Source organism: Rattus norvegicus, chromosome 10 (assembly GCF_021556685.1).
Source record: "Rattus norvegicus strain SHRSP/BbbUtx chromosome 10, alternate assembly SHRSP_T2T, whole genome shotgun sequence".
Classification (NCBI taxonomy): Eukaryota; Metazoa; Chordata; class Mammalia; order Rodentia; family Muridae; genus Rattus; species Rattus norvegicus.
In genome coordinates this window covers 87,146,562-87,216,180 of record NC_141543.1, presented here as the reverse complement: position 1 = coordinate 87,216,180, position 69,619 = coordinate 87,146,562, and the positions used below count along the sequence as shown (strand labels likewise).

At 47.6% G+C, this 69,619-nt stretch overlaps 2 protein-coding genes across 5 annotated transcripts; one reads left to right on the top strand and one right to left on the bottom strand.

Moving 5' to 3' along the window:
* Positions 1-337: 337 nt before the first annotated feature.
* Positions 338-8,504, bottom strand: Gip (gastric inhibitory polypeptide). Of its 2 annotated transcripts, NM_019630.4 has the most exons (6): positions 8,431-8,504; positions 7,620-7,727; positions 4,528-4,674; positions 2,434-2,523; positions 1,709-1,810; positions 338-462 (listed from the first exon to the last, which is right to left on the bottom strand). In NM_019630.4, exons 2-6 carry the CDS (start codon positions 7,703-7,705, stop codon positions 453-455), a joined length of 435 nt encoding a protein of 144 aa, NP_062604.1. In that variant the 5' UTR covers positions 7,706-7,727; positions 8,431-8,504; the 3' UTR covers positions 338-452. The 2 variants fall into 2 exon arrangements, with proteins under 2 accessions (NP_062604.1, XP_087426025.1); XM_087569899.1 differs by lacking the exon at positions 8,431-8,504 and having other exon boundaries at positions 7,620-7,926.
* Positions 8,505-25,618: 17,114 nt separating this feature from the next.
* On the top strand, positions 25,619-69,384 carry Igf2bp1 (insulin-like growth factor 2 mRNA binding protein 1). Of its 3 annotated transcripts, none has more exons than XM_087572160.1 (15): positions 25,619-26,126; positions 27,242-27,302; positions 50,703-50,751; positions 51,310-51,361; positions 55,140-55,203; positions 56,200-56,481; positions 57,263-57,397; positions 59,270-59,392; positions 60,079-60,214; positions 62,301-62,423; positions 62,892-63,008; positions 63,726-63,800; positions 64,667-64,798; positions 65,055-65,168; positions 67,596-69,384. In XM_087572160.1, the coding sequence occupies exons 1-15, from the start codon at positions 25,952-25,954 to the stop codon at positions 67,686-67,688; spliced, it is 1,731 nt and encodes a 576-aa protein (XP_087428286.1). In that variant the 5' UTR covers positions 25,619-25,951; the 3' UTR covers positions 67,689-69,384.
* The last annotated feature ends 235 nt before the right edge of the window (positions 69,385-69,619 follow it).

Sequence of the window (69,619 nt, the reverse complement as noted above, 5' to 3'; positions counted from 1 at the left end):
AACTCCTGATCCTCCTGCCTTTCCCCTCCTCAACACTGGTATCATAGGCTTGTGACGTCACACTTCATTAGCGTGCAGGCCTGCCTGCCATTGTGTTCGTGTGCTTCATTGTTATATAGAGTGAGTCAGTCAGAATTCCTCTGGTCTGTGTTGGTTCCCGTATGGTTGTAAGATTCATAGAGGAATAGCTGGATGTGTCCCTTTTCCTTGGGTGGCATGGACACCCAAGATACACACACACACACACACACACACACACACACACACACACACACAGAGCCATGCCCTGTGAGTGCTCAGCTGACATTTGAATGAGTTTTCACAATGGACACCAAGGTTTACTTCAGCTCAAGGCTTTATTGGTTTGGTTCTCTCAGAGACTTTGGACCAGGGCAGAAGCAGGATCTGAGCAAGCTAAGGTCAGAGTCCAGTCCTGCTCCGGGGTAGGTCGGTCACTGGGACCTGAAGAGGGGGAGACACGAGAAGAGAGGATTGAAGGGAGTTACCAACTTGGAGTCAGCTCAGCAAGGTTGTCCTGCTGTCCAGGTATAGATAAACCACTCCTACCTGCAAATGACCTTTGTCAATGATTGATTAGTAGTCAAAATCCTTCACAAAAGTACCAAGACAACACCCCACCTCCCAACACAGATGTGTCCTCTCAACTGGCTTGATCATGTTCTGTGTGTGTGTGTGTGTGTGTGTGTGTGTGTGTGTGTGTGTGTGTGTGTCTGCCTGCCTGCCTGCCTGTCTGTGTATATGTCTGTGTGTGTGTATGTATATGTCTGTGTGTCTGTGTCTGTGTGAATGTCTGTGTGTACATACATATACATATATATGCATGTATCTGTGCATGTGTGTGCACATGCATATGTGTACAGACCACAGGTTGATATCCACTCTAATTTTTTTAAAGATTTATTTCCTTTTATTTTTTTATTTTTTTTTTGGAGCTGGGGACCGAACCCAGGGCCTTGCGCTTCCTAGGTAAGCGCTCTACCACTGAGCTAAATCCCCAGCCCCTATTTCCTTTTATTTTATGTGTTTGTATGTTTTGCCCACATGTATGTACAATATGCATACAATGCCTGTGGAAGCCCAAAGAGAATCCTCTGGGACCAGAGCTATGTGTGGCTGTTAACCATCGAATAGCTGCTGGGAACAGAACCCAGGTCCTCTGGAAGAACAGCATGTGCTTAATCACTGAACCATCTCTCCAGCCTTTGCCCACTTTTTTTAAGACAGGGTTTTATTATTTTCTCTTGATGTCTTGGAACTCACTCTATAGACCTGGCCAGCTTAAATCACAGGGATCAGATCTGCCTCCTAAGTGCTGGGATTAAAGGTGTGTGCCACCATGTCAGGCCCAGCAAGCACTTTACTCACTGAGCTCTCTCTCTCCAAATCTCCTCTCCCTCTTTACCTTCTGGAAAGCACCCAGATGCTTCCTCTACCCCTCCCCAGATGTCTGGGTGTGTTTGAGTTTCTGTGTTTTCCTGGGTCACTCCTCAGTATCTAGACGCTCTCTCTGGAGCAGAACCTAGCTGATGGCTGTTGGGACGAACAGTGGTTATAGAGCAGAACCATGGGAAGTTGCCCTGGCCCAAGTGTCATGAGGGAAAGCTGAGAACAGAGGGGGCAGCTAGGTGAGAAGACAGAGAGCCTGAACTAACAAGCGAACAACAGCCCACGACCCCGAGCTCCCCACCTCAGTCGACAGAGCTCTGCTTGGTCCGCCATCCAGGCCAGTAGCTCTTGAATCAGAAGGTCCCTCAGCACATCTTCATCACTGAGGCTCTTGGGCAAAGAGCTGCAAAGGAGACAGATTGCAGGAGCCAGAATGCTTTGTTTGCAGACAGAGCCGCACTCTGTAACCCTGGCTAGCTCAGAACTTGCTATGTAAGTTCTGCCTTGCTATGTAAGGGCTGCCTCTGTCTGACTCTGGAGTGCTGGGATTAAAGCATATGCTGGGAGCTAGGGAGCTGACATAACTTGCTGCCTCTGGGTTAGTTCCACTCTCAGATCCTGAGACTCCTCTGTGCAGGGCCTACCCAGAGAATACAGGGTCCACAATCCAGGCAAAACCAAACACAACGTTGCAGTGAGGTAGCTCACCAACTCACTTTAGAGAAGTCTGTGAGACTACATCCCACTGACCCCAGAGAGAACTTGCCCGAGCCTCACACTCATTACTTCATAGAGTAGGTGATCTCAGGGGTCTGGCTTTGGGAGGATGCCAAGGTCTCCCAGTGGTCTCCCAGACCTCAGGGGGTCCTCCAGGACTACTCACTGGCACCCTTCTTAAGCTCGTAGAGAAAGGGGTGCCTACTGTGGGGTCCCTGCCTCTACAGGCTGAAAGAAAGAGAGAGCAGTGAAAGCACTGTCAGGAGGCTGTTCCCCCTCCCCCCACCCCACCCCCCACAGTGGACTCACCTCCCCTGTGCCTCTTTCTCCTCGTTTCTCTGAGATTGTCCTGCCAGCTCCAAAGCCCGGGCCTCTCTCTGGGTGAGGTTGTGTTTCCAGCTGGAGAAATGAAGACCGTTCAAGAATGAGTTGGGCTGGAGGGAACAACTGAATTTTCCTTGTGCAGGGGCACTGGAATCTTCAATACCCCTTCCTGTACTCACACCCCGACACCCCCAGCACTGCCTGTATTCAGTCTCCTCCTTCACTGATAGCTCTTCAGAATCCACCAGACTAACCAAACAGCAGTGAACAAGACTTAGCACAGGTTGGGAGAGGCACAGTGGTGGTTTATTTCCAGTCTGAAGTAGCCACCACCAAGTAGGCAACCCGCTCCTCCTGCCTTCATCTGCGGACCTCGGTAGCTGGTCTTTCCCTACTTTGTGGGTTCTTCCACCCTCCTCCACCTCTTTTATTCCATCCTTTCAACCCCCTAAAGACATGAGAGAAGAAAAGGATAGAGAAGAGAAGATTGATGTTATCTTTAGACTACTTCCTGCTGATTAGGGCCATTGAGTTCTTGGGGCAAGTTTGATCTTCGCCATCAGGTTATCTAATTTCTTCTTTCTTCTTTACACAGGACTACATACACAGGACTATCGAAACCAACAGCAACCAACAACAGACAATCAATAAGTCCTCCCCCCTCCCCCCCCAAAAAAAACCCTCTGGAGCCTTAGCATTATATACCCTCTGAAAAGTCCCCAGAATTCCAAACATCACATAGTAACAGAAAACATCTGTTGCTAGCAAAATCACATCCCTCCTACAGCACAAGGCAAATCATAGTCAGCTGCTGTGAACAGTCGGAAGTTGGCCCATATTCCACACCATGTTCTTATAAAATTTCTACGTTTTTCAAGCAAATCAAAATAGCAAAATTATCACTACAACTCTCCTTAGAAGTAAAGGATGGAGGCCTGGAGAGATGGCTCAGTGGTTAAGAGCACTTCCTACGGGGCTGGGGATTTAGCTCAGTGGTAGAGCGCTTACCTAGGAAGCGCAAGGCCCTGGGTTCGGTCCCCAGCTCCGAAAAAAAGAACCAAAAAAAAAAAAAAAAAGAGCACTTCCTACTCTTCTAGAGGTCTCAGGTTCAGTTTACAGCACCCACATGGCAGCTTGTTGCAGTGGTAAAAAAAAATCGGCATGAAAGGTTCCTACTAGTATCACTCTGCGCTACTCTCGCAGGCTCTCTGACCCGGGCTGCCCCCAAGTACTCTCTGACCCAGGCAGTTTGCGGGCTGTTCTAGTATGGCACCTTGCCACTCTGGTCTCTAGTATTAGTTCCAGCACCCATGGGGCCAAATGGAACTAAACATAATTTATCTCTAATTAGTATCTCTCCTGGTGGCTCTCTGCTAGCCTCGAACTCTCCCAGCTACCCAGTAAAGTCAGGGCTCTAGAAGTCCAGCATGGGCTGGCCTATCACATCTCCCTGCCAGTGTCTCTGCTTACACTCCCAACAACCCAGTAAAATCATGACTCAATAAACTGTAATTTATCAATCAGATTTGTATGTTAAATTCTCAATCCACAATACATCCTCACAATGAACTCACAACCAATTGATAAGGATAAAAACCGCCCACCTAGATAAGATAAATTTGCCTACAGAAATCCATCCCAACTACCTTGACAATTCAAGAGCACCAGGATCTGGGTCATCCTTCTTCTTGATTCTCCTGCTTCTCTTTCTCTCCTGCTTCTCCCTCTCCTTCTAAAACCTCTGTTCCTGCCCCTTCACCTGCATAATGACATCAACCTACAGCAGCTCACAACTGTCTATAACTCCTGTACACTCTCTCACAGACATGATGCCAAGTCACCAACGCACATAAAATAAAACAAGAGTAAGGATGGGGGGGAGGGGGAAAAAAAAGAGTAAGGATGGGACAACTCATCCTGTGTCCAGTCTGCCTCAGAGCCCTGGTCATGACCATTTACGTTCCTCATGCTCACTTATTGAAAGGTATCTGTGGAGTTGTGCACCTCACAGACCATGTGGTCACCTGGGAGAGGATGTGAGCATAGAGTTTGGCATGGGGACAGGAGGGAGCTACATACTCATTCTTCTTCCCCTTCTGGGCCAGAAGCCAGTTCACAAAGTCTTGTTGGCGGATCTTGTCCATGGCGATGCTGTAATCACTGATGAAAGTCCCCTCTGCATACCTTGGGCCTCGTGGTCGGGGGCCAGCAAATTTAGCATGGGATCTGAGAGGTGAGAGACAGATACCAGGGTACCAGTGAAGGGAAGGTCGGAGAAATCACATTGGTTGATTCAGTCCTTGGGTTCGTAGTCAATCACAATAGAGTGAATTCAGCTGGGCCTGAGAGTGCATGGCTGTAATCCCAGCACTTGGAATGAAGAGGCAGGAGGATCACTGGAAGTTCAGGGCTAGATGCCAGCTCAAAAATAATAATGATGAAATAGTAACAATGTCACTCAGGAGGCACAGGCAGGTGGATCTCTGTGAGTTCAAGGCCAACCTTGACAGACAGACATAGAAAGGACAGCCAGAGCTACATAGAAAGACAATGTCTCAAAAACATAATAACAACAATAACAGGGTTGGAGAGATGGCTCAGTGGTTAAGAGCACTGATTGCGTCCCCAGCTCCAGGAAAAAAAAAAAAAAAAAGGCACTGGTTGCTCTTTCAGAGGTCCTGAGTTCAATTCCCAGCAACTACATGATGGCTCACAACCATCTGTAATGGGATCTGATGCCCTTTCCGATACAGTTACAGTGTATTCATATACATAAAATAAATCTTAAAAAATAAATAAAAAATTATTACTAATAATTAGTAACAATTGCTAATAATGTTACCAATAGTATATTAGTACTACTACTAGTAGTAGTAGTAGTAAGAGTGAGCTCAAGGACTGCTGAGACGGGCAAAGGGGTTTGCTGCCAAGCCTGACAACCTGAGCTCCATCCCCAGGACTCACATGATGGAAGGCGAGACATCTGCTTCCTACAAGCTCCATCCCAAAGAAAGAAAAAACAAAGGAACTGAGTGCCAGATGTGGCAGCACCTGATGTGATCTCAGTGCCTAGGAGATGGAGGCAGGAGGATGTCAAGTTCTGCTGCTTACATTTTATTGCTACTATGGAGGGCTTCCCATGCTGCAGTGCATGTGGAGGCCCATCCGCCTTGTCATGAGTTCTGTGGGTTGAACTTGGGCTGTCAGACTTGCGTGTGACTTAACCATCTCACTGGCCCCAGATGCCAAAGATTTAAACTACCCCTGCGGGGTTGGGGATTTGGCTCAGTGGTAGAGTGCTTGCCTAGCAACCGCAAGGCCCTGGGTTCAGTCCTCAGCTCTGAAAAAAAGAAAAATAAAATAAAATAAACTACCTCTGCTGCATAAACAGACTTTGTCTCTGTAACAACACCAACAATGACAGTACTTGGTGAGGTCACAGAGAGGTCTTACTTTGTGTGACTCAAGGACTGTATAAGCCTCTTCGGTTTGTACTGGGGAATGAACCCTGTGCCTTGTGCACATTGGCCATGTGTCTTACCACTGAGAGAAATCCCCAATCTATATGAGCCTTTTTTTTTTTTTAAATTATTTTTATTTATGTGAGTACACTGTTGCTGACTTCAGACACACCAGAAGAGGGCATCGGATCCCATTACAGATGGTTGTGAGCCACCATGTGGTTGCTGGGATTTGAACTCAGGACCTTTGGAAGAGCAGTCAGTGCTCTTAACCCCTGAGCCATCTCTCCAGCCCGAGCCTTTTTTTAGTACATAAAATTATCCTGCCATGGCCAGGAGACTGGTCCCTATTTGTGTTCTCTCTCTCTCTCTCTCTCTCTCTCTCTCTCTCTCTCTCTCTCTCTCTCTCTCGTGTGTGTGTGTGTGTGTGTGTGTGTGTGTGTGTGTGTGTGTGTGTGTTGCTGGGATCAAATTTTACAGCTCCCTGTCCCCATGAAGAGAACAAGGTCCCACCCAATATACAGGACAGATGCAGGATTCACTTGGTCAGTTTGGGTCCAGGTTTCTGGGAAGGGGGCATTGTTTGTCTGTTGTTTTAGTTCTAGGGATGGAACCTATGGGTCTCATGCACGGGAGGCAAGGGCTGTACCGCAGAGAAGTGTTCCCCAGTCCCAACTCTCTGGGATTTGTTGTTTTGTTGTTTTTGATTGGTTTTTGGTAAGGTTCTGGGAGGCAAGGTCTCCCTGACTGGCCGCTGTGTAGCTGAAGTTCACCATGAACTCCTGATCTTCCTGCTGTCTTGCCCCAGTGCTGGGATAAAGGCAGTAGCACAACGGCTCCCTGAGTGTCCATTCTTTATTGAGAGAGGGTCTCACTATGTGGCCCCGGCTGACCTGGAACTCAGCATCTCTGCCTCTGTCTCCAGAGTGCAGGAAAAAATGGAACACAGTGTGCTATGGTTCATGGGATTTGAGGTTTTTGTCCTTGGCATCCAACAGGACCTGTCTCTCCTTGTAAGTGCTTGTGCTTCTGATGGCTTTCCTGTTTCACATGTGCCAACTTTGCATGGTACGTGGCTTGTCCTCGAATCTTAGAAAGATCAGTTCTATATTGACAAGTTTCTGCCTTGGTTCCCGGACACAGTATCAGTGCCTTCAGTCTTGTAATGTAGCCTAGGTTAGCCTCAAACTTTCAAAACTCCTGCCTCCACCTTCCAAGTGCTGGGGTCACCGAGTGAGCTTCATGCTCAGCATTGCCCGGTCCTGTAGTTGTCTGATTCTGGTCCACAGAACTCTGTAATAATCTATGTGGTTCTTTTCTATGCCTGCCTTAGTCCATGCTCTCACTGAAGGCCAGAGGCCCCCTGTGGATCTTGGTTCACGTGTAATCTGACCTGTGCCTGGTGCTCAGGAAGTTCCTATGAGATCTGAGGGAATGCACCCGTGTAACAGTGATGCCTCTCAGCTACCAAAACGTCCTTCCACAGACCTAGCTAACCACAGTTTCTTTCTCTTCTACAGTGGTTCTTAATAAATAATTCTCTAATTCTGTCCTCATGGCACGCTCAGGCTGCAGACAGGCTGTCCTTCTTACCATCCCTCCTCTCAGTCCGGAGTGCCTCCCTTTGTTACCACCGCTATTCCAAGACAGCTTGTATTCCAGCACCTGTCCCAGCCCCGCCCTCCCCCCCACCTCCCCCGCAACTCCTACCGGAACTCAACCTCTTCTTTTTCTCCCAGCCCGACAGCCAGGAACAGGAGCACCAGCAGCAGAGAGCAGGTCTTCAAAGCCACCATCTTCCTAGATTGTGTCCCCGAGCTGAGAAGGAAAAGGGGCAGTATTATACCAAGGGGGGATCCAGGAGCCCCCCTGGTGCTGGGGCCTGAGCGGGTGCTGAGAGCTGGGGTGGGGCAGGAACAGTCAAGAGTTTTGGGCATTCCATGAAATGAAGAGAAGGAACATGGAGCCTTGACCCAGAGCTGATCCTGCTCTGTAGATTTGGAGTGGGGTGGGATGGAAGGTCTGGGAAGAAGAAAGCCGCAAAGGCCTGGGTGGTGGGAACGCCCTTCCTGGCTCCTTACCAGACATCACAGGGATAGGATTTAGCAAGATTATCCCGTCAAGCCCTAAGTTCATAGCAGCCCACCTTCCTGCTTACAACTAAGTGTTACTCAGCCATCATATCCTTCCCCTAAAAGAAAATCACACCCGAAAACCATCCTGTTACACACGTCCCTTCTCACAATGAACTATCTCGACTCTTCCTAAAATCTTCCTAAAGTTTGCTCTGAACTTCTTCAGGGGTGTGGACCCATTACAGTATTTAGGAGAGATAGCGAGTAGTGAGAAACCTTGCTCCAGATTCCTGACGACCAGAGCTAGCCCAAGGCAGTGAAACCTGGTCTCCTAAGAATTTCTTTGTACTGTCTTCTGGATTCCCCTGGAGACAAGGAGAGAGTGAGGAGCCAGGAGACCCACTTCCTCCTGGGCTAGCCCGGGCCTATCCCATCTTCTTTCTTACCCAACAGCTCTTCTTAGCTCTTCCAGGAGGGCAGGATGAGGTCCCTTCCTCCTACCTGTTGGTTCTCAGGATCTTGCTTCAAGACCCTGTGTTAGCTTCCTTATATCCACACACCACAGGGTGCTGATTAACCTGAAAACCTCTTATCTTTGAAGCTCAAGCCCACTGCTCCTGCCCAGTGAACCCCATTATACACCTAATCACTTTCCCCTTTGCTCTGGGCCTGTGCTAATGGGTGATTAACATTTGGGTATCTGCAGTGTTATCTGGGACCTGCCCGGTGGTAGGCTGAGCACCCCCTTCTCCCTCCCCTCTTTTTTTCTGGGCACAGGGCCGGCTGTTCTTCCCCCTACTTCCTGTTGGATTCTGTGGGTACAAAGGGTTGCCTTGGTGAGGGTCAACTCGGGTGGCACTCTCTGAGGGAAGGGGCACCCCCACAAAGCTGTAGGTGACTTCTGAGGGAACAGAAGGGATCTGGGATCTGAATCCCAGATGTGGATGTTAACTGATAATGGTGGCACTCCGGAAGTGATGCTGCCTGAGGTAGGTGTCTTGAGAGTTCCTAGTGACTAGGAACTTAGAGTTTATAGTCACATGGTTTCCCACTTGGGGCAATATGAATGGGATGACAGGGCACATTTATGTGTTGGAGGCTCAAGAAAGAAAGGTATAGCTTCCTCCACAAAGATATATATATATATCATATATATATTATATGTATATATATTATATATATATATCTTTATTTAGGTGTTTTCCAGACAGGGTTTTTTTGTTTGTTTGTTTGTTTTTGTTTTGTTTTGTTTTGTTTCCGGAGCTGGGGACCGAACCCAGGGCCTTGAGCTTCCTAGGCAAACGCTCTACCACTGAGCTAAATCCCCAACCCCACAATAAGTGCTCTTAAACACTGAACCAACTCTCCAGCCATAAGATATTTATTTACTTATTTATTTATTTATCTATCTATTTATTTATTTCTCTCTTTCTTTCTTTGGTAAGTAGCCCAGGCTGGTCTCAAATTGATGTTGTCCTTGAACCTCTGATCTTCCCTCTACTTCATAAGGACTGAGATTGTGCAGTGCTAGGGACTGAACTCCGGGTTTCGGACATGCTAGGTAAGCATGCTCCCAGTTGTTACATCCTTAGTAGGTCCATATAACGATTTATAAGCCAATCATGGTGGAGTTTGCCTGTTCTCAGAAGGTTGAGGAAGGGACTGGAGAGATGGCTCAGTGGTTAAGAGCACTGACTGCTCTTCCAGAGGTCCTGAGTTTAACTCCCAGCAACCACATGGTGGCTCACAACCATCTGTAGCAGAATCCAGCAATGCCCTCTTCTATGTGTCTGAAGAGAGCAACAGTGTACTCACATAAAATAAATAAATCTTTAAATAAAGAAAACCCTCTGTTTATCAATTTTAATGCACCAACGAAAAGAAATATCAAGGGGTTGGAGAGGTGGCTCAACGATTAAGAGTGCTTGTTGCTTTTGTGCAGGACCCAGGTTTGGTTCCAAGCGCTCACTCACATGGCAGCCCACAGCCATCTGTAACTCCAGTTTCAGGGAATCTCATGTCCTCTTCTGTGGCCCACTGCATGTCCATGCACACAGTACACACATCAACGCATACACACAAAACACTCATATACATAAAACAATCTGTAGAAAGAAATTTTAAAATATTTTTAAAAGCTGGGCTTTGGGGCGCTGGAGAGATGGCTCAGCGGTTAAGAGCACCGACTGCTCTTCCAGAGGTTATGAGTTCAATCCCCAGCAACCACATGGTGGCTCTCTGTAAAGAGACCCGATGCCCTCTTCTGGTGTATCTGAAGACAGCTACAGTGTACTTATATATAATAAATGAATAAATCTTAAAAAAATAATAAAATAAAAGGCTAAATAGTAAACTATGTTATATATATTGGGGTTGGGGATTTAGCTCAGTGGTAGAGCGCTTGCCTAGCAAGCGCAAGGCCCTGGGTTCGGGCCCCAGCTCCGAAAAAAAAAAAAAAAAAGAAGAAGAAAAGCTGGGCTTTGGTGGTGGCACACGCCTTTAATAATCTCGGCACTTGGGAGGCAGAGGCAGGAGGATTTCTGGGTTTATGGCTAGCCTGGTCTACAGAGCAAGGTTTGGGACAGCCAGGGTTGCACAGAGAAACCCTATCTCAAAAAAAAAAGGGGGGGGGTTGGGGATTTAGCTCAGTGGTAGAACCAAGCGCAAGGCCCTGGGTTCGGTCCCCAGCTCCGAAAAAAGAAAAAAGAAAAAAAAAAAACCCAAAAAACAACAACAACAAAAATTTGTAAAGAGAAAAATCAAGAGCCTGACTCAGAAGACTCGACTTAAATAGCAAATGCCCTCACAACATCGTAAGTCTAACCCAAACACAACTCTGCTCGAAAACAGAAACAAAAAATAGATATGAAAACCAAGCCCCTCTTCAACACCAAAGCTGTGATCCTGTCACCACGCCGTCCCAGGCCCTTTGGAGGTTACTTCATCCTTCTGAGCTCTGAGTCAGGGACTCTATCCCTTATCAATCTGAAGGCTCTCTAGGAGGAGCCATGACACTGGGATCACATCCTCTCAGCTTAGTGAGGTTTCTTGGGGTTTGAGGCTGTCTCCCTCTCAGTCCAGAGATCCTTGAAAAGCTTTATTTGCCTTTCCTTTTAAGATATGGCTCGGACCACAGGGCTCAGACTCCATCTTTGGCAGTCCTGGGAGGCCTTTTTCTTGGTTCCTTCCTTCCCTCCTTTCATCCTGGCCTTTGGAACCCTTAACCCAGTAAGCTCACATCCTGCCTATAGCCCCAGGGCCTAATGGAGGTCACTTTGCTACTCTGGCAACCTCAGTGGAAGATCTCCTATGGAGTTGAGTGTCCTTGTGGGATGAGAGGTCGCTGGACTGGAAAGACTGCTCACTTCTGCCTCCTGGAAACCTAGTCCACCTACTCAGCCATCACTTAACATCTAGACAGCCTTCTTCCCTGGGAGACAGCTGTGCCTTGCATCTCCCAGCTACCAGAACGTGGAAGATTAGATGTCCGGACAGATTTACCTTCCAGAGGGGAGGCAGGGGCTGCTTGAGATCTTGCACGCTACTCAGTAAGTAGGTTTGTGAAGTTTGTATCAAAGCTGGGCACTCCTGTCTGATGTGGTACCACAAACCAGGAGAGACCATTCTCTGGGCTGTAGAATCTGGTGCCAAGGCAATGTCAAGGAAGGCTCTGTGGTAAGTCCCTAAGACCATAAGAGCCTCTCTGGGTCCTCTGTGTTCCGAGATGGTGTCTTCCCTCCCTTTCTACCAGCCTCTGGAGCCATCTCCCGGTTGCCCCTTGATTTCTTTGTTGTTGCTATTTTTTTTAATTATTATTGTTTGTTTACCTGAGATAGGATGCTGTCTGGAGCCTTAGCTGGTCTGGAACTCCCTATTTAAACCAAGTTAGCTTCAAACTTGTAGTAATTCTCCTGCCTCAGCCTTCTTCATGCTGGCAATACAGGAGTGTGTTCCTATGTCCATTGTCTGTCTGCTTGCTTATTTGAGACAGAGCCTTAGATAGCCCAGGCTGACCTCAAACTAACTGGTTTGCTTGTATAACTGAAAATGACTTTGCCTTCCAGGCTCTCTGCTGCTACCACCCAAGTGTCTGGATTATAGGGAAGCCCTACCATACCCGGTTTTATTGTTTTGTTTTTCTTTTTGTTTGTTTGGTTTCATTCTGTTTGAGAAAGGGTCTTACTCTGTAGCTGAGACTCTCCTGAAATTCACTATGTAGCCCAGGCTGGCCACCTCTAACCCACAGAAATCCTCTAGCCTCCCTCCATGCTGGAATTACAGGAACTAGTAACTGGCTTGTTTGGTTTTGGGGAGAGAGTTTTGTTTTGCAGTTCAGGATGGCCTCCAACATCTGGACCTCCTACCTCAGTCTCTCAAGTGCTGGGATTGTAGGCATGTGACACCATCAAAAGGCTGCCCTTGTCAAGAAGTGGTCCTGTGCCTAGAACTGGGCAAGTCAAAGACAAGGTGTCCTGGGCTCTGGGAAGGGCAGGTGGTGGGCTGGAGTTTGGAGTTGGAGGGAGCAACAAAGCCAAGAGAAGAGAGCCAGTAAAGACCAGAGATAATCCAGGCACCCCATGAGTCCCCAAAGGTCCCCTTGGGAGGGAAGAAAGCAGAGAAACTGATCCTGGGAAGGGCCTGAAGGTTGCAAAGCTAGGGTAGAACTTTCCTTTTCACTGGGGTGCTGGGGATCAAACCCGGGACTCTGCAAATATTAACTAAGTACACAGTCCACCGCTTGCACACCCTTAGCACAGGCCTGCGGACTTGATTAAGCATAGCAGACCACACCAAAAGGAGCAGAGCTCTGACGCTCAGAGTCCTGTGTGCTTTCAGGCGGGGGTGAGGGTGGGGAGGTGGGGGGAGGATGGGGGGGGAGGAGTCAGAAGGGAGCACAGTCCCCTTCTGCCTGTTTCACTACAGAAAAGTTTTGGTTGTGAGGGGTCAAAGGACACAGTCAATGTGAGTCAGGAGGACACCCTAATTGGCCCTAAACGTGGAGAGAACGCGTAGCCCAGGTGATAGAGAACCCTGAAAATTAAAGGTTCAAGATGAGGCAGAGAGAAGCTGGTGTGGTGGGTGGGTTGTCCCTGTGATACTTGCAAGGCTGAGGGAGGAGAGCTGCTTGTTTGAGGCTAGCCTAGACATAAATCGAGTTCCAGGCTAGCCTGGACTACAGTGTGAATCTCTCCCCGCCCCACCCCTCCACACACACACTCACAAGGAAGTGGGGAGGGGAGAGATGGAGCCAGGGAGGTGGCGTTCACTGTGGTGTGAAGCAGGCTCTCACTTCCTGGCCCCTCCTGGATTCTGAGTTGGAACAGGAGCTTTCTCTCAGGAGAAAACAGGAGTTTTCTCTCAGGGCATTTTCTGGCTCTTCTAGCCCCTACCGGTGACTCACCACCACCTCCCCCTACAGACCCTGCAGACATTCCAGGCCCAGCGTGCCTCAGTGGCAGGCTGACTCAGAGCAGGCCTTCCCTGCCTTGGCCTCTGCTTCTGAAGTTCTCTTCTCGCCAAACTCCATGGCTGACTCAGAAAGCCACAGCCCTCTCCCATCCCTCTTCCACCTCCTGCAGAGCTGGGAACCGGAGGTAACACAGTGTCTGGTCATGCAGCCTGCTTACCTTGATTCCGAGAAGGACGTCCTCCCTAGTTTCTTCCCAGTGCTAGGGGACAACCACCAACACATTTGGTTCCCTACCCTACTGTCCAACTAAGATGGCTCTTCAAAACAGAACGGACTACCTTCACCGCCTGCCCTGGCCATCTGGTATAATGAATTGGCTTCCCTATCCCATCTCAGCTGGGCATGCGGCTCACGGACAGCCTGCTTCTCTAGTGGGAATGAGGGCCCACATGTGATCTTTAGTACTATATAACCTGGGTGTTTTATCTATCATGCTGGCCCACCACTATAAACATGAGTTAGAGGTCATTCTTAGCTAGATAGAGAGTTGTGAGGCTAACCCTGGTCTATATGAGACAGTCTCTCAAAAAGTACAACAAAACAAGCAAAAACAAACCACAAACCCCAAACAATAATAAAAAACAACCGCTCAACAACAAAATTTACTCCCCAGTAGCTCACAAACAGCTTCTAGCTCCAGGGGAGTTGAGCAACTCTTCTGACCTCTGTGGGCTTCTCGCCCACCACACACACACATACACACACACACACACACACACACACACACACACACACACACACACTGTCTCTTTCTCTCTCTTCTCTCACACACACACACACACACTCATACATACACAGTCACACACACACTCATACACACACACACACACACTCACACACTCATACATACACAGTCACACACACTCATATACACACACTATTTGTTTAATTTAATTTTGAAACAGTGTCTCACTTTGCAATTCTCTTGGCTGGGAACTTGCTATGTAAACCAGATTGACTTCACACAGTTCTGTCTACCTCTGCTTCTTGAGAGCTCAGATTAAAGGTGTATGTCTCCATGCATAGCATTATTGGTTTTGTTGTTCTTTGTTTTTCCCAAGACAGGGTTTCTCTGTGTAGCCCTGGCTGTCCTGGAGCTCACTCTGTAGACCAGGCAGGCTACGAACTCAGAAAGATCCACCTGCCTCTGTCTCCTGAGTGCTGGGATTAAAGATGTGTACCATCACACCAAGCTACATTTTAAATTTTCATTTATTTATTTATTTGTGTGGGGAGGGGCACATACATGCCACAGCATGTGAAAGTCTGAGTAGAACTTTCAGAAGTGAGTTTTCCTTCCATTGTGTGGGTCCTGGTGTTTGAACTCAGGTCCTCAGGCTTGGAGGCAAGCACCCTTTGAGCTACTACTACTCTCTCTTGCCTTTCCCCAGTAGGATGTTGCTGTTGTGGTTTACTTTTAAAACATAAAAATATAGGCTGGAGAGACTCAGTGGTTAAGAGCACTGATTGCTCTTCCTAGAGGTCCTGAGTTCAATTCCCAGCAACCACATGGTGGCTCACCACCATCTGTAATGGGATCTGATACCTTCTTCTGGTGTGTTTGAAGAAAGTGACAGTGTATTAATATAAATAAATAAATCTTTTCTTTTTTCTTTTCTTTTTTTTGGAGCTGGGGACCGAACCCAGGGCCTTGCGCGTGCTAGGCAAATGCTCTACCACTGAGCTAAATCCCAACCCCAATAAATAAATCTTTAAAAAAATAACCTGGGGGGCTGGGGATTTAGCTCAGTGGTAGAGAGCTTACCTAGGAAGCACAAGGCCCTGGGTTCGGTCCCCAGCTCCGAAAAAAAGAACCAAAAAAATAAATAAATAAATAACCTGGGCAGTGGTGGGTGGAGCACACATTTTTAATAGAAACAATCATATAGTCCACTTCATGGTTAACTGCCGTATTGTGGAAAGTTCTTTGCATTGTCTTCCTCAGAAAATGCTACAAAGGGAGAACTGGTTCTGGGTTACAGTTTAGAAATCATACCCCAGAGCCACCAAATGCTAGGCGGGGAAAAGGCAAAAGGTGTGCTGGAAGCTATAGGGGAACCCCTAGGCTGCTCACAGGACTGAGACTCCTGCTCCTACAAGAGAAGGCTGGAGAGGCAAGTTTCCTTTTCTCTTTTTTCTCACAGCCCTGGCTGTCCCGGAATTCCCTATGTAGACTAATGTGTCTTGGAACTCACAGAGATCCACAGGCCTCTCCATCCTGAGTGCTGGGATTAAAGGTACGTGCCACCGTATCAGGGTCCTGTGAGCGAATTTCAGTGTCTTTGCTTTTGGTGGGATTTTGCAATTTGTATAGAGTAGAAGTCCTGTGTGGCCACCGAGTCCTTCATTATTGCTTGATCAATGGGATTTTTCGATAGGTAACATTTTTCAAACCACAGGGCTCATGGAGATATGACAGAGGGTCTGTGTGGTGAAAGTAATGTAAACCACTCACTTAGAGGAGATGATGTGGTTTCCAGTGTGTTCTAGAATGTGACTCCCCTCCAGCAAGAAACCCCAGGACTGATGAGGGAGACTTTGGGGCTTCATCTCCAGACAACTACAGTGAATCTAATAAGAGGCTCAGGATTTGAGAGGAGAGATGTGCGTGCCTGCAGGAGCCAGGACACAGGAGCCACATGGGAGTCTGGCTGTCTGTTCCTCTGTTGTTTGTCCTGTGGACTGTAAGTTTCAGGGCACACCATCTCATTTTACTATGAAGAAGACATGTATAATTAATCAGACCGTTAGCTAAAGTCAGGCCACATCCGGGATTGATCTGGGGAGCTGCAGTTAACCTTCAGCTCTGGGTGCTAATGGAAGACGTTCTGGTGGCATCAAATCTTGGGCCAGCAAAAGATCCTAAGCAACTCCTGATTTGGTTTATGAGCAAGTTCTTAGATGGTTCATTTGAATATTCATTTGGCATGTTAATAGTTGACTGCAAAAGTCCAGTGGATTCCATCCGGACATCTTGAAAACTATGAAAAGGAAGGAGAGAGACGCACACAGAGAAAGAAGATTAATGAGCAATATTCCTAAAGGGAATTATCAGAGGTCTTAGTTCAGTGTTTCAGTCACCCTCCACTGCTGTAATTTCAGCCCCTCCGTCTCCCTCTGTCCAGGGTCTCACATTACCCAGGTTGCCTTCAAACCTAAACTTAACAGTAAACAGCCGAGAATGAACTTGAATTCCTGAACCTCCTATCGCCATTGTGTTGGGATCGCAAACATGCTGACCCTGGGTTCTCTTATGAAAGATCTTTAATATATAAGAGATAATATATAAAGTGAACCTAGTTCCCTGGAAGAAATAGTAACCTGTGCATAGTTACCACACAACCTCAGTCTTTTTGAAGTGCCCCATCTGTCTTTCCACGATCAACCCTGATTGGCTCTGCACAGTGGGATCAAGCACATTCTGCACTTGGGTGTCTAGCGCTCTTCTTTTCTTTGCTTCACTTCTTCTGGATGTATAGCTAAGCAATTTACTGCTTAGTTTTATGCATTCTTGAACTTATAGAATTAGAACCATTATGCGTGTAATTCCTCACTTCCAGAGCTTTGGGTCATGGTGGGAGTCAGCCACAGTGGTGCATGTCACTTCTTATGCTGTCACTGCTCATGGCTACCCCATGGTGTGGTTATGCTGAACTTCAGGGGATTCTAGTTTTGTTATGACAAATGCTATACTAAATATTATTTTATGAAAACTTTTTTTTTTTTTCCGGAGCTGGGGACCGAACCCAGGGATTTGTGCTTCCTAGGCAAGCGCTCTACCACTGAGCTAAATCCCCAACCCCCATGAAAACTTTTTATTATATTTCTTTATTGTGGGCATGTGTCCATGTGCAGATGAGTGTGTGGGTGCTTGTACCTATAGAAGTTGGTTCTCTGGGCTGGAGAGATGGCTCAGTGGTGGAGAGCACTGACTGCTCTTCCAGAGGTCCTGAGTTCAAATCCCAGCAACCACATGGTGGCTCACAACCATCTGTAATGGGACCTGATTACCTCTTCTGGTGTGTCTGAAGACAACTACAGCATACTTATATATAATAAATAAATAAATCTTTAAAAAAAATTGGTTCTCTCTTCTTACTGTAGGGGATTGAACTCAGACTCTTGTCGACAAGCATCTTCCCCTTTGGGACATTCTACTGTCCCTGCCAAATAGAGACATATCACAGCATGCCCTGCTTTTTTTTTTTTTTTTTTTTTTTTGGTTCTTTTTTTCGGAGCTGGGGACCGAACCCAGGGCTTTGCGCTTCCTAGGTAAGTGCTCTACCACTGAGCTAAATCCCCAGCCCCATGCCCTGCTTTTAAAGGGTCTTTTATTTTCCTCCCTCCTCCCTCTCTTTTTGCCTCCCTTCCTTCTTTCCACCGTACAGTCCTGGCTGTCCTGGAACTAGATATGTTGACCACATTGGCCAGGAACTCACGGGGATCTGTCTGCCTCTACTTCTATATCCCAAGGACACACACCACCTGGCTAAAAAGTGTCCCTGGTTGTTTTAAAATTGTTCTTTTCAAAATTATTCAATAGGTTAAAAATTCTTTCATACAACCAAGTTGAGTGTAGGTTGCCATTTCACAGTATTTTTGATTGTTGTTTGTTTTTGTATGTTTTTGAGACAGGTTCTTTCTACATAGCCTTGGCTGTCCTGGAAAACTCACTAAGTAGACCAGGCTGGCCTTGAACTCACAGAGATATGACTGTCTCTGTCTCCTGAATGCTGGGGTTAAAGGTGCCCTATTTTATTCTGCTCCTCCTAGTAGTGATTATTAGAATTCTTTTTAAGGGGTTGGGGATTTAGCTCAGTGGTAGAGCCCTTGCCTAGGAAGCGCAAGGCCCTGGGTTCGGTCCCCAGCTCCGAAAAAAAGAACCAAAAAAAAAAAAAAAAGAATTCTTTTTAAAACCCACTTCTACTTTCATGACCTGCTTAATTTTAAGTTTAATTTATATCACTATAGAAGCTGTTTTCCTGCCTTCCCCTACGTCTTGGTGGCAGAACCGATAGCTTGAATATTCAGTTAACCACCATCTAACAGGAGCAAGGAGGGAACCCCAGAGGGTTTGGGGAATCACCGGAGAAGAGAAGCTCTTTCAAAGTGACAGTTTTGAGTGACGTAACTAAATAAAGCACCTTTATCTGGTTAATGGGGTCTGAGTGACGCTCCCTGAAGGGAGAGCTAAGATGGCTCTTAGCAGAAAGCATTAGAAGAGTTTTTCTTTGAGATTGCTACCCTGCCTGTTTGGTCCCAGGGGAACCCGGCACAGCAAGGGACTGGGCAAGCCGCTGGTGGGGCTGCCTGCCTACCCGAAACCTTGGGTGGAGACAGAGCCTCGGGCTATTTGACTCAACTCTGGAACGGGGCTCAGGCGTTGGTACTCGCAGCCCAGGATTGCCATGAATGCAGAGCTGGGGTATTAGAGGTCCAGAGGTGCCCCTCGGTTGCTATTCTTCGAGGAGACCAATTATCCTCTTCAGTGTGGTTGTGCTGTGTTATTATTTATTTAAAAAGAAAAAAAAAGCCCATCTGTCCAAAGCAGCATCTTATCTAATCACACTGTGCTCACCTCTTCTCAGAGAGAATCACATTCATTCCATGTATTTTTGGTGACGTCTGTCAGCAATGTGTTAAAAGTCCCTGGGTGATACATTATCTTTGTTCTCAAAGACTTTTCAACATAACCAATAACAAAATTAATCTTAAGCGTCACAAGACAGGGAACAACCTTACAAAGATGTCAAAATGTCCGGTGACTGTTCTTCAGTGTTGGGCATGTAGGGGTGAAGGAGTTCTGGGGTCTGTTACCCTAGAGTTCCCCTAAAATAAATAAATAAAAAAAATAAAAAAAAGCACCTTTCCCATTTTGGTGTGTGAACTAATTCAAGCATTTCTGCGTCTTCTGTGGTACCAGAGATAACGGTTGGAATGCTAACAAGTGGGAGAGGAAAGGGAAGGGGGAGAAAAAGAAGTGTGGATAAGCATATTGATTAAGGGGGGGAGAGACAAAAGTTGAGGGGCAGAGGGGGCGGCGGCACAAAAACGGGCAAAGAGGGCAACAAAGGAAAAGGAAAAACTGAAAAGAGGGTAAAGGTAAGGGGGGAGGGGGAGAGGAATTGACTGTCGGGAGCAGGAAGAAAAATGGAGGAACAAAAGGAGAAGGGTAGGAAGGGAAAGGGGAGGGGGGAGGGGCGGGGAGGAAGAGGAAGGGAAGGGGAGCAGAAGCTTCATTTGAAAGCAATTCAGAATCAACTCTGATATCTGTCTCCTATCATACTTTATAAACACATTGCAGGCGTGAGAGGGTAAAAGATAACTTTGTCACAAAAATGTTGGAACAAATATTTTCATGTTATGTTCAAAGAATGGAAATTGTAGCTGTCCTAATAAAATATTAAAAAAAAAAACTGGGGCGTTTCTGGGACAGGTAGATGAATGAAAAAAAAATTCCTGAATTAACTGCTCAAAACCACGGATCCTATCCTGGTTTGGTCAAGCAAGCAGTGTAAAAATCAAAACAAAACACTGAAGGTTGGATCTTTTCTATTTATGAAAATGGTTTGTACATGGAAACAGAGTAAAGTGTTTTTCAATGACTTCCCCCCCTCAGCCTGTGTGTGTGTGTGTGTGTGTGTGTGTGTGTGTGTGTGTGTGTGTGTGTGATGAAATACTAGTGAAATAATCTATGTACTAATTTTTAAGTTAAAAACTAAAAACCAACAGCAACATTTTCCTCTTAAGAACTTGAGGGGGGAAATTTGAGGGAGCTCCTGGGGGTGGGGTGGAGAATATTTACAAGTAACAGTAGGAAATCAATTAATCCTAATAAGAATAAAAGATGCAAATGAAAAGAATTTACTTTTTAGCTAGGAAAATGTTGCCTTAAAAATGCAGATGTTGGGAAGCTGGGCTTGAGTCAACTTTGTCTGGTTTGGCATCCTAAAGCATTCATTTCCACTCAAGATACTTTTAAATACTCAGAAGATATTCTGCTTTCAAGTACAAAAGGTTTCCTTACGACCTCCACGTGAGATAATGTCTAGGTGTGGACTCCCCCTTCTCGGAGATTGCTTTCTTTGGAGCAAGAGCATTTGTCTCTCCTGGAACCGTGCAGTTTCCTACAAGTGAAGCCAGGGCTCTTTGCATTCTGTGCTCCAGGGCACCAAACTGCTCATTATCTTTGACCAAATGACTTTGGAGTAAACCAGAAAACGCAGAAGCAGCAGGCAAACGAAGAAAGGCTTTGACTATTTTACCTCTAAGAAAGTGAGTAGGGTTGTTTTATTATCAAAATGGATGTGGAAACATGTATCTTTAAAAAGTTACTAGCATAAAGTCTTTCCTTGACTAATTCTGAGTCAAAAAAAATTTAAGGTTTTGTCACACAAACTGACTCAGCAAAACAAGTAATTGTTCTTAAAGTCCCCCTTCTCCCCTTCAGTCAGTCCTACCTTTGGGATTAAAAAGCATCCCTTTAAAAAGTTTGAAACACTTTTGACTGTTGTTTTGAATGAAGAAAATGCTCTTTTCTGCTTTTGACCCTCTTACATTTCATGAGATATCCTAAACACATAATTATCCTTATTTATTTGACAGGAGAAAATGCTGCCTGTCCTTTAAAACTGGGACTAATTTACACTTTCTCCAAGTTTACAGGCATTTAAAAGGAACCACACTTCAAACTGCAGGAAGAGAGAAAACATCCCAAGGCAGTAACAACAATAAAACAGGCAAACAACAACAAAAATAAACAACATAAAACTCAGACCAAAAAAACCTCAACACGTCCAGGAACTCTGAAGTCAAAGCTGTCAGGAAATGTTTTACTTTTTTTTTGTATCTCATAGCAACCATGATGATTATACCAAAATTAACTATGATTTATTAGAAAACACAAAATATTCTATTTTAATATATCTCCATAACAGCTTTCTATTTTTTCTCTTTTTGTGTGTGTCCTCTCTGATAGGACATATCAAAATTTTAAGATATAAATCACCAGTAAATGTTAGATTAAACTGCAGTGTGTATATTGGGGAGTCATCCAAAGCAGTTAATACAAAAGCAGAAAGAACTTTAGGAACAAAAATATCTTTCCTGCATTATTCTTCCCTCCTGCATTACTTATACAAGTTTTTAAAAAGTATTATCTTATTTGTGGAACAGCAATAAATGATTTGCTCCTTTAGCCTAAAGAAAACACAGGGTTGGGAAAACTTAAGGCAGCATAACCAGCTGTCATGGTGCAGCAGGCAGAAAAACAAGGTATAGAAAGATAAAGTAGAAAATGATGACAAACTGAAAAACACTTGAAAATAAGTTGAATTTTTATCTTTGTGCAATGATAGAATTTTCTTTCTTTTTTTTTTTTTGGAATTGCTTTTCAATTTTCAACTTTGTGAAAAGTGGTTTTATTCTTTCACATTTTTTTCCCTTTGCATGTTCAGACTGAAAGAATATGGACAGAATTCTCTCTTTAAAATGGAACCACTTTCAGTGTTTCAAAGTTAGAGGGGAGCTGACCAAACACTTAGGTGGGAGAGAAATGGAAGAGAAGATTAAAGCAAGTCGTAACTGAGAGTATTATTATCACATAATAAATAAATTGTTAGAGAATCTCTCCTTCAGATAATTTTTTTTTACACAATTGTTTTGTTACTTTTTTTGTCCTCCATTATTTATCTTCGGATTTTTAACTCATAACTCATACACATTTACTGTGAAGATTCATTTTTTCCTAAAAAGAACAGTATAAATCTTTAATATCAAAACCAAAGCAAAACACTAATAAAGGGAACTGAAATGTCTGCTGTCCTCTCCTACATTGACCTAGGAATTTGAGTTCTAACAAGAAATAACCCCTCTGGCGGGTTCACTTTAGTATTGGGCAGAATATTCATAGCAGAATGAAGCATCAGGCACTTATCATGTAGTTCCCCCAGCCCCTAAGCTCAACAGCCTTGTCACTGAGGCAAAACTCATGTGGGGGTTTCAAAACTGCACCTCACCCCAGCCATCTCTATCTACTTTGCCTCCTTAAAAACTTCTGCAGATCCCTGACTGTCAACACAGAAGCCCTGTTTCGTGGGGGGAGGGGATGATGGAGAGAGGATTAGAATTTAGTGAAACAGCTTTTAAAAGAATCAGTGTGACGAGAAATAATTGGTACTTTGTTAATGAAATAATTTTAAGATTTAAGGAACAGACTGTGCAAGTACTCTATTCTGAAATTTCTTATAATTTACCTTATATTGCCATTTCAAAAAAAACAAAACAAAACAAAAAACTGATTACTCCCAGCTAACTTTAAATTATTTCTAAAATGGAAAGTCAACTTAAAAAAGTGAATTGAATTACATTATTATTTTTAAGTTTCGCTCCTCTTGAACCTTAGTATAGTAAAGGATGGGTTGCATTTTGCAGGAGCTTACAAGTCTGGGTAGGAGTTTTTTTGAGGGTTAAGTTGCTTTTGTTTTAGGAAGAAAGAGAGTAGTGGTTAGGTCACCCAGAGAGATTATCTGAGAAGTGCTTTTATCAACCCCTAAAGATTTAAAGCAAAGGGCACCTAAAGTTTTTGGGAGCTGGGGTGTCCTGCCAAGGTACTTTCTTCCTTGTCCCCCAACATAAAAAGATTTGGAGACAGTTACTATGTATGAAGACCCAAAGATTGGACCAGATGGCTTCTAGGATCATTTTTTAGCCCTTACCAAAAAAAAAAAAAAAAAAAAAAAAAAAAAAAAAAAATCCACAATTCATCACTAAGCAAAGTCCAGGCAACAGATCTACACATTTGAGCCAAAAGAATCCCTCCCTACTGGACTTTTAATTTTTCTTGAATTCTTTTTCTCCCAAGTTTGTTTTGCATTGAAAAATGTTTACTGTGAGTGCCTACTATGCGGCAGGCACCGTTTCCATCTCATTGGCTTAGTTTATTAAGAATTACACTGTGATCAAGAGCTGATAGAACACCAAGTTAGTGGGGGGCTGGGGGAATGGGGAGGGTGCGTGGGGACAGAGACGCAGACATCTTCCACCTTCCTGGATAGAATAATAATTTTTTTTTTACTACTAAGCAACTAATAGCTTGTAATATTCCTGTTGCTTTATGGGAAGAAAAATGTCATAAAAACAAAAAACCCGACAAACACGTGGCTGGCTAGAACAAAACGCTGATTCGAGAGAGTGGGTTCTGAAGGTGGTGGAGGGAGACACAGAAACCGAGTTGGAAGCTCTCCCCCGCTTCATTTTTTTCCCGGTGCTCCGGGAAAACGAGGAGGGGACAAAGGTGCTGGGTGTTGTTTTAACTCCCGACTTTTTGAATGGTAGGAAATCATCCAGTAGATGGGCGGTGAGCCGCAATCGGAGTTGGTTTACAGACTCTGCAAACGAAAAAAAAAAAAAACAATAAAAAAATTCAAGCCGTTTATATCGGTGCAGTCAACACGTGTTACGGAGCCGGCCCGGCCTCAGGCGACTGAGACAATGGGATTGGGACGGAGGAAGGGGAGAGTGACCCTCTTCCTCACCTGCCCTCTAAGAACGCGTGTCTGGACAACCCTCCTCCCACCCGCAGACTCGCGCGGCTCAAGGAACATCCCTCTTTCTAGGGGTGCTGTCGCTGGCCCCTTCTCCGCGATGGCCAGGCAGGGGGCTTCTCCGGGGCCTCCGTGCCACGCTCTCCACCACCCCCTGGCGTCGACCCAGCCCTCGCCGCTGGAAACTCGGTGTCTCCCGCGTAGAGCCGGGAATCCCGGGACTAAGTACGCGACGCGACCCGCGCTCCGCTGCGTGTCCGGGACTCCCGGCGCGCAGCCCCCTCCCCCACCGCGCAGACCCGGTGCGACCGCCCACGTGTCGCCCCTTGCCCAGTCCGGTCTTTCCCTCGGGCTCCCGGAGCCGGAGGATCCGGAACGTGTCCGTCCTAGCAGAGGGAAGGGACCTGGGCGGATCCACTTCCCCCTCCCCTTGGGGAGGGGGAGGGGGGAGGGCGGCGGGCCGCAGCCCCCTCCCCCGCTGCTCGCTTCCTCAAGCGCCGAGCGGAAATTACCCCCTCCCCGCCCCGGGCTGACCTGGGGACGTGGGCGGGGCTTCGGTCCCCCCCTCCCGGCGGCCTTCCAAAATCCAGCACCCCAAACTAAGTTCCAAGACCCACACCCTGCGCATGGACCACCGCTCTGTGCATCGCGGGTGGAGCGGACGCAGGCGACGCCACCTGTCCGCTCTTTGCGTGGGGAGGGCGAGGGGGACCTCGGATCTCTACCCGGTTACTCCCTTCTGAAGCCAACCCCTCCAGTTCTGGGGCGCTCGGTGGTGCGACCACCCCTGGTCGCTTTTTCCCACCCAGTTGGTCTTCGGGGGGTGATCTGGAGCCGGGTCGTGCAGGCTTCCCCCTCAAGAACGGTGGAGTGTGGTTATCCAGCAGCTGGACTGGGTGCAAGCTAGCTTTTCTCCAGTGGGGATCCCGAAACACGATTTCCTGCGGGTCCCTCGTTCTCAGGCGCTGTCTCCCCTGTTCTCAGCTTCCTAGTCCCGCGCTCTCAGGGTCCCCTGGATCAGGACCTGGGAGGCCAGGGAAGTCTGGGGGTGTAACGGGGAAGGCGGTGATCCCCTACTTAGAAACGTAGAGGAAAGGCGTCTTTCCTTTTAAATAACCGGTTCCTGCGACCCCCTCCTGAAGACCCCAGAGTCCTCAGCTTCTCTTTGTCTGTCTCGGCCGTCCCCCGCCTGTCAGTCCCTAGCAGTTTGCCGGGGTGGGATGGGCAACCCAGTCTCTACAAAACGAATAAAAAATTATCGTACATTTTATTCTTAAGAACTGGGGAGATTTGGGTCGTCACCGCCCTCCCACCCCCAGTGCAGGTCACAGTGGCAAGATGGGTGGGGGCGGGGCGCCGCTTTAGGGGCCAGGTTCTTGCAAAGGGGGAGGGGGATAGGAGAGCTGGGGGGGCTCTGCCTCCACTTTCCTGGTTTACCCCTGGGGTGCTCTGAGTGCCGCCCCCCCTAAGATTGGAGACTGTTGGGTTGGTCCGGGTGGAGGGCCAGGGGCCCGGTGGCGTCGGGGGTCTTTCCCTGCAGGGTGGGTGGGGGCTGTCACCACGTGGCTTCGCCTTTTTTTTTCCGCTCCATTTTTTTTTTTTTCCAAGTCGATTTTATTTAGAGGCGGCGCCAGGGCGGCCGCGGAGAAACGTGACACACCAGCCCGCTCGCAGGGGTTTCGGACCGAAGGGAAGGAGCCGCGCGGCGTCGTCGTCAGCCTCCCTACACTTGGCGGGCACTTCTCCCGGGCTAACCCGAACTCTCCCGTGACCTCCGCGTGCCCTCAGGCCACCCACCGGCCCGGATCTCCGGCCAACTTCAGGGGTGGGGTGCGTAGAAAGTTTGCGGCTCCCGCCGCCCATCTCCACGCCTCTCGGCCTAGGAGGCTCTCCGCCCGCGCCCGCCCCGTTCGGCCTTGCCTGGGACCGTGTCCTTGCCCCGCCACCGCCACCATGAACAAGCTTTACATCGGCAACCTCAACGAGAGCGTGACCCCCGCAGACTTGGAGAAAGTATTTGCGGAGCACAAGATCTCCTACAGCGGCCAGTTCTTGGTCAAATCCGGCTACGCCTTCGTGGACTGCCCCGACGAGCACTGGGCGATGAAGGCCATCGAAACTTTCTCGGGTAAGAGCGCGGCCACCTCCCCGGGAAACACACACACAAATAAACGAAATCCCGGAACAACGGGGACCTGCAGCTTCTCTTGCCTTGCCCGCCAACTCTTCCCGGGCCCGGGAGGGCTCGGCCTTCGTCCCTAGCCTCGACCGGCCTCCCTCGACGCCTTCTCCCCGCGCAGAGACATTCGGGATTTCCTCACCCCTTCCTCCAGCCCGAGACGCTCGTGGCTCCCTGCCCCCCTCCTCACCGACGGGGCGGGAGCCCCGGTTGGCAACTGGTGGGGGTGGGGGTGGGGGTGTCTCGGGCACTGGGGTCCGGGTCTAGGCGTGTTTTCCCGATCCCCCCTCTCCCTGGACAGCCCCCCACCTGCTAGAACACCCCCAAAGCCCCTGCCCTTCGTCCCAGGCCTTTCCAGGAGGAGGATTCGCGCACCTCCGCTCTTCCCGCTTTTCCTAGGGACTAGCCCTGAGGCAGGACGTAGGAGGAAGGGGCTCCCGCCTCCCGCCCAAGGCCTGGGGCTTGAGCCATTTTGATTTGAAAGTGGGGCGTGAGCCGGGTGGCGCGGCGGCGGCGCCGGCGCCGGGTCGCCATGCTGCTTCCCGAGACGCCGAGGCTGGGCCGAGAGGCGCGCGGCTGCCGCGAGGGACCCTCCCCACAGCCCCCCCACCCAGGCCCTCTGCTAGCTCCGTGGCCCCGACAGGCGACGCCTGGTCGCCTGAGCTCTTCTCTGTGGTTCTGCGGGGAAATAAACTTTTAATTTTCTACTCCCTCCTCACTTCGAGAGACGGGGTACTGCTTGCCCCTGGTTCCTTCCTTCTACTTCTGGAGCCGCTGAAGCAGCGCGCTCACACAAACGCACACACCTTTCCGAAATCTGAGCAGTCTGTTCAAACTAGCCCACGTGACTAATGGAAATAAAACGAAAAAAACTGAAAAACAACGAAATTATGAGTTCTACCAAGCCTGGAGCAACCTTTCCCCCGACAGGCCTCTGAAGCTAGCCTGGATTCCCAGGAGGCCCCAGGGAACTCTAGAATTTAGCTAATGTCCCTTACCCACTCTCCCTCCCCATCCCCCCACTTCTTTACACTCATTCATGTCTTTTTTTTTTTAATCTTCAGGGAAAGTAGAATTGCAAGGAAAACGCCTAGAGATTGAACACTCGGTACCCAAAAAACAAAGGTAGGAAAAGAGTTTCTTTTGGGAAACAGTAATGTTCAGGGGTCCATAACGTCTCCAATGGAACAAACCCATTACTGGCCTTTCCACACCCCCCACCCCCCTCCACAACTCCGGATGTTGGGGGCTGGGAGAGATTGGCCAAGATCTTGTAATGGTTGTTTAACAGCTTTAAAAGAAACCTGACAACTTGGGCTTGGGGTGGGCTAAAAGACATTACTTGACGAATTAAAGAGAAAAAAAATCAATAAGGTAGAAGCTCTGTGGAGTTGGAGTTAGTTCAAAGTGTGGGACCGGTTTTAGTCTGGGAAGTTTAAATATGGAGAGTTCAAACTAATGGTGATTTTTATAACTTCCTATCAGGCCTCTTTTCTGTTTCTGATCTTTTTTTTTTTTTTTTTTTAAATAACACAATTCGTAAGTAGATTTAAGGGAGAGTTCTTTTTCTATTGGGGCTGAATAGTGAGAGCAACCTACCCCATTCAGATTTTCTTATGATGTGCTAATAATTTCTATTACAGGCATGGATTTTGTTGCCCCCCACACATACCCTCATCCCTCGAATCTTGCTTCCTCAACTGGATCTTTCAAAGACTCTGCTTTGGCTCTACTATCCCTTTCCAACCCCCCCCACCCCCACTCCTTCAGTCCATTGTTACCAGGGACCATCTGGGGTGAGCTTTGTGCTGAGGCCGTGAGCTGGGGCTCTTTGGAGGATCTAGAACTCCGTGGATGAATGGGTGTGTGTGTGTGTGGTTCCTTTTACTCTATATTCCGTCTTTTCTACAAAATGGGGTATCTCCATCTTCTTTATAAAATTCAGGATGGATTTCCAGTCCCCTCGAAGTCTGCGGTTGAACTCTGGCTGTGTAGTGTTAGGGCTGTGTTTCTCACATCAGACTTTTTGAACGTGTTGACAGTGCACTTTTCTCTCCTGTCCTTAGTTGGAAGCAACCCCTCGGGACATTTTTGAACCCCTCAATCCCTCTTTCAGCTGGAGCTTGGTGTATTTCTGAAGTTTTTGGGAATCTTGTGGGGGTGCTGTGCTTTTGGGGGCATATTTCTAAAAGAATTTAGAAAGTTTAGCTGGAGATCATGTCTAATGTGGTTTGGCTTCAGGTTTTTTAGTGACTGAGTTATTGTAGCTAAGATCATCAGTGTGGCTTTGTGTCTATGTTTATAGTGTGGTTTGTTGTCAAATGCTTGAGGCTGTAACTGGGAAGGTGTTTAGAATTAACAGAGGCACTAAAATTGGAAGGAAAGCAGCCTCATTTGGGGAAAAAAATTGGAGATGAGAATAATACAGTGGAGTAAATTCCTTGATGATGGTGAATTCAAAGCTGTGTTGATGGGGGATCTAATAACTGGGATTCTGAAATATGTGGTCACTTTTCCTTTCTGCTCTTTAAAGCCAAAGAAGGCAAAAGAGAAAAACGGCAAAATGTGGTGAAATGGAACTCAAAACATTTATATTTTAATTTTCATAGTGCCCTGTAATTGTGGATCTTTCTCTCAAGCCATCTGCTTGATTTGAAGGCATTTCCGTCCAGGCTTCTTGTCCCCTCAAATGCCTTACTCTGGGCTCTTTTGAGTTGGAATGAAAAGGGGATTTGAGAGTTTTTTTTTTTTTTTTTTTTTAGTTTCTCCCTTCACGTCTGTAATAAATTAGATCTTTTGTGCACGCTCTCCTTTTCTGAAATAATTTTTTTTTGAACCAAATGTCGAATCATTTGTTCCCTGCCCCTTCTGGGTAGTGATGGTAAGAAGAGACTATTTCAAGTATGAACCAGTTTTTGAAGTCCCAGGCTTTAAAAAAAAAAAAAGTTTGTTTTCCTTAAGTCAGTTCGAGTTCCTTGAGGAAGCATGTTGGGCTGTTTTCTGGTTTGTGTCTGAACAGACTACCGCAGTTGTGTTTGTTACTGGCATTTTCAGCCCCAGACAGACAGCAGAAGAGAATTTGGTCAGGACTAACCTAAGCGAAGTGAACTGTAGAAGTGCTGTTTTTTTTTTTCTCCCATGTGTAGTGTGTTTTCAGTGGCGTTTAAAATTGAACTCTTGATACACTTAGCTGCTAATGAATTGTGGTTTAAAAGTATTACCGTATTTGTTTTCCTTTTTGGCGTATTTGATAGATGGGATTAAAACCTTAAAACCCAAGAGAATGAACACCATATTTAAGCTGAAAACAGCAAAAAAAAAAAAAAAATTTCGATTTTTTAGTATGAGAGACCTTAAAATTGACTATTGCCTTCCCTGGCCAGTGTGGGGAATCTGGTTAGCAATTTCAGCCTTTGTTGGGAGTTGTATTCACTGTCAAATGTTCGTAAAAGGAGAAGGACCCAAAGCAGTTGAAAAAGTTCTGTAGCACTTGTGTTTAGGTATATTTCCTTCCAAGAGATTTAGGAGTAATCCAGGCAAGGAAGGAGGTGCCAGCCATCTTAAACTTGCTTAGGGAGGTTGTGATATGATTTACTTTAAAAGAGAATGAGATTTTTTTCCCTATACCTACCCCCAGGCCTTTCTTTAGGAATGTGCCCTAAACTTTGCATATTTACTGTCAACTGGTGTCTTCAAAATAGAATGTTGCTGTTAAGAGCATATGAAAAGATGTGTATTGCTCCCTCCCACCCCCCAGGTGATTCCAAGTTTGCTGGTTTCTTGATGCTGGGTTGACAATAGTTCCTGCCTTTAAATCGATTTAAAATGAAGTGGGTGGTTAATACTTTCTCCTAAATTTCCAATGATTCAAATGAAAACTAGGTCTGTTTTCCAGGGGTGGAAACTCTATAAAGAGAATGCATTCAATCTTCTTATTTTATAAGTTTAATTTTCCGGACTGAGCACCTTAGAATCTGTGAGTGGCTGGCTTTTTGTTTTTGTTTTTTTTTTTGTTTTTTTTTGTTTTTTTTCCTTTTAATGTGGCAGGAAATATTTTCAACTGATTAAAAATGAACTGTAGAAACGTTGAATAATTGAGCCACTAAGTCTTTCAAAGCATGTTAAAACTACCTTCAGAAATAAGTTTGCATTTAATCAAAAAGCAAACAGCAGGTTGGAGTTCGGGGCTGTGAGTGAAAGGAGTGAGGTGGTGAGGTGGGAAGGTAGGAACCAGCCTAGCTTTTACAGCACGTACTTGTTCCCCATTACGAGTTAATACCCAAATCCAAAAGGACCGTAACTCAGATGAGGTGAAACATATATAAGACAAAACACCCATACAACACAAAATCACACATAAACTCAGATTTGGTGGCGCACACGTTCACTCCCAGCACTTGGGAGGCAGAGGCAGGCCGTTCTGCGTAAGATCAAGGCCAGCCAGGGCTACACACACAGAGAGACCCCCATCTGGAAAACAAGCTTAAAATAGAAACAGTTCATATTATTTTTGGTTTGATTTTATTTATTTATTTTTATTTATATTTATTTATTTCGGAGCTGAGGACCGAACCCAGGGCCTTGCACTTGCTAGGCAAGCGCTCTACCACTGAGCTAAATCCCCAACCCCTATTTATTTATTTTATGTAAGCACACTGTCACACACCAGAAGAGACATTGGATCCCATTACAGATGGTTGTGAGCCACCATGTGGTTGCTGGGAATCGAACTCAGGACCTCTGGAAGAGCAGTCAGTGCTCTTAACCGCTGAGCCATCTCTTCAGCCCTAGCCTAGCTGTTTTTAAGTGAAACAATGGTTGTCTTAGTTTTCTGTAGTGTTTGGAAGAAACATAAACACTGAGGTTCACTCCCTCTCCACTTTAGGTTTCATTTACACATGAATGTTACGGATTTATGAATTTCCTTTATTGCTAGTAAAACCCATTGTTTCTCCACACTGTGGTTTATATTTGAAGACAAGACATGTCCGAGTATATAATTTAACTGTCCTTTGAAAGCACTGTGAATCTCTCTAACTATGGGTTTTCTGACCCAAATTAGAAAGATAAAATGTTACTCTGGTGGTTTCTCAGATGGGGAATGTTCTAGTAAGAAGGGAAGATTTGTGGTTCCCCTCGCTAAATCCAGAGTGACTTCATTCAGTCGTGTGGTTTTGATGGCGTGGGCTTTGGTGTCTTACACTGTGGGGTAAGAGTAATAAGAGCAATGGGCAGACTGGTGATGCAAGGTCTCTGGGTGTCTGCTCTTAAAATTACCCTGAAAGATGGGAGGGCTGGCTTTAAGACTCAGGTGTCGTTTTGTTTTTCTCTTTAATGTTTTTGTGCTTTAATCTATAACAGCCAGTTGACAATGGTAGTTTTGACAGCTTGTAAAAGACACTTCCCAGTTTTTAAAAACCTTACATTTGAGCAGAACTTGGTGGTGCACGCCTTTAATCCCAACAATCTGGAGGCAAAGGCAGATCTCAGTTTCAGAACAGCCAGGGCTATGCCTCGAAAAAGAAAAAAACCCAAACCCCACACATTTGGTTTGGTTATGTGAAAAGGAGACTGGGTCTCATTGTATATTGCAGGCTAGCCTGGAAACTCACAGTGTAAGTGTGAGGCTGGCCCCAACTTGATGGCAATCCTCCTGCCTCAGCGTCTGGAGTGCTGTGATTACAGTCCAAGCCACTAGACCTGGCTGGTTATTTGAACTTTAGAGATTTACTGCTGAAGAAAAGTCTGTTGGTGCATACCTTAGTTTGTGTGTGGCTCTGGAAGGTGGCAGGGAGAGTGTCATAAGAAAGAAAAGAGCTGGGGCTGGAGAGATGGCTCAGTGGTTAAGAGCACTGACTGCTCTTCCAGAGGTCCTGAGTTCAAATCCCAGCAACCACATGGTGGCTCACAACCATCTGTAATGAGATCTGATGCCCTCTTCTGGTGTGTCTGAAAACAACTACAAGTGTACTTATAGAATAAATAAATCTTTAAAAAAAAAAGAAAGAAAGAAAGAAAAGAGCTAAGGCCATTGAGGAAGTGACACTTTCCCATCTGTTAAAATTTAAATTGTCTCGTCTGTCCTCAGGACTTAAAAGATTCTAAAAGGGGGTTGGGGATTTAGCTCAGTGGTAGAGCCTTTGCCTAGCAAGCACAAGGCCCTGGGTTCGGTCCCCAGCTCCGAAAAAAAGAAAAGAAAAAAGAGAAAGGCTGGGCTAATTTTGCTCTCAAAGGTTAAAAAAAAGGGTTGGGAGTGGGGGAGGAGAGCTGCATGCTAGGCTCTTCCTAGAGAACTCCATCTGACTTTTCCCACTGCTACCAGACCTCACCCATGCACCCCGTCCTTTCCTCAGCCTCACTTTCTTTTCTGGGGTCCTCAAGACCCTGGATGAGGACTCAGTTCCTGTACCTAAATCTGATGCTCATGAGCCTTTCCTATTTCCTGAGCAGCCGTGGGACCCAGATTCCTTTGCAGACCTTTGGAGAAAGGGGAGAAGCAAGTGCAGTGACCCTTAGGTTACCCCTACACGACCACTACCACTGCCCTTTGGCCCCGGGACTAGAGCCCCGATTATAAACTATCAGTATCTGTAACTTTTCCAAGAGGAGACTGATTGAAACAGTCATAATGACAAGGTTCTTGTTTTTTGTTTTGTGTTTGAGTTTGTTTGTTTTTTTTTTAATGTATAAAGATAAGTCAGGTCTTACAGCTGACTAATGGGGAGGCATCAACTCAGGGTCTCATTTCCCTGTTAGTAGGAAACTTGTGTTCCTATCCCTTTCCACTGTAAAACATCTCCCCCAAACAGAAGCAAGGATCCCTTAAGAAACAAGCAAAAACGAAACGAAAAACCCAACCTGTACTTGCTTATTTGGTTACTGATCATTTGATTTGGCTAGAAATGATCAGATAGATAAAAACACCTGGTTGGGAGAACAGATGACCAGCAAGAAGTGTTCAGTTCAGTTCAGTCTGAATTTTGTACTAGTAGGAAGAAATGAGTGTCCCTCGAATTTGATCAGCAGGGACCACGTGTCCTTCATAGATGCCAGTGGTCCTCTTAGTATTGCTATCTCTTTTTTTTTTTTCTGGTTCTTTTTTTCGGAGCTGGGGACCGAACCCAGGGCCTTGCGCTTCCTAGGTAAGCGCTCTACCACCTAGCTAAATCCCCAGCCCCAGTATTGCTATCTCTTGCACAGCCAGCTTTGTAAGGCCGGCTTTTTCCCCATCTTCACAGCACAGTAAATTGGGGGACAAATAAGACTGGAACAAGCCTTCTCTCAAAACATAAGCCACTGAAGTCAAGTGTGTGCTGGTGTTGGTAAATCATGAGGTTTTCCAAAGTGGGTCTGGACCTCATAATTTTAATGTAGTTAGAGAGAAATCTAATCACACTGACCAGACATCAGAAATGAGTTGTGTTGTAAAAGTTGGGCACCAGGAGCAGAGCTGGCCAGCAAGCAACTGCTTTAGATGTGAAAACACCAAGCAACCAGCAGGATGGCTAGAAAGGACTGAGGATTAATCAGTATTTTCAAGACCGCGGCTATTAGGCAGTTGATGTTGTAGGGCTAGTAGGCACAGAGGAAACTGATGGTCTGTGGCAAGCATCAAGTGTTTTCTTTATTTTTTTCTGAATCGTTGTCCTGTACGTTCTAGCTAGACAATTATTTCCTTAGCAAAAGGGAGAATTTTCCAAATGTTTCATTTAGAGTTGATTTCAGGAAATAGAATGTTCACTTGCAGAATCTGAGTGGGTAGTTTGATTGGACAGTATTTCTCTGTTCGGTTTTGGTGTCTTTGAACACAGAGCTCCTCCTGCCTGGGCCTCCTGAGTGCTGGGAGTAAAGGCGGGTGCCGCTGCCACCACCACCTGGTGCCAGAATTGGAGTCTTTAAGAGGAAAAACTTAGAAATGCATTTATTTTGAAATAGGGTCTGATTATATAGGTAGGCTGGCCTAAAGGTTTGTTTATTTTTTATGTATGAGCGATTTCCCTGCATGTATGTATGTGCACCATCTGGATGCTGTGCTCACGGAGGTCAGAAGGGGGTGTCAGACAGAGCCCCTGGAACTGGAGCTGTCAGACATCAAACCCAAGTCCTGTGGAAGAGCAGGCAGTGTTTTTATCCACAAAATCATCTCTCCAGCTTCCAGGAAAACTTCTTAAGAAGAAGTTGCACTCTAATGGCTCACTACCATCTCTATGTCCAATTTGGGGGGCATCATTGGCCTCCACAAATTCGTGTATATAGAAAGTACCCTTGAAACAGTAGATTGTCCTTTGGCCTACATAAAAACAGACACATACAACAGATTAAAAAGCCTTAAATAAGTTGGTCTTAGGCTGGGTGTGTTGGCACACACCTTTGATCCCTGAGGAGGCAGGTCGATCTTCTGAATTCTTGGCCAGCCTGGTGTACATAGTTCCAGGTTAAACAGCCAGGGCTCTGTAAAAGCATCCTGTCTCAAAAACTAAAAAGTCAATCTTATTAAAGGTTGAGTCTTTTTGGTGGTGAAAAGGGCATGAATTGTGCAAAATTCCTTGTGTGTTTTGAGACAAGATCTCTGTGTAGCCTTGGCTATCCTGGAACTCTCGTATGTGGATCATGCTGGCCAAAGATGAGGCATTATTCAAAATTCTTAAGGATCAGGAGGGAGGACAGTTCCCAAGGCTGTCTCAGTCCAGCCCAGATCCCCTGTCCACCTTCTGTAAATGGTCTGGGGAAATAACTTCACAGATCAGTGTTCAAAGCAGGGGTTCTCAGGTTCTCACTGTGAAGCATGCTAAGAGTGGTATGTAGTGGGGCCGGAGAGGTGGCTCAGTGGTTAGGAGCACTACCTGCTCTTCAGAGGTCCCGAGTTCAATTCCCAGCAACTACATTGGTGGCTCACGACCATATGTAATAGGATCTGATGCTGTCTTCTGGTGTGTCTGAAGACAGCTACTGTATACTCATATAAATAAAAATAAATTTTAAAAAAGGAAGAGTAGTGTGTAGCAGCTAATACTGTTGCTACAGCAGTAGTTCGCTGAGGTAGCTGGCCGCGGGCTTTGCTGCTGCTTGACCTCTCTACCTTCTTTTCAGGTTTTATGTTCTGTTCCTAGAGCTGTGGTTGCTCCAGGAGAATTGGAATCGTGTGTGTGTGTGTGTGTGTGTGTGTGTGTGTGTGTGTGTGTGTGTGTGTTTGTGTTTGAAAATATGTATGAAGAATTTGGGCTGTGTATGGCAACTTGGGGTAGTGATGGTTAGATTGGGTGTTTATTTGTACTTGGTGGATTAGGTACATATTTTGTTTTTCATTATTTTATTGCTTTCGTTTGATGCTGAGACAAGGTCTCACTCTAGCCCCAACAGCCTAGCGCTCACCTCTGCTCCTGGGTGTGTATTGTACGGTGGGGGCTCTGTAGTGTGCCTTCATGACGTTTAGCTGTCGGCAACCTCCCAGAGCTCCCACATTACTGACTCCTAGGCTTGGAGGATGCAGCAGGGCGAGTATGGAGGAGAGGACTAGATTGTTTATTAGGAGAAATGGTCATTTATTACAATTCCTGAGGTCCTGATCTTGGTTCAGGTGCTGCTTTGTGATCTCGCTGTTGAAGTTCCTGTCAAAGGTGTGTGGGAGAGAGAACCACTTGAATCCACAGAAGTGTGAGGACGGGAGGAACAGGGCAGTGGGTTCTGAGCAAGGAAGAGCAGCTTTTCTACCCTGGTGGGAGATAGCATGGATGTTGGTTTTTATATTCTGTCTTTATTAAGCTCATAAAATAGGCACTTAGAAATTAGGGCCTGGAGGTGACTTGAGTACAGTTCCTCCCTTTATTGTGGCCTCCCATCGTCTCCCTGGTTCCCTGTCTAGAAGCGGTCCCACAGAATCCACCTAAAACCCCATCTCATGTTCACTTTCACCTTGTTTGTTCCAAGTGGACAGATAGGACAGATACTGTGTGCACGTCCTCAGCCTTGAGGTGTAAACCTTCTCGTACTGGGTACGGGAAAGGCTTTCAATCTGGGTGTGGTTTCTGGCTTTTTAGCAGGGTTGTGACTTTAGTCAGTTACTATAAAGGGCTTTATCATTTGTTAATACAGAGTGGAATGAGTCATAGTTGGGATGGCTTTGGGCTCATCAACTTCCCATTACACCTTCCAGGGAGGAGAAAATGTCGGGGAGCTAGGAACTGAGGTGGGGCTGCTGGGTGAAAGGAACGTGAAGATGTTGGTTCTTCTGCCTCTCTGGTTGGGAAAGTGTAACTGTAACAGAGAGCGCCTCGCATTAAAGGGCAAAGGATGGTCATTCAGAGAGCTGGGTTTCCTGCAGCGGTGCATCTGCTAGGGCTTTGAAAATAAGTACTAGGCCATTACAAGAGCAGGGGAGGTATTTCAGAGGGTGGAACCCTAGTTTTACTGAATACCAGGCACTACTACCAGTGAGAACACTCCCAGCCTGGGGTTTAGTCTTTTTAAAATTGTCTTTTTGTGTGCATGGGTGTTTTGCCTGCTGCATGTATGACAGTGTATTACCTGAGCGTTACTCATGGAGGCCACAAGAATGGTCAGGTCCCCTGGCTGGACGTACAGACAGTTGTGAGCTGCCATGTTGGTGCTGGGAATACAACCTGGGTCCTCTAGAACAGCCAGCGCACTTAGCCACTGAGCGGCCTCCCAGCCCCTTTACTCTGGACTGTTTATCACTTTAGTAATCTGTTCGAGTAAAAGTGGCCAGGGCATACCTGTGATTCCCCATTCTGGAGAGGCAGGGGGCAGAGGGTTCACTGTAAGTTTCAGGCCAGCCAGGACGCACAGTGAGGACGCTTCAGAAAGGGGATGCTTTGGGCTTGTGAGAAGAGTGGAGGGTCTTACTGGAAATGAGCTCTGGGTAGAAGTGGGATGATCTTCAGGAACCCCATGTCTGTCTGAGGCAGTCAAACCCTTGCTTTTTGCTGGCCACCTTGAGTGAGTAGCTCCCTGTGTAGATCCTTTGCTTTCCTTTCTCAGGACAAATAGACTCTACGCTATTAGCAGCCTGGGGTGAGCATTTAATTTTCCAACCAGCCACTGGCTATTAAAAATTAAACATGTAACAGATAAATGGGAAAATATTTAGCAATTGCTAACTCTAGCCTTGTATACACATTCATTCATCTGCGTGTTCCTTCCTTTGTTAGACATCTGAGGTAAAATAAGGAACAAGCGAAAGAGCAGCCCCATGTTTAGGGTTTATCAGAAAAACTTTAATAAGTAACTCTCACCTTAGGAATCTACTCTCCCTCCATTTTCTCTGAGATGAAGTGGTCTCGAATTGTTGCTGACCACTGCCCTGCATGTTCATTTACTGGGTTTTTATGTAGCTGCATTGGATCTCTCTCAGTGAGGGTGGGAAAGGCAGGCAGAAGGATTATTGAGGTGGGGGGGAGCAGAAAAGAGGAAGGTATTCCTTTTAGCTGGAGGAGGGGAGGGGGGAGAAAGGGGGAAGGGGAGAAGGAAGAGGCGGGGGAGGAGGAGGAATGCCTCACATCTGCGCTCAGTGCTTTCCCTTAGATCCAGGAGAGAGCTGTGACTGGCCCTGGATTGTGCATTCAGGTGCAGGGGCACATACCCATAACTCAAGGGCCTGAACAGAGGGAGGGGTGGCAGCTAAACTGGATTTTGGAGTATAGGCAAGAAAAAAGAAAAGAGTGAATTAAGGAGAGTTGGCTGTCTGGCAGGGAGGAAGGTAGGAAGGTAGCTCATCTCCTAAGAGTGGAGTTGGCATTCAGTTGGGAGAATTAGGTGTGTGTGTGGGGGGGAGCTGAAGCACTTCTTAGTGCTCTTGGTGAGCCTCTGAGCAGTATGTGGGCGGACCAAGGGTCAAACCTGGTCCTCCTCCAATTGGAGAGGCCTATGTATCTAACTTATTGCATGCTGTTCTAGAAGGCCTGCAGAGGAGCCCCATGTGGTAGTCATGTCTGTAATTCTAGCACTTGGGAGCTAGGATGCAGAGTGCTGAGTTGAGTCAGCTTGGGTTGCTGAAGAGCCCCTTATTAGCAAGCAAAGGAACTACATGGGTGTTCTTGCCTTCATCCCACTGCCACATTCAACTGAAAACCAGAAAAGCTCTCCAGACCTGCATGGAACAGCCACACAGCCAGGGCCTCCTGACACAGGGCCTTCCCGACACAGCCTTCCTTCCCAACACAAGGCTTTCCTAACACAGAGCCTCCTGACACAGGGCCTCCTGACACAGGGCCTTCCCAACACAGCCTTCCTTCCCAACACAAGGCTTTCCTAACACAGAGCCTTCCTAACACAGAGGTGTTTGCTTTCAAAGCCTGACATTTGTGTCTGGAGCTGAGCGGTCTCTAACACAGGCTGCATCTTCTCTTGAGTTTTATTGGAGTAGCATAAGTGCTACAAAATCGTGTATCTGTCCCTCCCTTGGGCCTTCTTCCTTCCCAGACTGAAAGAAACAAAAATGGTGGGAGTCCACAAGCTTCCCCTGTGCGGGTAACTAAATTAGAAAAAGGGATTCTGTGGTGATTTCCAGGGATCATGGTTTATTTCCGGGCCTCCAGTCTCCTCACTTGGATTCTCCCCCTTCTCAGGAACTCGATGAAACAACCTGGGCAAAGACCTTCCAGCCTTTTGGTTGATAGCTTCCTGGTTTTTATATATTTACTTTATTTATTTAGTTTTTGTGGGTGGTGGGGGTGGAAGCAGGAGCTTGGGTTCAGGGCAGACTGAGATGCCTTTCTCCTCCTCACTCTTCAGTTTTTTAGGGACATCTGTTAATGTCAGCTGAATCATAATTCTTAACCTTGTACATTGGCTTCTAGGGAGCAAGAACCCATTATGTTTTTTCTGGGAAGCAGGAACAAGCCTTATGTTGTTACTAGCCATTGCCTTCTCCGGCTACTCAATCTTTCTGAGCCTCTCTTGCTACCTGGAAATGGAGAAGTTCCCATCAGCCTCATGTTCCAGGTTCATAGGTTTTGTATGAAGAGACCTTGTAAACTCAGTACATGCAAAGCTGCATCCTTAAAACTTCATATTAGTAACATAATTGATGACACCCTAAAGGGATTGGTAAGGGATTTTCAGTCCCTTTAACACCCTATTTTATTATCGGGACAAGGATGACTTCCATTATAACTTGCTATTGAGCCTCCCGGAATACCCAGGGCCCCTAGGTTCTGCCCCACTCCCAGATCCCATTTCTGCCTTGTCTGTGGAAGGCCTCCCCATCCTGGCTGGTTCTGGCCACCTTGGGCGCCCGGACAATATCCCTTAGGATTGCCGCCTCCAGGGTCATTTTCTCCTTCCCAGCCTCAGCGGCCCCACTCCCACCGTCTTCCCGGCTCCCTGCCCCCCTGCCCGGCTCTCCCTTAAATGTTTGCAGGCCGGTTAGCAGGCGGGAAGCCCCCTCCCCCACTGGACCACCTCAGTCACGGCCCTGACCACGGGGAGGTCGGGTCTGGATTTACTAAAGAACCCCGGAGGGGGAGCCTGCCCCGCGCCGGCTGCCTGGCTCTCCGATGGGGTCGGGTTTCGGCCGGTGGCTCGGCAGAGAGAAAGAGAGAGGGAGAGAGAGAGACAAAGGGCAAAGTCCCGGTCCCCACCCCCACCCACAGCCCCCAGCGCGGCCCCTCCCCCACGGGCCCTGCGCGGGCGACCGAGGGCCGCTGGGGCCCCTCCGGACCCGCTGAGCGTCCCCGGGTGCCCAGGGCGTCTTGGTGCGTGAACTTTCTAGATCGTAGCAGAGGGATGGGGGCGCATCCTTGTCCCCCGTCCCTGTGCAGTGCAACAGCCCACCCAGGGGCTGGGGTGGGAGAGCGCGCTGGGCTTCCCCCGTGAGGTGAGGGGCTGGGGCGCAGGCCGGGCCTCTCAGCTGCTCGGGCCTTCTCAATTGCGCGGCCTGCAGGCTCCCCTCCTCCCCCCAGCTGCTGCCACCCTCCCCCACCTCAGCTGCCGCCGCCCTTCCCCGGCGCTGCCTCCTCAGTTGCCCTGACTGCTCAGCTTTCCAACCCTCCCTGGTGAAAGGCTGTGTCCAAGGCCCAGGTCCTCCGAGCTGTTGAAGACCCGCCTTTCTTCCTTGTCCCGGTGGCCGAGAGCCATTTTGGAAAGCGCTGGTGGTCCGGCCTCTTAATCTCTGAACCTGGGGGAGAGGACCCTTTGGAGGGCTTTTTACCTCCCCACCTCAATCCCAGCAGGAATCAGGATGGGCAGGAATGGCGGGGATAGTAGTTCTAAGAACTTGAGCCCAACCCTTAGCATATACTCTTAATGAACAAACTCGCTCACCTCCAACAGGTATTTGTTGGCAACTGGGGAGGTTGTACCAGAGTCCGTTCTACTGATAAGATAAATTATTTTTTAACCCTAAGGATTTTCGGCATTATGCTAAGCCCTTTTCACCGGACAGGGGTAGTGCGCTATCTGATTTCTTTTGAGATTGACCTGGCTTCTTTGCTTGCTTCTACTCCCCAGTGCTAGGTAATTTGGCTCCTAGGTTTCCTGAAGAGATGCTGGGTGGCAGGAGTTAAGATAGCAAATCCAGTTGAGGGAGACTGGGGGGGGGGGGGTCAGTGAGGGTCTGTCAGCTTTTAACCTTCCCCACTGCCTTGGGAAGACCAGAAACTCTAGACTGACCAGGGTGAGTGAGGACAGTGCTCCTGAAGGAACCCCTGTCTCCACACAGGAGGTTCTGTGGGCAAACTCCTTTCTGTGTGTTACTGTGCTTTAAGCTTTAGTAAAGGTTTCATCCTCACTCTTCCCTGCCCCCAGGTTCTTCTTGCCTCCCTTTCCCCACTGTTTAGCTCCACTTGGCCAGACCCCTCCAGTTAAAAAGTTAAAAAGTAAAATTCTATTCAAAGCCCAGGGTTGGGGGAGGAGGGAGCTATTGCCTCCAGCTGACCTGGAGTTTGTCTAGAAGGCATAAGCTATGTCAGCTTCTGTTGTAGCTTCTTCCGGGGCTGCCCCATGAATAATGGCTGCGGTGGGGATGGGGGTGGGATAAACAATTAAAAAGAAAACTTTTCAGCTTCCTTATCAACCCATATATTCCTGAGTGCATTAGGTGCTTCCGAGGCTGACGCTCTTCCTCCAGCTAGCACCTCTCCAATCACCTTTACTCCTCTACCCGCTCTAGATGGAGCTTGTAAGAGAAGAGCTTTGGTGACTACCCTTTCCCCTCCGTAACAGATCTCTGACAGCCACCCAGCCGTGTTATAGGGCAGTTAGCTATTCTGCAAATTAAATCTGGTGCCCAAATTAGAGCCGCATGCAGTTAAAAGCCATTTGGCAAGCATTTAACCATACAAAATACGGGCATTTTTCCTGCTCTTACCGTCAGGCACTAATGACTTCTGCTGTGTTAACTTGTCTGTGAACACGCAGCACTGTTTGGTGACATGAGCACACAGCAGCCTGGAAGTGCTGAGTTCTAGTCCCAAGTCAGCTAGTCCTGTTTCCTCTGAGCCTTGACCTCTGTGTCTGTGAAATGAGGGGACAGTTTATTGTGTCCATTTAGGTGTCCTCTTCTCTCTGCTCTGAAACAGTGATTCATTCCCCTTAACTAAAACTTCTTGGTAGCAACAGGTATGTAAGTACCATGTTCTATAAGAAGCCCATGAGTTCCTCAGACCCCGATTTGGCATTAAACACACATGTGAAGGCCCTTCCAGAGGAGAGGAAATTACGATTAAGCCCAGAAAAGCTTCCAGAGGGCATTTCTTTCTTCTGTCTAGCATTGCCTTAGGGATCAGGGTACACATGGGACAGTGTGTGTGTGTGTGTGTGTGTGTGTGTGTGTGTGTGTGCGCGCGCGCGCAATGTACATTTAAAGCTCAAAGGCTTTTGCTGCCAAACCTGATGACCCCAGTTTGAACCCCAGGACCCACATCCTGGAAGAGCCAAACCTATTTGAACATGTCATCCAACCTCCACATGCATGTTGTGGCACGTGTACCACCCCATACACACACAAAACAAATAAACTTTAGCAAGGCTTTTTTTTTTTTTTTTCCTTTTTTTCGGAGCTGGGGACCGAATCCAGGGCCTTGTGCTTGCTAGGCAAGCGCTCTACCACTGAGCTAAATCCCCAACCCCTAGCAAGTCTTTTAAAGGCAGTGTGCACACAGGTGTATTCCAGTGGTATCTCTGCCTTCTAGGCGCAAGAGTGCGGCGCTCTCTCGCTCTCTCTCCCCCCCCCCCCCCTTCCCTCCCTCCCCCGCCCCCTCTCTACTTCCTTGTGCTGGTAATGGCATTTGCCTTGGTTCCAGTCTTCTTCCTATGTCACTTTTTCAGTCCTAACCCGTAGCTCAGTAGAGGGCCTGCCGGCTGGCTGCCTGGCCTGTCTGGCTGCCCTACCTACCTCTGGATCATCCTGGCATGAAGCCCTGGGCATGGAGCCAGTTCCGCCTTCCTTCCCAGCACCACCCTTTTCTCAGCCACTGCCTGGCCTGGAGTGTGCCAGGCCGGCCCCCTTTACAAGTTTTCCAGAGTCTTCCAGCACCTGCTTTGGTACCAGCTCTCTGATTTGTATGTGGTGAAGAAGGACGGGAGGGTAGTATTGACAGTCTGATGATCTGGAACACCAAGGACATCTCTGGGAGAGCCAGTGATGAGCAGACTCTGAGCTGGAAAGGGTGCAGCGCTGGAAGGGTGCTTTGGTTCCTGGGTTAGTCACTTAGGGTCCTTTTGTAAAAGCAGCAGAATCACCTGCCTAGTAGACACCGTCACTATGCCCCCAGCCAGCCCGTCTGTTCCCAAGACAGCAAGCTGGCCCGGTGGACACCACTGGGCTGGAAACTTTTTTTTTTTTGTTTTGTTTTGTTTTGTTTTTTGTTCTTTTTTTCGGAGCTGGGGACCAAACCCAGGGCCTTGCGCTTCCTAGGTAAGCGCTCTACCACTGAGCTAAATCCCCAGCCCCTGGGCTGGAAACTCTTGAGAGCAAGGCCACTCGCCCGCACGGTCTGCTCGCACAGTTTACCAATGTCCAGCACCACGGAGCAACGATAAAGCGGAAAGCACTCGAGGAACCAAGAGACACAAAAACTGTTAGTGTGTAATTCACACATGCAAGTTTTGAATTACAATCTCCACATTTCAGTAAGGCTAGGTGAGTGGGTGGTGGCACGTGCCTGTAATCCTGTAACCACAGCCCTCTGGAGGCTGAATTAAAACTATTGGCAGTTCACGCCAGCCTAGGCGACATCCCGAGACTCTGTCTGAGTCAGAGTGTGCCGCATATATGCACAAGCGGAATAAGAACTTAATGTGTTATCTTTCCCCCCCCTTATTTTTAAAGGACTTCAGTGAGTAGCCCAGGCCTGGCCTGGAGTTTAGAGCACCGTGCGCGCCTCAGTGCCGGGGTTGCAGGTTTACTATAGCTCCTTCAGCTGTCCTGGGTGTGAGCCACCACAGCCAACTCTTAGATATTTTTTTACCAAATATATCAGAAAGATCATTCCAACATGGAATCAATATTGTGATGACAGGAATAATTTTTTCCTGGTTTTGAAGGAGATAACTAATGTCAGGAACCTGGCACGTTTCATACTGCACAGAGCAAATAGAGATGTCTGGTGAGGTGGTTTAGTGGATCAAAGGCACCTGCCACCAAGTCTGCTGACCCCAGTTTGGCTCTTCAGAAACCACAAATTCTAGACAGTTGTCCTCTGACCTCCACGCATGAGCAGTGTGTATGTCTCTGTGTCTGTCCCTCCCTCCCGTCTCAAACACAAAATAAGTATGAGAAGTGTTCATTAGAGGTGGTACCAGCTAAATGTACAGTGAGGAGTAGAGACAACTCCGTTAAGAGTGCATCCTGCAGGGGTTGGGGATTTAGCTCAGTGGTAGAGCGCTTGCCTAGAAAGCGCAAGGCCCTGGGTTCGGTCCTCAGCTGGGGGGTTTGGGGGGAGTGCATCCTGCAGCTAGGTAGTGGTGGCCCATGCCTTTAATCCTAGCACTTGGGAGGCAGAGCCCAGTGGATCTTTAAGTTCAAGGCCATCCTGGTCTGCAAAGTTCCAGTAGGGCTAGAGCTCCTGTCTCAGAAGAAAAGCAACAACAAGAAGTTGCACACAGCTCTCGCAGTTTGCATGGCTGGTGGCTCATGACTCCCCTGCAGGGCATTCAGCGTCCTCTGGCGTTCACAGTTAAAAATAGACTTAATGTTGAACAATAATGACATAGAGAATTAGATGTTATAGTAACCCTTAAAGTAAAATAATGATTCATTTCTTCAGTTGCACCTGGTCATGTTGGAGGTCCTCAGAGTCTAGATGGTTAGTGGTTTCCACAGCACATGGAAACCACCAAAATAGCCTGTGGAATTAGAAGGCTCCAGTAGTTGGACTCTTTCCATAAATGTCAAGGAAAGTCATGGAAGCCAATTTTCTACATTTTGTTTAAAAACTTCTTAGTGTATGCAGCGGGTGTGTGTGGAGGTTTATGGATAACTTTGAGGAACAGTTCTGGCCTTGTTGAGACTGTCTATTTTCTCTCCCTTCACTCAAGATCTAGGGGCTTTAGGGACTCCCCAGAGTCCCACCGTGTTTTAGGAGCAGTGAGATTGTAGGTACAACTGAGCCCCAGTATCCAGCTTTTTGCTGGATTAGGTAGCATGGCATATATACAGATTTGAGCATCCCTGTGGGTTGCTTTTGGCTGGATAGGGTCTCTATGTAGATGAGGCTGGCCTTGAACTAAGGGATCCACTTGCCTCTGCCTTCTGAGTGCTGGGATTAAAGAAGACGTGTGTGCCGCCATGGTTGGCTATCAGGAGTTTTTTTTTTTTTTTTTAAGATTTATTTATTTATATATAGGAATACACTGTCACTGTCTTCAGACACACCAGCAGAGGGCATCAGATACCATTACAGATGGTGGTGAGCCACCATGTGGTTGCTGGGAATTGAACTCAGGACCTTTGGGAGAGCTCTTAACTGCTGAGCCATCACTCCAGCTTCAGTTCAGTGTTCTTGGCTTTTACCATGTTCCTAAAAAGAAGAAAAGCTAACAGTTACTTAGACCGTTCATGTACAGGAAATCTCTCTAGTAAGGAAAGTTGCTGATAGGTAGACTGGCAAATCCCTGTCTGGGGACACAAGACACTTGAGATGAGCTTGTCCTACCCCACCCCAACCCCCTTGTGGGGTGGGGAATGGTCCGGTTCCCCAGAGAGTCAAGGCTTGACTTGAGGAGACCACAGGCAGAGGCACAGCTTGGCCTTGGGGTGGGGTGGGTATGGAGTTCCCAGTTCAACCTTGTTTCCAAGGAGATAAAAGCAGATTGACTGGATTCTAAAATGTCACCACCACCCTCCCCCGCCTCATCTAGCTTTCACCACTGTGGTTTAAGGGAACTTCTTAGTCTAGGGAGGAGAAGCCATCAGTGCTTCTGCTCTGGGTATGGAAGTGAAGGGGGGGGCACTTTCTCAGTGAATAAGAAAGATGGCTCAAGAGTTAAGACCACTTACTGCTCATCCAGAGGATCGGGGTCAGTTCCCAGCATGTGTATGGTATGACTGCTTAGAGCCACCCGTAACTGGTTTTGGGGTATCTGAGACCCTCTCTGCCTCATCACCTCATCACATGTGTTCAGCATTTATTTGTGTGCTGGTTCACACACATAAAATAAACAAACAACCTTTTAAGAGAGCAGTCTGCAATCCTTATATCCTTAAAAGAACAAGGAGAGTATAGTGTCTCAGGAGACTCAGTGAGGCTGAGGCTGGGTGATTGTTCTGAGTTGGAGGCTAGCCTGGGCTACAGAGTTCAGTGCACATGGAAAAACGAAGGAGTGGGGTGGGACTAGGTGAATAGCTAGAATCCCAAAGCCCTGACCTTGACACCTGGGACCCCAGACATTGTAGCACATCCTTGCTTGTAATTCCAATGTATAGAAGTTTGTTTCAAAACAAAACAGATAATATTATCTTAACGTCATTTAACCCATGTTTCTAGTATGCTAGAAAAATGATTTTTTTAACAAAATTAAAACTATACATCTGGGAAAGTAAATTAATCGCCTCCGGCTGGGTGGGTGTGTCGAAACATGCCTTTAATTCAGCACTGCCCAGCACACTGGAAGGCGGAGGCAAGCCTAGTCTACATAGGACAGCGAGGGCTACACAGAAAAAGACTCCAAAAAAAAAAAAAAACCAAACAAGAAACCCAAAACAAACAAAAGGAAATTAGATAGAGCTTTGGTTCTACTCCTGGCTTTGGCGTTTAGTGATTATGAAATGCAGACAAAATATTCATTGTGTATCTTAATCTCAGGGCCCTGGGCTGTTAAACAAAGCCATGGATAGCACATGCAGTTCTACAAAATGGAGCTGGCGGACACGCCTAACCTCAGCCACCCCCTACCCCCATGTATGCCTACTGTGTAATGGATGTATGGCACGTTCTTTTACCTTTCTGCCTCTTTACATCTCCCCTGGCCTGTTTTCCCCTGGCTTGACCCCCCCAGTCCTCACATTCCCAGGTTGGCTATGCAGTGGCACAGAAGTGAGAAAGCTGCAGGCTGTTGGCACTAAGGAGCCATTTTGACTGTTGTAATCATTGCCTTTAATGGCCACTGCTGGCAGTTCGATCTCTTCAACAGGTTTAGTTGCTAGAGGGTCAGGGCAGTTAATGCATTTCTCATGGTCCTCTCTTCTTGCTGGACTGGGGCTTGGCCTTCCAGGCATGAAGAAAGTGCTCTGGTGTGGTGCCCTTTTACCTGTAGGGCATATGCACTGTTCACCCTGGCGTTGGTAGACCCTGATTTATTGGATCAGGGTCAGGGTAGCCGAGGTGGAGGAGTGGAAGACTTGAGTCACGTGGGGCTTGTGCATAGTGATTATTTTATACGATTTCTTTCTCCTTCATTGTGAACACATTTATTTAGATTCTGTAATGACTGTCGCTGTCCCTCCACCCTGCCTTCGAGTTTCCTTTAGAATAATGTCAGGGACTTGTCGGACTTAGCTTCCACCAGGAGAAACCAGGGGGAAATGGGAGTTGTGCTCCCCACCGTCCATCAGGAGCCTCTAAGTCAGTGGTCCTCAACCTTCCTATGAGGGGACACTTTAATACAGATCCTCATGTCGTGGTGACCTCCAACCACAAAATTCTCTTTGTTGCTACTTCATAGCTAATTTTGCTACTGTTCTGAATTGTCATGTACACCTGTTCAGATGCTCCTAGGTGACCCCCCTGAAAGGATGTTCTGTGGTTCCCCAAAGAGTTGCAAACCACAGATTTAGAGCCACTGTGAGCCCTCACTCTGCACAGCAGCCTAACCCAGCCACCTCTGGGCCTCCCCTAGGTGGGAGGGTTGTAGTGTAAGCAAGGACATTTTATACTGGTCCCAGCATCGCCCTGTGAGGTATGGGCCTGAAAGGAATTAGATAGCACCACCCTCGATGGAAACCAGACTTAGGAGACAAAGGTTCTTGGACGCCTCAGCTCTTCAGGCCATCCCGTGTTTTAGTCAGGGCTGGGGGCTTTGCTGAAAAGGGAGCCCGGGAGGAGCCTAGAGTGGGTTCCCAGGATGGGGTGTGTGCCCTAGAGGGGTGAGGGAGGGCTGCTGGGATGTCTTTCTTTCATTGGTTGGGTAGACCTGCCCTCCTCCCCTTCCCTCTCCTGGAACATTCCAGACATTCCAGCCAATCTGCCTGCCATTGCTCTCTGGATGTGGATTAACATCCTTGCAGAGGTTGGGTTTCACTGCCACCACCCTGCTCCTGCCCTCCTGGATAGAAGGCCCCAAACCGAGTTTGGACAGGCAAGTTTCGGCCTTTGACCTGGGGTTGCACTAATGGGCTGTTTCAAACTAGGCTCCTGTATTAGAGTTGCTTTACGCCTTGTTTTTTCCTAGATGCAGCCCTCCCCTCCTCTCCATCCAAAAGCATTTGCTGGGAAGGAGGTGTCCTGGGCTGGGCTACTCCTGCTGTTAAACCAAGGCAGTGTTCATTTCCCCAGATTCTTCACCCGTCTGAACATACTCAAGTCTGTTTGGTCGCAAAGGTGTTTTGTGGGAAACCCGTACCAGGGAGTGCCAAGGCTGCCTTTTGACCAGTCCTTGTATTTGGTACCTGATGGGAGAGGTCTAAGGACTCAGAAATGGGCTTGTTGGTTTCTCATGCGTGTGTGTCTGACAGCACAGCACGTCTGACATAGCTGGATCGGGCATTCACTTTCTGATCCTCCTGCCAGTACTGTGGGTGCTGGAATCACAGGGGTTTGACACCCTGCTTGCCTATCCGTTAAGTGCTGGAACTTGAGCTCAGGGCTTTGTGTCTGCCACAGACAAGTGTGCACACTGAGTTACATCCATCTGTCTTTCTTCCTTTTGCTATCACTACAATGTCGCCTCCTGACTGGCCTACGCATGCATCATGCTTTAGACTGTTGACCGCATGCATCATGCTTTAGACTGTTGACCGCATGCATCGTGCTTTAGACTGTTGAGATCATGGCTCATGCCTTCAGGCCCAGCCCAATCTGTTTCGTCCAAGCAGATCCATCTTTCCTTTAGCTTTTTACTTTTTCTTTTTCAAGACCGGATTTCTCTGTATAATCTTGGCTGTCTTGGGACTCATTGTGTAGATTAAGCTGACCTTGAACTCATAGAGATCCGCCTGCCTCTGCCTCCTGAGTGCTGGGTTTGGGGAGAAAAAAAGAGGTTGGGTTAGGGTCAGGGCTGACATAGCTAGAGGAGCCGCAGCCACCACCGCTCCACTCAGATGTTCTTTACTGTACCTGGTAGATAAAGAATTGTCCTTCTCAGAATTTCACACTAAAGTGGATCCCAGAGCCCCTTCTATCTCTCTGCTTTGGTAGAGACTGCCTGGGACAGCTACGGCCAGCACAAATTCAGTTAGGACACTGCATTCCTTTTTGCTTGCCCCACCCCACAGCTGGATACCAGCTCATCTTGTAGGCCACTGAGGGCAGAGCGTACTTGACTCAGCATTATTTTACATTGTACGCTGGCATTTGCCTCTGAGTATACCTGTGCGCCGCGTGCTCGCAGTGTCTGTGGGGGGCCAGGAGAGGGCATATGATCTTCCTCTGGAGAAGGTTGTGACCCACCCTGGTGTGCTGGCAATTAAATCCTGCTCCTCTAGAAGAGCATCCAGTACTCTGATCCAGTACTGCCGTCTTTCCAACCCAGGGCCTTGTCTTTGAACTAAGGGTTTGTGCGGGATCAAAGATATACAGAGATCTAAATGACAATTGACTAACACATCAAGTCGATTTAAATGTCTTAAACTCCGGGATTAAGGTATTGATTTCGGTGTTTAGCAGTGTCTCTGGGTTGCTCTGGGCCTTAGCCCTGAACCTGCATTCCTCAAGGGAAATCAACTTTTTTCAGAGCCATTTGAAGCCTGGGATAGAGTAAGTATAAAGTATATAGTCAGTCACCTGGGAGAAAAAAGGTGGTCCTGATGCTGGGCTGTGTGTGTGTCGATCACTCTGGAGAACCTTAACCATTCGTAGATTCATCTATTGTTACACACTAAGGACTCACTCCACATCTCTACTAAGCGCCTTACAAATACTATCTAATGCCACCTGCTACCTGTGAATGGGTATTACTCCTGTTGTACAAAGGGGAGACCGGGGCTCAAAGAAGTTAAGTACTCTTCTCAAGATCAGTGCTAATAAGTGGTTTAGATCCCTAGCTGTGCCAAGGGCTTAACCACTGTACTATTATCTTATGCAATTGTTCACATGTATTGTTTCCTCTAATACCACCGGAGCACCTGGGCCAGGCATCCCGCCTCTTTTGTTCATTGCTGTGCCCTAGCCCCGGGAGCAAAGGAGAGCTTGAAGAAGGTGCCCGCTAAAGAGGTCTTAGATTAACTTACAGTTACTGTCTTACTTGACAGATTTGCTTTATTTTAAATTACATGTGTGTGAGTATATAACCAGTGAGTCAGGTGCCTGAAGTGAGCTGGGGTTCAGGCAGTTGTGAGCCTGAAGAGTGGGACTTCAGTCCTGTAAGAGCCCCAGGCCCCCTTTCTCCTGTCTCCTGACTTTGTTTTGATGGAGAGGGAAGTTCGTAGAAAGCTACCGTAGCAAGCATCAAAACGGTGTGTTTGCTCTTTTGCTGTCATTATGCCGAGGACCTCTGATTCTGAGTTCCTCTCTGACCGCTGTCAGGTAAAGCTTCATCTGCTCTGAAATCTGCATCCTTGTTGGGTTTTTTCGTTTTTTTTTTTTTTTTTTCTTCTTCCCCTGAGGTGAGGTTTTACTGTTTATTCTGACTGTGCTTTAACTATGGAGATCAAGTTGGCCTGGAGCTCACAGAGACCTGCCTGCCTCTGCCTCTTAAGAGCTTGGATTAAAGGCACATGCCACCCTCCTGGTTTAGGGTGCTGTTTTATGGGCTGGAGATCTAGCATGTGCAGATTCTGTCCCTAGCAGTGGGGAGGAAGCCACCATCTTATGATTTTGGTGAGATAACAAGCTGGGACAGGACTAGAAACTGCTGAGTCTTGGGCCTAAAGCATCTGGAATTGTCTAAATCATTCTTTTCCTTTCTTTTCAGGAGTCGGAAAATACAGATCCGGAATATTCCACCTCAGCTCCGATGGGAAGTACGTGTTTGGAGAGGTTAATGCACAGGTTGGGTGGAGACTGGTCATGGGACTGTCCGACTGAGTTGGTAGGAATAGCTAGTCTCTCTGTCCGACTGAGTTGGTAGGAATAGCTAGTCTCTCTGTCCGACTGAGTTGGTAGGAATAGCTAGTCTCTCTGTCCGACTGAGTTGGTAGGAATAACTAGTCTCTCTGTCCGACTGAGTTGGTAGGAATAGCTAGTCTCTCTGTCCGACTGAGTTGGTAGGAATAACTAGTCTCCACTGGGTGTGAGGTTAATAGGATCTCATTTTTCACTCATGCTCTGGGGCGAGAGGCATTAAGGAGGTAGGAAGAGTGTTTCTAGAACTTTCTGATGGCAGAAGTCTGAATCTGCTCCAAAAAGGCCCTTAACCCAGAGTCAGGTGCATTCCTGCAAACACTGACGATGCATCGCGTTTCGGGCCCTAAGGGATGGAACTTTGGGACCAAATGTCTGGCTCCTGCTGGTGCCCCAGAGCTTTGGGGTGGGGGTATTCAGGCCCCAGGATGCTCAGACACCTTTTCTCCCCTCTCCAGGTGCTGGATAGCCTTCTGGCCCAGTACGGCACAGTGGAGAACTGTGAGCAAGGTAAGACCGGACAGCAGCCAAGTGGCTCAGCACCAGGCAGTTCTGTGATCAGATCCATTGGGAACACAGATGGGCATAGCCCATGTGCTGGACACTGGTTCCAGCATTCGTCCTTCTGTGGGTGGAGCCATGAGACTGGACTACTGTGTGATGAGCAGTCTGAGCACCCTTTTCCTTGTTTTCAGTAAGACAGGCTCTCGCAGGGTAGCCTTGGCTGGCCTGGAACTTCCCTCTGTCGCCCAAGTGCTGGGATTAAAGCCCCGGGCTACCACCACACCCAGCCTCATTACCTTTCTCAGTGAGGAGTCTCAGTCCCAAGCTTACAAGAATCACAATAGTTCAGTAATTTAAGAACAGAAACTTGTAAGGGCTGGGTGCATTTATTTAGTTTCAGCTTTTGAGAGGCAGGAAGAGTTCTGTGAGTGTGAGGCCAGCCTCATGTACATAGACCTGCAGTACATAGACCTTGTCCTCCTCCTCCTCCTCTTCTTCCTCCTCCTCTTCTTCCTCCTCCTCTTCCTCCTCTTCCTCCTCCTCCTCTTCCTCCTCCTCCTCCTCTTCTTCCTCTTCCTCCTCTTCTTCCTCCTCTTCCTCCTCTTCTTCTTCTTCTTCTTTTTTTTTTTTTTTTACTATTTTTATTTACTTAATGAATGAGTGCTCTATCTGCACGTGTACCTGGATGTCAGAAGAGGGCATCTCAGACCTCATTACAGATGGTTGTGAGCCACCATGTGGTTGCTGGGATTTGAACTCAGGACCTCTGCAAGAGCAGGTGGTGCTCTTAACCACTGAGCCCTCTCTCCAGTCTGAGAGACCTTGTCTGTACAAGGAAAAAGTCCTGGGTGTGTTAGTAGACTGCCTCCATCTCAGCACTTCAGTGGGTCTACAAGAGTGAGTTCCAGAAGAGCCAGGGCTACATGGAGAAACATACATACATACATACATACATACATACATACATACATACATACATGGGATGGGGGTGGGAGAGGGCTGGAGAGATGGTTCAGTGATTAAGAGCACTGGCTATTCTTCCAGAGACCGAGATTTGATTTCTAGCCCTCAGAGGTGGCTCACAGCCATCTGTAATTTCAGTTCCACATAAAATCAAAATGAAGGACAAGTTTGAAAAAAGTTTATTCCTTAATAGTTTGATGGGCAGGCAAAACCTTTTTGCTATTGGGTTCACAGAGGGAAGTGTAGGAATCCTAAGCTGTAAAAAGTATTAGATGTGATTTCGAGGTCTTCTGCTTCTAGTGTAAATCTTTTCCAGAGGAAATGAGTTTGGAGTGGTTTGGTTGCACACCCCAACATGAGGCTGTTTTAGATTTTTTTTTTTTTTACAAAAGCCAACCCAGGAACATTGCATGTTCATGGGTATCATGGCCTGCTTCAATTGAGGCAGGCCTGTCAGTCTCCTCAGTCGCTTCTTGGTGAAAACATTTAAAATCTTGTCACTCTCTGAAGTTCATAGGGCAGTGTGGTCTGTTGCTATCATACCACGTAGAAAGGAGCACTCCTGATGTACTCTTTTGTCTGTCTGTCACTCTGCTCACCAATCAGCTCTTCTGGGGCCTCCTTCCCTATAATCCATATTCTCCGTTCAGTGAGACTCCTCCCCCTCCAGTCTTCCTTCTCTTTCTTCCCCTTTTTTCTGTGGTTTCCTCTCCTTTGACCTCCCTTTCTCCACCGTTTCCTTCTTCTGGTCTTCACTCTTCCCCTGTTTCATGTTCCTGAGAGCACAGGGTTTCTTGTCCTTCAGAACCTGCTTATTTAATTTAACTGAGTAATCTGCTTCCAGCTGGTTGTCTCAGATGACAGCATTTCAAATTTTTACAGCAAATAGTATTCCATTGTGCCTGATGTGTGTTGGGAAGGCACAGGATGAGTGCCTTTCTTCTGTGTGAACAGTGTAGCAGCCCACTTGTGAAAGAAGCAGCAGTGTGAGGTCTGTGTTCATTTGTAAATTCTCTGTGGGAAGGGTAAGCAGTACCTGTGGCATTCTCTGCCCTAACCTAGCTGGCCTTTCCACGCCAGGGCATAGCCGAAGGTGCTGGTGGCTGTCGCCCAGCCCTGCTGCAGTGAGGCTCATAAATTAGACAGACTGGGTAGCCACTCACTGAGGTGGCAGCTGTCTGGGCTGTGAACAACAGGCTCTGTCCGGCTGACCACCTCACTCTATCCCTGGAACCCACGTGGTGGATAGAGGGAGCTGACTCTCTAAGTTGTCCTCTGACCTCTACTCGCGTGAACACAGGCAGACCTGAAATAGTTTTCAGTGATTAAAAAAGCATAAAAGGAGCCCACAAACCTACAAACCCCAGGTTGGCCTCAGAAACAGTCCTGTTCAGCAATTGTCATCCTGCAGCCACCACACTGAGCTCTGTCAGCTGTCAGGCTTTCTTTGTAGGCAGACCCTTGCAGTGTAGTCCTTGTACTCACTCAGCCCAGGCTGCGGAGGAGATCTCAGCCAGTTTTCTCCCTGTTCGCCATGTGTGTGCAGTGCCCAAAGAGGCCAGAGGGTGGCGGCTGATTCCTTGGAAATAGAGTTACTGAAGGTTATGATCTGCCTGCCATGTGGGTGCTGGGATTGAACTGTGACCTGTGGGTGAGCAGCCAGTGCTCTTGGCCACTGAGTCATCTCTTTCTCTTTTTTTCCTTTTCTTTTCTTTTCTTTTTTTTTTTAAGCCACCTTTAAAAGTACAGTGTAGTCTTGAACTCTGAACTTTCCTCTTTCATCTCCCAAGTGCCGAGACCGCAGGTACACGCTGCGATGCTTTGCCTGAAGCTCTTTCTCTTCTTTTTTTTTTCTTTTTTTCCGGAGCTGGGGACCGAACCCAGGGCCTTGCGCTTGCTAGGCAAGCGCTCTACCACTGAGCTAAATCCCCAACCCCCTTTCTCTTCTTTTAAATGTAGTAGCTCCACCCTCTACTGTCAGTGGGTTAGTCCTTGTCCTGGTGGTGGTCAAGGTCATCCTTAGCTCCATGCCAGCCTGTGGCGTTTAGTGAGTCCCTGACTCACAAGGCTTATTAGTAGAGTGTTGCATGTGTAAAGGCCCTGGGTTTAATCTCCAGCGATGCAAAATGAATTAATGAATAATAAATAATAAATCCAAGTTTGGTCCTGAGTTCAATTCCCATCAACCACGTGGTGGTTCACAACCATCTACAATGGGTTCTGATGCCCTCTGCTGGCCTGCAGGTGTACGTGCAGATAGAGCACTCATACATTAAATTAAAAAAAAAAATCTTAAAACAAAACAAAACAAATTCAAGCTTTTGGATGGAAATCCTTCTTGGGACCCATGAGTGTGATGGCCTGATGCTGATGTGTCCCATGTCTGCCATCAAGAAGTCTAGCATACGTGAGCCCAGAATTCCTTCTCTGGGGAAGCTCACAGAATGGATTTAGATAATTCCAAATCTCTTGAGCTATTGAGAGAAGGAAACTAAAAGCCATTTTTTTTCTTGAGGTGTTACCTCTGTAAATGGCTAATCTCACCCATTGGGTGTTGCTTGTTTGCTAATTAACGTTCCCAGGGTAAGCGGCCTCCAGTGCTGGGATTTGCGTGGAGGAGGGGGTATTTTCCTTGCTACGCCATTGCTACATCTGAAAGCCAGAAAGATTCCAGCTCAGCCTCCAGTGTCTGTGAAGGAGGTCATCTGAATTGTTTTTCACTGTCCTCCGAGTGTATTCTCAGCCTGCTGCGTCCTCTGTTGACGGTTGGGGTTCGTCAGCAGAGCTCTAACTGTGGTGGACTGTTCTGTTGTCTCCTCAGTGAACACCGAGAGTGAGACGGCGGTGGTCAACGTCACCTACTCTAACCGGGAGCAGACCAGGCAGTGAGTACCTCAGAAGTGGGCCTGGGGGGCCTCTGAGGGGGTTAGGGGCGGGTTCTCCTTGGACCCCCGTAATATGGGAGGGACCCATGGCTGGGTCCAGGCAGACTGGAATTCTCAGCTGGCTTCTGATTGGTTCAGCTGGCCCCAGGATCCCATAAAAGGTCTTTTAGGGGCATGTTAAAGGAACAAGAATTTTCTCACTTCGGGGGAGGGGGATGACTGGCAGGAAGAGATTGCCTCTGGGTGCCTGGGCACACCAGTCCTGTCCTGTGTTGATGGCGCCATCTTTTGGTTGTGAGGGGGAACTGCCTCATTCAAAACAGATCAAAGGTGCGCATATTTTCTCTTTTGAGATCATAGTGGCCTCCAACTCACTTTGGTAGCCAAGGGCAACCCTGAATTCTGCCCCTGTTTCCCGAGCATTGGGGTTATGGGTGTGGATTACTGCAGCTGCATCCGGTGCGATGCCGGATGGTTAGGAGCTTGGGGACACGTTTCTAGGTTCCTCGAGTCCCCCCCACCACCACCATCACAGGTCCCAGCTCCTCAGCCCTGGAATCGGCCCTTAGGAGTCTCGCTCCCTGAAGTGGTCAGAACACGTGTTGTACATTGATTAGTTTTAGCTCTGACTGGCTGTCACAGGGTGTTTACACACACACACACACACACACACACACACACACACACACACACACCGGCTTCAACATCTTCCAGTGGTCTTAGGTGGAAATTTTTTTTATTATTTTTTATTGGAAGATTTTTATGAACAATAAATGCCAAGGAAGCAAGTGGCATTGCTGTATCAGTTACTTTTCCGTTCGTGTCTTCTCTCTCAGACCAGAAAGTTCCATAGTGATGGAGGGGTGGTAGACAGAAGGTTAGCTACAGTATCCCCAGTGTGTTCCCATCTGTAACTCAGTAGGTGCTTTTTGGGTAAGGACGGCACTTGGTATGGTTGGCATGAGTTGGAGTGACAATTGGACTACCTGTTCCTAGAGCCATCATGAAGCTAAATGGCCATCAACTGGAGAACCATGCCCTGAAGGTTTCCTACATACCTGATGAGCAGATAGCACAAGGTCCTGAGAATGGGCGCCGTGGAGGCTTTGGGTCTCGAGGCCAGCCCAGGCAGGGGTCACCGGTAGCAGCAGGGGCGCCAGCCAAGCAGCAGCAGGTGGACATCCCTCTCCGGCTCCTGGTGCCCACGCAGTATGTAGGCGCCATCATTGGCAAGGAGGGTGCCACCATCCGAAACATCACAAAACAGACTCAGTCCAAGTGAGTGTTGGGAAAGGGAGGTGGATGCAGGGAAGAGGTGGGCCTGGGGCAGCTCCGGGAAGCACATGGTTTGGGCATCAGCACTTTTGTCCTTGGAATGTTGCAAGGGACGGTCACTGTTGCCAGTGTTACCTCTGTGTTAAGAGTTGGGCAAATGAGGAGGCAGATGGGTCTGGGTTTACTGTCTCCAGAAGGAAGAGTTGCTCATATCAGGGTGCTCCAGGATACTCAGTCCTGTGAGCTGGGAGTTAGCCACTGGTCGGGTACTCTGGGATAAGTAGCCACTTCATGATGGTCACAAGCTGGACAGCCTGGCTTAAAAAAGGTCAGGGTTCTTTGGCATAAGTCGTAATTATGTCCCATTGTAGTACGGCCACCTGCTTTCCTGTTGTTACAGATAAACAGTGGTTATGGGGAAGAACGGCTCAGCTCGTATCCCTAACATACACAGTAAATCATGATTATTTACTTGTCGTTGGGGCAGTGTGTCTTCCAGTACATTGTTTGAAAAAGGACACTGGAAGGAGAAAGATAACTGTACAGTCATACACAGCTGGGGAATATCCCCATCCAGTAGCTGTGAGGTGGCCTGCATTGTCCTTTTAGAGATGGGCAGAGCAACACCTGGCTGTGGCTCCCAGGCCCCTTCTTGAGTTTCCTGGTTCTATACTTGACAGGCCCCATTCTAAGGAGAGTGGACGCTAGGCTTTTAATTGACAAGAGATGGGGAAGTCCGGTGTTACTGGAGACAACTAACCAGCTTTCTCCTTGTGGTGCTCAGGATAGACGTGCACAGGAAGGAGAACGCGGGGGCTGCGGAGAAGGCCATCAGTGTGCACTCGACCCCTGAAGGCTGCTCCTCGGCCTGTAAGATGATCTTGGAGATTATGCACAAGGAGGCAAAGGACACCAAGACGTAAGACCCAGCTGCACTCGTGACGGCGATGCACAGCTTTCGTTTTCTGGTTTTTCTTTTTTGGCTGCACCAAGAGTGAAGGCCAGGGCTTTACACCTCCCAGGCAGGAAATTTGCTGCTGAACCATGCGCCGCCCTCAGGCCACCCTCAGACTTGTTAATAGCAGCGAAACAGATTAAGAGAGAGTCGCAGGCTGTACACAAACGTAGGAGTTGGCAGATAAGCTCTTATCCTTGTATAATTGTATAGAAATCTTATATACTCGATGTTTATATTTGTGTCTATGTATATGCATATATGTATATGTATATATATGGGTGTGTGTGCATTAGGGTCTTCGTGAATGGAGTATGCAGGTAGATGTGTTAGCACAGAGGTCAGGCTGAAATCCCTCTATGCCTTTTATAAACTCTTTGGTCACCTCGGTCAGTAAATACAAAGTTCCTACAGAAAGGGAAGCGACAGAGGGCTTGAAATATAGCATGGTAGCATGCAGTGGATGCCTGCATGTGTGAGGACCTGACTGTGGGCCCCTCTAATGCAGAACAGTGCAGGGGATTCACTTACAATAATTTGGTTCTGGGTCCTGTGGAAGGGTGGGGTATTTGAGGTAGGATCCCTGTACCCTGGTTAGCCCTGAACTGCTGTGACCCTGCTCTCTGCTATACCACCTCACCAGGCTTCCGTTTCTACTCATTTTCTTGAGACTGGCTTGGGGTGGAGAGATGGCTCAGCCGTTAAGAGCAGATATTGTCCTATTAGGACCAAACTTCACATCTCACCCATCTTCATACTGGGTGTCTCACAAACTCAAGCTCCAAGCGATCCAATGCCTCATCTTCTGACTGACTTCCACAGGCAACTTCACATCACCCTACCTCCCACACACAATCTTTGAGAAGAGCGGGTCTTCCACAGGCTGTGCTCATGGGTGTTCTTAAATCCGCTGATAATTAAGCATCATCACACTAAGTTTAGTTGTTTTCCTTTTTCACTTGTTTTTTGTTTAGTTTTGTTTGAGACAAAGTGTCTCCATTTGAGGCTGGCCTTGAACTCACAGAGCTCTGCCTGCCTCTCTGCCTCCTGTGCACCGTAATGTCTGTCTAAGTGGTTTTGTTGTTGTTGTTTTTTTTTTTTTTAATTCTTTTAATTTTTAATTTCTTTTTTTTAAAGATTTATTTATTTATTATATATAAGTACACTGTAGCTGTCTTCAGACACACCAGAAGAGGGCATCAGAACTCTTTACAGATGGCTGTGAGCCACCATGTGGTTGCTGGGAATTGAACTCAGGACCTCTGGAAGAGCAGTCGGGTGCTCTTAACCGCTGAGCCATCTCTCCAGCCCTTGTTGTTGTTTTTTAAGACAGCTTTTCTTTTTAGGGTTCAACTAGTATAATAATGCTGTGCTTGTTTGCGGATTGCCTAGGTTAGCCTAGAATTCCTGGATCCTCCAGCTTCAGCCCAAGCAGCTGGGACTGGAAGGCAAATGCCAGCACATTGTGTGTCCTTTCTTTCTTCACCTTAGGGGTGAAGCCTGGGCCTCATGCTGGACAGACAACAGTACTACTGAGCTAAGTCCCCAAGCCAAGTGTGCACAGTTTTTAGTGTGCAGTCATATGACGTTCCATTTGCATGTGTTGACCATGTACCTGTTGCCTGTGATCACAAACATAAATAAAACTGTGGCTCCCGAATTTCAGACTGCAGTCCTTGTCCCCCATTTCTCTGTCCAACACTGAGCTCTGCTGGGTTTGTAATCTTGACAGCTTGGCTCAGGGTTTGTTCTGGGTTCGCATAGTTGGGTAAGTTGGGTAACATAGTTCGGTCTTTGTTGACATCATTGACCAGGCTGTCCCCCACTTCCTCCCAGGGCAGACGAAGTTCCCCTGAAGATCCTGGCTCATAATAACTTCGTGGGGCGACTCATTGGAAAGGAAGGGCGGAACTTGAAGAAAGTGGAGCAGGATACAGAGACTAAGATCACCATCTCCTCGTAAGTCTCTCAGTGGTTTCCTCCTCAGCGGTGGTGAACTCAGGGTGGGGTACAAGGGACCTGCCACTAAGCCTTAGCACAACCCCTTTTTGGGATGAATCGAATTGGAGAAGTGGTGAGATCATTTTGTCCTGCTCAATAAGGGCTGGAGCACCTTAAGACCTCCCCTTGGCACAACGTTCTAGATTCGTGCATCACCACGAAAGCCTGCTGTGAGGCCTGTTCTTGAGGTATGTCTGCCACTGTGAGAGGTGCACAAATCGTGGTTCTTTTCAGCCGGGGCGTACTGGGCTTAAAGCTGTTTGCAGAGTAACTCTGCTGCACAACAGCACATGGAGGTCTGCCTGCGGCAATTTGAGTGTCTGACGACCACAACCTTTCATGATTAGCTTGTGTTCCCACAGACAGAATTGTTGGGATTAGGTCACTCACCTTGCCCTGGTTACCTGAAGGCCAGAGATCGGGCTCCTGTCCAGAAGTTAGGCATCCTTTAGAAATGCTGGGCCTGTACTCAGTTGGTCTGCCCTGGTTACCTGAAAGCTGGAGAAAGGGCCACTGGCTAGAAGTTAGGCATTTTTTAGGAATGCTGGGCCTGTCCTCAGTTGGTCTTTGGCTTTGTTCCTAGCTGGGGTCTGGTTCTCATCCTGCACTGCCCACTGCTTGACACTGTCCTGCTTTCTTGCCAGGCTCCAGGATCTCACGCTCTATAACCCTGAAAGGACCATAACTGTGAAGGGGGCCATTGAGAACTGCTGCAGGGCTGAGCAGGAGATCATGAAGAAAGTTCGAGAGGCTTACGAGAATGACGTGGCTGCCATGAGCGTGAGTGAGAGGCACCTTCTTCATGTGTTGCTGGAGTTGAGTCTAGGCCTTGGAGATAGCTCTGAGCTACATCCCAAGCTCCTCTTGCACCCTTCTCTGACCTCAGTAAGGGTGGCAGCAGGCAGGGTGACCAGCACAGCCTTGCAGAATCACTTTTATTTAAAAATTTACTTGTTTTATGTTTGTGCATGTTTTGCCTGTGTGTATCTCAGGACACTGTGTATCCCAGGTTCTTGCCAAGGCCAGAAGAGGGCACTGGACTCTCCAGAACTAAAATTATAGATGGTTGTGGGCCATCTTGTAGGTGCTTAAAATTGAACCTGTGGAGTCCTTTGGAAGAGTAGCCAGTGCCCTTAACCACTGAGCTACATTTCCAGCTCCTCGGTTTGTGCTTCTGGACTTAACTTATTTAAATTTGTTTTTTGGTGGTGGTGGTGGTGGGGATCAAGTCTGGAGTCTTGCACATTGCAGGCAGACTGTCTGTTGTTGGAATGGGTTAGTGTTTTTATTCACGGGGCTCATCATGTGGCTGCTGGGCTGGAGGTAGAGTCCTGGGTCTCATGGATTCTGTACTTTAGCCAATCTGTGATCTATATGATTTCACCTAGTGAAACTTGTATACTATAGTAGACAGAAGGGTCACAACTTTAACTTTAACTGAGACAGTACTGTACTATGTAGGCTAGAACAGAATTCAATGCTACCTTAGCCTCCCAAGCGCTGGACTTATAGGCATGTGTTCACACAGAGGATTTTTCTTTTTCTTTTTCTTTTTTTTTAAGATTTATTTATTTATTTTATGTATATGAGTACACTTCAGACACAACAGAAGAGGGCATTAGATCTCATTACAGATGGCTATGAAACACGATGTGATTGCTGGAATTTGAACTCAGGACCTCTGGAAGAGCAGTCAGCGCTCTTAACCACTGAGCCATCTCTCCAGCCCTTTTCTTTCTTTTCTTTTTTTTTCTTTTTTTTTTCTCTTTTTTTTCTTTTTCTTTTCTTTTTCTTTTCTTTTTTTTTTTTTTGGTTCTTTTTTTTTTTTTTTTTGGTTCTTTTTTTTTCGGAGCTGGGGACCGAACCCAGGGCCTTGCGCTTCCTAGGCAAGCGCTCTACCACTGAGCTAAATCCCCAGCCCCTTTCTTTCTTTTCTTAATGTGTATGTGTGGATAGGTATGTATGTATGGGTGGTTAAGTGTGTGTATGGGGGGTTGGGGATTTAGCTCAGTGGTAGAGCGCTTGCCTAGGAAACTCAAGGCCCTGGGTTCAGTCCCCAGCTCCGAAAAAAAGAACCAAAAAAAAAAAAGTGTGTGTATGGGTGGTTAGGTGTGTGTATGGGTGGTTAGGTGTGTGTGGGTGAATAGGCATGCATATGTAGAGGCCCGAGGAGGACATTGGGTGTCATCCTCTTATTTCATTCAGACATGGCTTTTACCAAATCTGGAGCTTGGTGGGTGACAGCAAGACCCAGCAATCCTGTCTCTGCCCCGCAAAGTCCATTGAGCTTAGGGTCACCTTGTTGGTGTTCACCCTTCGATGCTAGTGTTCCTGCTGAGCCATTCTACCATCTCAAGTTAAGGTTGTTTGTCACCGTTTGTCTCGTTTCATTGAGACAGGGTCTCAGTGTCACCTAGGCTGACTTAGAACTTGTTAAGTAAACCAGGCTAGCTTATGACTCAGAACCCTCTGCTCTGCCTCTGCCTCCTGGTGCTGGGCTTTATTCTGTCTTACCCAGCCCCACCTTGAGCTTTTAGAGGAAACTGGAGATAGCAGGAAGGCTCAGAAGTACTACAGGCTCAGAACTACCTTGGCCCTAGGAATCAAAGGAAACGTCTCAGCTTCTCATCGAATGGCAGCACAGTCTCAGGTTATGAGCATGGTGGCAGACATAACTAGGGAGCCTGCGGGACTTACCAGTTCAGTCCGTGAGGACATTTCCATGACCCATGGCTCCATAGTGCCAGGCAGGTTATGTAGAAAAGCAAATAAGTCTTGTAGAGCTCTGCCTGCTCTAGGGGCACTGGCCAGAGCCACATGCCAGAGTTCAGTCAGCAGGCTGACAATACCTCCCTCTCTCCTACAGTTGCAGTCTCACCTCATCCCTGGTCTCAACCTGGCTGCTGTCGGTCTCTTCCCAGCTTCTTCTAGTGCCGTTCCGCCTCCTCCCAGCAGCGTCACTGGGGCTGCTCCCTATGGCTCCTTCATGGTAGGTGGAAGGTCTTATTACCCGCAAGTCTGAGGGTCTGGGACATTGGCAAGAGGGAGGGAAGAGAGTCCTCTGCAGCCAGAATGCCAGCTACAAGGAGAGGAGCCCAGCCGAGGCATCAGCCCCAGTGGAGGAGTGGCTTTCCACTTGGTTTTACCTCCCTTTAGTTGGAGGTGAGAGATCGTGGCACCCTCTTTTTTTTTTTTTTTTTTTTTTTTTTTTTTTTTTTTTTTTTGGTTCTTTTTTTTTGGAGCTGGGGACTGAACCCAGGGCCTTGCGCTTCCTAGGCAAGCGCTCTACCACTGAGCTAAATCCCCAACCCCTCGTGGTACCCTCTTATTGTCCAGGGTGCAGCTAGGTACCCACATCTGTTACTTTTGGACAAGGTATGGCAGCTGAGTGGAGGGGCTCCTGGGTCCTGCCTCCCTCCCTGGTCCTTTGGTAAGGAGTCCCCTGTCCTGGCAGCAGGCTCCGGAGCAGGAGATGGTACAGGTGTTCATCCCCGCCCAGGCTGTGGGCGCCATCATCGGCAAGAAGGGCCAGCACATCAAACAGCTCTCCCGGTTCGCCAGCGCCTCCATCAAGGTGATTTGCTCTTGAGTTCTTCCAGGTCTCTATCAAATCCAGTCCCCTTCACACTTCACACTGGGAATGAGAAGCCCACCCTTGTGAGTGTCTTCAGTGCTTCTCAGTTTCCAGGCTAGACAGGAGGCAGGATGAGCGTACACAGCAGGCCGAGTGAGCGTCTGCAGTGATGTAGAATAGACCTAGTCCAACCCCATTCCAACCCCGCACCCCTGCTGGCAAGTCTCAGTGTCCTGCCTTGTGTGGCAAGTCTGTCAGTGTCCTGGTGTAGGACACCGGAAGCAGGTGGCGCCTCACTCTGAATACCATCTATGCTGGTTGTCCTTTAACCACCCTGGATCATGGATCCTGGAGAACAAGGAGTCTCTCCTCAGGAAGCCAGTGCTGTTTATCTCCATTTAAAGCTTTGTGGTTCCCTCCCTGACGCCAAGAGCTGTAGCCCCCTGCACGCTCGCCCCAGTCATCTCATAACCCCCTGCCTCTTGGCAGCAGTCTTCTAAAACCCTCAGGTGGGGTTGGTGTTGGTTCAGTCCTACTGTGTGCGGGTCACCGAGGCAGGTCCTTCAAGCACCTGTGCCATTACCACAGTTCTTGTGTGCAGACAGGAACTTGGGCTCTTAGTTCTTCCCTCTCAGAATGGGCACTGGGAGGGAAGTAGAGGGCCTGAGATGCCTTGTCTCCTGGAAGCAGTGCCCTCTGACCAGCTCTGTTTTGTAGATTGCTCCACCAGAAACACCTGACTCCAAAGTTCGAATGGTTGTCATCACTGGACCCCCAGAGGCTCAGTTCAAGGTCTGATCTCTATTGTTCTTCCTCGGTGGGTACAGGGGAACTGAGGTTGGGAACTTAACACATGCAAGAAAAACCATGTGGCAGCTTCTGCTCCCTGTCAAATTCCTGTCCCATTTTCCAGTCTTTTCTACAGGACACCCAGCTGCAAAGCTGCTTTTCAGGTGCTCCCAAGCTCAATTTCTGTTCATTTCCTCCTTCCTTCCTCACCTCCTCATGGTTCACACAGGCATGTGAGAAAGAAGAAGTCAGGCGTTTGCATTTGATACCAACGCACCTTCTTTCTGTTTGTGCTGCTTCACCTGATCTCTGTGAGGACAGGCTGGGGGCTCCCTAGTCACCCAAGGCGTGTCATTTCATGCTTTTCATGGTTGAGATTCGATAGCTTTTTTTTTTTTTTTTTTTTTTTTTTTTTGGTTCTTTTTTTCGGAGTTGGGGACCGAACCCAGGGCCTTGCGCTTCCTAGGCAAGCGCTCTACCACTGAGCTAAATCCCCAACCCCGATGCAATAGCTATTACCACATCCATATAAGTCATTCCAGAATGAATGAGTGTGGTGTACCCTTTGAGGTGGTCTCAGTAGATTAGCAGGCCCAGAACTGGCTGTGCAGACCCAATTTGACTCTGAACTTGTGAACAAGCCTCTGTAGTGCTGGGGTATTCCTTTACTCATGGGTCATAATCTGAGGGTCTCTCTCCAGCATTATGGGTAATCAGGGGAACCTTAAAGGTTCCCCACTGAGGTTTTAGCTGCTTGGTTTTCTTAGGTAGAGTTCTGGCTAACTTGATAGAAAAGGCTGGACCAGAGCCTGGGCCCACACTCCTATGTAGATACATGGCCACTTTTAACCATGACCTCCTCTCTCTAGGCTCAGGGAAGAATCTATGGCAAACTAAAAGAAGAGAATTTCTTTGGTCCCAAGGAGGAAGTAAAGCTGGAGACCCACATCCGGGTCCCAGCTTCAGCAGCTGGCCGGGTCATTGGCAAAGGTGGCAAAACGGTGAGCTCTGAGGGCTGCGAGACAAGCCTTGGACTCTAAACCCACACCTTTGTCTGGCTTTTTCTCCCCTGCTGTCATTGTCCACCTTTCACCCACCCTCCACTTCCCCCGTGGTCTTTATTTTCTTGCTGTGGTGCTACGTATTATTGAGCCCAGGGCCTGATCTGTGCTAAGCGGATGGTCTGCACCTGAGGTGCCTCGTCCCCCATGCACAGTTGTTGCTGGCACGCTGAGCGCTCTTGCGTCCCACCCCTAGGTGAATGAGCTGCAGAACTTGACCGCAGCCGAGGTGGTCGTGCCGAGAGACCAGACCCCAGACGAGAACGACCAAGTCATTGTTAAGATCATCGGACATTTCTATGCCAGCCAGGTATGTGCCATGCTCCCCTATGTACCACAGGACTCAGGAGTCAGTAGCAGAGAAATGAGGGCTCTTAAGGTTGGTCGGTGTGACTTGCACAGGACCTATTATGACCTCCCCTGCTCTCGGCTGGGTTGGTCTTGGTCAGATTGCAAGGGGGTGTATGTAAAGATGTGTTGTTCCCTTTTAGACTTCAAAGTGGTTCTGTGGGTAAAGTGCTTACTTACAACTCTGGGGTGTACAACACTCAGGCGACAGACAGGTGGATCTCTTCAGTTCAAGGCCAGCCTGGTCTGAGCCATCACAGAGAAACTGACCAGAGTGAGGGAAAAATGTTTACCACTAAACCTAAACGCAGTCTCCAGTGCTGACAGGGCGGCAGAGAGACAACTGCAAATCACAGTTCAAAGAAGTTTATGTATGATATTAATGACTGTGTATGTCATATCTTCATAATCTCTATGGTTATCCTGGACCCCTTTTAAACTGGATAGGAAGTTAGCATTGGTCCTTGAAGGGGGCCCTGTTCATCCTCTGCCCTACCAGGAACTCAGCATCTAGATGAGGCTCACTTTCCACTCAGTAATCCATCAGATTCCGCCTCCTGAGAGCTGGGCTCACATGTGTGCCACCATACCTGGCTTTCTTTTTTTTTTTTTTAAAGGTCTTTTTTTATTTATTTTATGTATATGAGTACACTGTCGCTCTCTTCAGACATACCAGAAGAGGGCCTCGGATCCCATTACAGATGGTTATGAGCCACCATGTGGTTGCTGGGAATTGAACTCAGGACCTCTGGAAGAGCAGTCAGTGCTCTTAACTGCTGAGCCATCTCTCCAGCCCCATACCTAGCTTTCTATGTTTGTCACTGACTATGAAGTCACAGGAAAGGGAGTCAATCTCATGTTCCAAATTTTGTTGACCCTCAGCAAGGGGCAGAAAAGGTTGACAAAAGGGTTTTCCTCAGCCCCCAAACATTACCATGGTGTTACATCTTTAGTTGTACTGTGCTGTGGCCTCCAGGGGCTGCTTGAACAATTAGGGCAAGAATAAATGCCTTCAACTCAGGCCACACAGCCTCTGCTCTCTTACCTGGTATTGGTAACTAACTGCCTCTTAAGGATCTTTGAGGAAGTGAGAGCCTCGGGGACGATAGCGAAGATTTATGATTATGAAAGACTCAGCTCTGTCTCACGGGCTTTGTGCCTCTTAACTCAGTTACACCCCAAAGAGCCCCATTATTCAAGTGGATGACATGAGGCTTGTAAGGATGAATCGCAGGCCCAGTTCGCACAGTACTAGGTGTGGTACAGACATTATTTTGGTTGTTCAGAAAAAGGAGTTGGTGGGAATCTATGTTTTTAAAAAAAAGTTCAACAAAGCCAATGAGATCTTTTCCCTCCTCCTCCTTTTGTGTGTGTGCATGCATGCGTGTGAGACAAGACAGATTCACTCTGTAGCTTGAACTGGCTTCAACTCTTGGGCAGTCCTGTCTTTATCTCCCACGTTGAGATCATGTGAGACGTCACCGCTCCCGGTCCAACTCAGGCAGTACTTATGGACGGACCAGTTTTCTTTTCAGTGGAGTACTCTGTCTGTGGGAAGGAAATAGTTAGGAAAATCTTCCATGTGGAGCCCACTTTGCAGTTAGTTGATTTTGCATCTTAACACTTCATTCTTACTCCTGGGGAAACTTGAAAAGATCTCACTGTGTAGCCCTGATGTGGAACTGGCTACCTAGATCAAGCTGGTCTCTAACTCAGGTCCATCTGCCTCTGCCTCTCAGCTGCAGAGATGTGCCCCTATAACCAGTGGGAAGAAACTTTGAGATTTTTGTAAAAATGTGAATGTGTGATTTGCTGGCATGTACGTCTGTGTACCCCCAGAAGGCGGAAAACGGCACTGAGCTTTTCTGGAAAGGCATTATCAGTTGTTGGCTCCCGTGTAGGAGCCGGGATAAGCACCAGGGTCCCTGAATGAGCAGCTAGTGCTCCTAACTACTGAGCAATGGAAGGAATTTTTGAGAAGCTTTCCTTCTTAGAAGAAAGTGGAAGCTATTCTCGGGTGCTTCATCCATTTCACGGGGAGCTGATTGTTCCGTCCCTGCCGGCTACCCCGTGATCCGGCATTTTACTCTCTTGCCTGCACAGTTTCTCTCCATAGCCCCGGAAGCAGTACCTTCTAATTTATGAATGGGTTACCATGAAATGTCCTTAGTCCTAGGAACCGCCCTCCCATTTTAGCTTCATTAGCGTGTCACAGTGGTAACTCTCCCTTGAATGGACAGATGGACAGACCGACGACCGATGGACATACACACCCTTACTCAGGTTTCCCTCTATTTAATAGTCTATTGAGCTGCAAATGCCATTTCTGTTGTTGGTATGCTAAGCTCCTCTCCCTGTGGAAATCCTCACCTGCCTGTTCTGAATGCAGATGGCCCAGCGGAAGATCCGAGACATCCTGGCTCAAGTTAAGCAGCAGCACCAGAAGGGACAGAGCAACCAGGCCCAGGCACGAAGGAAGTGACCCCGCCCTTTCCTGTCCCATTGGCTCCAGATCAGCAGGCCGAACACAGGACTGGAGGACGGGTGGAGGGCCGGCGTGCTCCTCCTAGCAGGCCTGAGAATGAGTGGGAATCAGGGCGTTTGGGTCTGGCTGGAGATCAGGTTTGCACACTGTCTTGAGAAAAATGTTCCAGTGAGGAATCCTGATCTCTCGCCCCCAATTCAGCCCGCTGGCCGCAGCCCGCCTACCCCTGGAATGTCACCATTGCAGTTGTAGCTTGGGTTGCTTTTAAACGTGGATTGTCTTGAGGAAGCTCTCCAACCTCCATCAGAAGGATGGGTCAGATCCCAGTGGGGAAGAGAAATAAAATTTCCTTCAGGTTTTATAAAACCTCAAAGGACGGTTTGTTTCTTAACCCCCCCAGATCTTTCTAACCTTCTGCCTTCTTGGTCAATTCATGAAGATCCCTCCCATTCTTAATGTCTTGACCTCACCTCTTCCTGTGTCACTGTTTTAGCTGTGTTGCTGTGGGGGGGCAGGAGGGCTAGAACACAGCTTTGTTTACAATGTTAACTGGAGAAAAGCTGCCCTGGATAGTTTAATTCTGGTTCTTCCTTAACCAACCACTGGGAACAGCAAGATATAAAGGAGAGAGTTAATAATTAAATATGGACTGATCCACGTTTAAAAGGAGTCCGAGGCTAAGGATAGAGCTCAGTGGTCAGGGTGCTTGCCCAACATGGACGAGGCCCTGGGTTCCATCCTTGGCATCACAAAGAAAAAAAATAGCATGCCTTTGTGGCTGAGCTCTTGCAGATTTTGAAAAATTGGCACAACAGGAATTTCTCCCGGCCAGCTGCGGCTTCCCCACCTCACTTACCCCTGTAACCCTGTGGGTCCTGCATGTGCCCTGGTACCCGGGAGTGGTGCCGCATGCTTAGCAGGGTAGGGCTGACCACGGTCCCTGATTCCCACCATTCTCTCAGGCGGATTTTATATTTTTTTTAAAGTCTATTTTAATGATGGGATATATGAGCTCTGGGAAGGGGTGTGAGCTCCCTTTGGTAAAGTCTGAGGAGGAGTTGAGTGGCCCAAAGGTGCTCTCGCTCCGCTCATGTGCTCTTACAAGGGCTGAGGCCGGCGTTGCGGTGTGTCCCCACCACGGCACTGTTCCCTTGTGGTGGTCGGACTACGACCCAACCCTGAGCTCTCGATGAAGCTTAAAGGTCCGTCATCTGGCAAGCGTAGTAAATGGGAGAGTTGCTTCTGTTTTATCTAGAGGAGTATTTAACTGACTGCTTATGGCTTCGTGAGTTGTCATTGTCATTGTCATTAGGAAGGCGTGCCTGAACACAAACCCGGAGCACAGCCGCGTTGTGCACAGAAGGGGTGAACACACTTAATTTATTAATTTACCAGGCTCAGTGAGATCCTGCTGGGAGTTATGGAGGACAGTGGCCATCTTAAGTGAGGCGAGGCTTCCCCTCCATGCTGTACGATTGTATGCATGTTAGCCAGGTGGCGCACTTTAGCTTACCCTGGACAGAACCATTAAGTGTGCTGGGAAGAAAGGGAGGCCTCTGCAGTAGAGAAGCCTGCTCGGAGGTCCCCGCTTCCTGACATTGCAAGAACAACAGTGACAAAGCTACCGTGACGTGTGGACGGAGTCAGGCAGTGCTGTGCGAAGTAAACTACCTCAAGGTGTGACGTTACCTCAGCAATGGTTTTTTGTTCCCTAAATCCTGGTTTCTAATTTTCTTTTCTTTCTTTCTTTTTTAAATATTTTTTTTTTGCGGCTTGCTGATATTTTATATAAAAAAAAAAAGAAAAGCGAAGCAAAAGAGAAGCTGATAGTCTTGAATATTTTATTTTTTTAATGAAAAGAAAAAATGAGAAAGTTATGTTTCATAATTTCTTAAAACATGAGCCAGTAACTCTAGGAGCTCTGTGGA

What these genes read in the sequence shown, in the direction of transcription:
- Gip (XM_087569899.1), bottom strand. Translation starts at nt 7,846, where the DNA reads ATGCCCAAAACTCTTGACTGTTCCTGCCCCACCCCAGCTCTCAGCACC. An exon ending in AAAGAAGAGGTTGAGTTCCG is followed by an intron (nt 4,675 to 7,619) that starts GTAGGAGTTGCG and finishes CTCACCTCTCAG; the next exon opens with ATCCCATGCTAAATTTGCTG. An exon ending in CAGAAGGGGAAGAAGAATGA is followed by an intron (nt 2,524 to 4,527) that starts GTATGTAGCTCC and finishes TCATTTCTCCAG; the next exon opens with CTGGAAACACAACCTCACCC.
- Igf2bp1 (XM_087572160.1), top strand. Translation starts at nt 25,952, where the DNA reads ATGAACAAGCTTTACATCGGCAACCTCAACGAGAGCGTGACCCCCGCA. An exon ending in ACTAAGATCACCATCTCCTC is followed by an intron (nt 59,393 to 60,078) that starts GTAAGTCTCTCA and finishes CTTTCTTGCCAG; the next exon opens with GCTCCAGGATCTCACGCTCT. An exon ending in TCGCCAGCGCCTCCATCAAG is followed by an intron (nt 63,009 to 63,725) that starts GTGATTTGCTCT and finishes TCTGTTTTGTAG; the next exon opens with ATTGCTCCACCAGAAACACC.